At 37.7% G+C, this 72,089-nt stretch overlaps 1 protein-coding gene across 1 annotated transcript; it reads right to left on the reverse strand.

Annotated features, from left to right (window-relative positions):
- Positions 1 to 15,884: 15,884 nt before the first annotated feature.
- Positions 15,885 to 36,420, reverse strand: OTOL1 (otolin 1). The gene is made up of 5 exons (XM_033134016.1): positions 36,288 to 36,420; positions 23,360 to 23,731; positions 20,559 to 20,648; positions 17,704 to 17,775; positions 15,885 to 17,046 (listed from the first exon to the last, which is right to left on the reverse strand). Exons 2-5 carry the CDS (start codon positions 23,721 to 23,723, stop codon positions 16,148 to 16,150), a joined length of 1,425 nt encoding a protein of 474 aa, XP_032989907.1. The 5' UTR covers positions 23,724 to 23,731; positions 36,288 to 36,420; the 3' UTR covers positions 15,885 to 16,147.
- Between the last annotated feature and the right edge of the window lie 35,669 nt (positions 36,421 to 72,089).

The following is a 72,089-nucleotide window of genomic DNA, read 5'->3' on the forward strand; positions in this document are numbered from 1 at the left end:
TTGGAACAGCAAAAAGAAAAAATAATCCCAAAAAATGAGGACAGTTTAAGAGGTTTCTGGACAAAATAAAGCATAACAACATTCACATCATAGGAATACCAGAAGAAGAGAGAGAGTAAGGGCTTCAGAACTTACTTGAAAAAAATAATAACTGAAAACTTTCCTAGCCTGGTGAAAGAAATAGACATACAAGTCCAGGAGGCACAGATACTCTCAAACAAGATAAACCCATATAGGCCCACATCAAGACACATTATAATTAAAATGGCAAAGTTTAAAGACAAAGATAGAATCCTGAAAGCAGAAAGAGAAAGGTAACTAGTAACTTATAAGGGAGCTCCCATAAGATTGTCAGTTGATTTCTCAACAGAAACTTTGCAGGCCAGAAGGGATTGGCACGAAATAGTCATAGTAATGAAAAGCAAGGACCTACAACCAAGATTACTCTACCCAGCAAAGCTATCATTTAGAATTGAAAGAGCTTCCCAGACAAGAAAAAGCTAAAGGAATTCATTACCACCAAACCAGTATTACAAGGAATATTAGAGGGACTTCTTTAAGATACACACACACAAAAAAAAATAAAAAATAAAAATTATGAATAATAATATGGCAATAGCTACATATCTATCAAAATTAACTTAGATGTAGATGGATTAAATGCTCCAATCAAAAGATATAGGAGGACTGAATGCATAAAAATATCAAAACCCTTACATATGCTGCCTACAAGAAACTCACTGCAGATTTTAAGACATACATAGATGGAAAGTAAAGGGATGGAAAAATATATTTCATGAAAAAGGAAACCAAAAAAAAAAAAAAAAAACTTGGGTAGCAATACCAGACAAAGTAGACTTTAAAACAAAGGTTATAACAAGAGACAAAGAAGAACCCAATAATCCCACTTCTGGACATTTATCCAAAGAAACAGAAAATGCTACTTTGAGGGGACGTGTACATCCATATGTCCATTGCAGCATGGTTTACAATGGCCAACATGTGGAGGCAGCCTTGGTGTCTGTTGATTGATAAATGGTAAAAAGGAGGTGGTACATATATACAGTGGAATATTGCTTGATCATGGAAGGGAATGGGTTCTTACCATCTGTGGCTGCATAGATGGACCTGGAGGGTATTGTGCTGAGTGGAGTATCCGACAGAGAAAGACAGATGCAATGTGATTTCACTTATATGTGAAATCTAAAGAACAAAATAAACAAATAAAACAGAAACAAACTCATAGATACAGATGGTTTTTGATGGTTGCCAGATGGGAGGGGTATTGGGGGTGAGTAAGAAAGAGGAAGAGATTAAGAAGTACAAATTGGTTGTTACACAGTAGCCATGGGGATGTAGGGTATAGCATAAGGAATATAGTCAGTAATATTGCAATAACTATGTATAGTGTAAGATGGGTACTAGATTTGTTGGGTGATAGATGGGAGGGTGAAAAAGGTGAAGGGATTAACAAGTACCAATTCAAAGTTACAAAATAATCATGGAGATATAAAGAAAAGCATAGGGAATATAGTCAATGATATGGTAATAACTATGTATAGTGCCAGGTGGGTACTAGACTAGTCAGGGAGCTCACTTCTTAAATTTTATAAATGTCTAACCACTATGTTGTACACCTGAAATTAATATAAAATGATACTGAATGTCAACTGTAACTGAAAAATTAAAAATGGGGGGAAAGGTGAAGGGGAATAAGAGGTCCAAATTTCCAGGTAGAAAACAAATAAGTCATAGGGATGTAATATATAGCATAGGGAATATGGTCAATAATACTGTGATAGCATGGTATGGTGTCAGATGGCTGCTGGACTTATGGTGATCACTTCTTTAAGCATATAAATGTTGAATAACTATGGTGTACACCTGAAATTAATATAATATTGTATGTTAGCTATATTTTTAATAAAAATATTTTTTAAAAGAATGAAAAATCCCCTGAACCTACCCATATTTGCTAGTAGAAAAAAACTTTTCCACGAAATAAAATATTAGAGAGATCAGAGAAGACTAAAACAAAACTGCATTTTGATCATGTCTCTCAAATCATTTAATCAATCTATAGCATGATAATTTAACAGCATTTCAGAGATTGCAAACTCTTGGCATGCATGTCTGATAAGGCTAGATGAATCTGTTTAGCTGTTAAATGATTTTTTTTTAAATTTAATGTGAATACCTTGAGGCAAAACAGGCACACTCCAGTTCAGTCTCTACATGGCTTACACCCCCTCCCACTTACCCTTCAGAGTCCCTCATTTATGTTCCTGCCTAGTTGGTGAAGACATTTGAGTTTGAGGTTGGAAGGCCTCCACCTTAGAGTAACAGAGATGGAATTTATTCGGATTTAAGCAACTCTAAGTCAAAATCCTGACTTCGGTATGTATTGACTTAGTGACGATAGACAAGATATTTAATGTTTCTGAAAGGTCTTATTTATAAAGTATATTAAATGTCTATCTCACCGAGTTACTTAAAAGTTAAATAAGATACTGTGTGCACAGTGCAAGGCACCTCGCCAGAGTAACAGCTTAGTGAATATTAGCTTCCTTCCTCCCCTTTGTTTGCTATTCCAAAGTTTAATAGATGAGAAAATAGGGTTGTATAAATAACTGTTCATTGCATAACTATCTTTTTTAGCTGTTTTGAAGGCTTTAGCAAAATTACAGTAAGGGAAAATTTCATCTAATTATAAATAATAAGAAAAAATTGAGTTGGCCTCAATTAAAACAATTTCATCCAAGACTCTTCAAAACATTAAAGTTAAAATACATGGCAACAGTATAATTAAAAAGTCAAAAGTCTTGTAATTGCCTTGTTTTTGCAGTGAATAAAGGTAAACGCATGAAATTTTTAAATGCTCTTCAAAGGACTGTGTTTACCTTTCACTTGGCCTCATCAATTTTTATTTGTTTTTTACTGTCATATTAAGGTCCTTTTCAATAACTGCTTCAATAACTGTGGCTTCAGGGTGATTAAGCTTTGTCTTTGAGTGAGTAGTTTTGACTGCTGGGTTTTCCAAGGAATTACGCATTCTGACTGGCATTAACAACTCCCCAAGTGAACAGTTACAATGACTTATTGATAGATCAAATTCTAAATGAAGGCCGTATTTATGCTGACATAACTAAGAATTAAGACATAGACAAAGCAGCTCAGAAGTAAGCATAATCCAAGCAATTACCTAGTCCAACCATGCATTGTGTGTGTGAACCTCTCAGTCACACCTCTGATAAATGATTGCGCCTACACCCGATTGGAAATCTCCAGTAAAGCAACTCACCATGACTAGGAGCATCTAATTAAATTTTAAGACAGGTGTAACTTGTAGAGAGTGTTTCTTTATACTGAACTAAAATCAACTGGCTCATTAGCAGAGATTCCCTCCAGTCCCCGCCACCTAATCCCTACATATAGAGCCATTGCAATTTTATCTGCTCAGAGACCGCGGCTGAATGTCATGGAAGATGAATGTTGCCCAGCTGGTAGTATGGTGTGGTTAAGCCCATTGATAATTGCTTCTAATGGCATCGAAATTGATCTCTTATGGGTATGGGGGGGGGGGGGGGGGGGGGGGTGTGTGTGTGTGTGTGTGTGTGTGTGTGTGTGTGTGTGTGTGTGTGTGTGTGTGTGTGTGTGTGTGTGTGTGTGTGTGTGTGTGTGTGTGTGTGTGTGTGTGTGTGTGTGTGTGTGTGTGTGTGTGTGTGTGTGTGTGTGTGTGTGTGTGTGTGTGTGTGTGTGTGTGTGTGTGTGTGTGTGTGTCTTCTTTACAAATGAAATCTGGGGTAAGAAAAGTTCCTGATCAGTGTTGCTGAGGGATGATATCTAGTAAAAAGGGAGTCTTCAACTTCAGAGAAAATAAGAACCCTTTTTCTATGCCACCTGAATGTTCTTCAAAAGGAAGAAATCGCTGGAAAAGAAGTTGGTGACCCCTGTGACCAGCAGTGTCTTTGGTGGTGTCAGAGTTCCTATGTAATAGACCCTGTCCTTACTCTTATTTAAACCTCCCACAAGGTAGGTACCATCATTATTGCCTTTAACAATGAAGAAACTGAGACAGAGAGAGATAAAGCAATTGTCCAAATTCACAAAACTCATTAGTGGAGAGGCAGGATTTTTTACACCATCGGTTGGATCCTAAAGCCCAATTTCTTCACTGCTCTGCAATTAGTGAGTGGCTTTCTCAGCCTCTAGTTACCCAAACAATACAATGCAAGGTTCCTAGCCTATATTCTGTGTTTTCTTCTTCAGAGACTCCCTATGCAATCAGTAATCTACTCAAATTCTTCAGTCCTGTCATTCATAAATTATGCAAATTTTATGTCTTGGTCAAGGGCGCGTGATATCTGGGACAGTTAACTCAAGATGCTTCCCAGATGTATAGGTGATGCCTCGTCCAAGTAAATTGCAAATGTATCCTTTCCTCTCTCCACATAGAGAACACTCTTCACCTTACTCTCAAAGAGAAGACAAGAGTAGTTCGAGTACTAGTCAGAGGTTGATCGGTTGTTGAGCTCTTAAACAATTTAGGCTGTTAGATTCCTGAAGCCTGGTGAAAACAATTCCAACCGATCCTCAGCTAACAAAGCAGGCAAGCTTTTCTCAGATGACAAGATCAAGAGGAAGGAGAACCTCGCCCTCAGTACCCACATGCAAACACATTTATTCACATATGTGAATAAATAAATAAAACATGCTAAATCTGAAATTATATCTATCATTTAGTCTATACTTTCCAACCCAGGCAATCTAAGAAATAGATTGGCCTCAGGATTATATCATAAGTGTGGGCTAAACTCATCAACTTTTCTTTTTTCCGACCAGTCTGTTAGTTATGCCAATGAGAAGAGCTATGCTTGTAACAGACACTGTTGGATTGCCTCACATCCTAACAGAACCCCCAACATGACCCAACCTCTACTGATCCCAAAAGGCTCCTGTTCCAGGAGTGGGTCCTGGATAATCTTAAACAATCATTGTAATCCTATCCCTCTTGCCAGTCATTGGTTCAGCAACCTAGGTTTAAGCCAATTAACATCCATATTAGCTTCCCTTGGAGACCATTTCTGGCCCAGGGATGAGTACATGGCCTAAAGTGATTCAGAAAGCCCAAAGAATGGACTTTATTCCACTCTTCTATTGGCAAGGACATCAGTTCAGAAAACTTACAAACACATGAGGTAAAGCCAATATTTCATAATTCATTAATACAGCCAGTAAGGTATATCTCCTCTTAAAGCTCTCGGATGTCCCTGCTCCTTCTACCTTATTTATCTGCCCTTTTTATACCAGACTTCCACCTCAAGGACTAAGCCACCAACAAACTCTCATTCCATTACATATATATATGTATGGAAATTTATTGTAGGAATTGACTCACGTGATAATGACAGCCATGAAGTCCCATGATCTGACATCTGCAAGCTGGAGAACAAGGAAAGCCAAGGGTTTAATTCAGTGCTGAGTCCAAAGGCCTGAGAACTAGGGGGTTGATGACATAAGTTCCATTATGAATTCAAAAGCCAAAAAAAGGAGTGGGGGCAGGGGCACAGCTGTGTAAGTCCTGGTCCAAGGTTGAAGGCCTGAGATCCAGTAGCACCAATGTCCGAGGGCATCTGTCATGCAGGGTATTATGCGGGGTCTCTGGTCCCGCTCCCCACATAAGAACGCAGGATATGGTGAGGCCAAAACGGAATATCCACGGAGCCGTAGATAGGGGAGTCGTACCACTATATTCTTGCTGGCAGCTGGATTGGAGACACAGGAAGCAGGAGCCACACTATCCACAACCTGCTGTCCACTTCTCTCTGCCAACCAACCAACCTCACTTGCTAGCTGCAATCCGCCATACTAACTGCAATCCACCTTGCTAACTCAGCCACCATCTTCTCACTAGCCCCCAATTTTGCTGCTAGCGTAGCCACGGCAGTTATAGTAGTGGGCAATGGCTTACTGGTTACAGCTGACGGCCAACTAGCCACAGCTGATGGCCATCCAATCACAGTTGATGGCCATTTACTACCTGAGTGAGCACCTTTCCACGTGAAGGTGAGAGCCTGGAAACAGCACTCCTGTCTCTGTCCCCACAGCATCCTAGCTCAGGCAGAAAGCAAATTTGCTCTTCCTCCTCCCTTTTGTTCTATTCAGGCCCTCAACAGATTGAATGATATCCACCTGCATTGGTGAGGCTGCTCTGCTTCAATCAGTCTACTGATCCAAATGCTAATCTCTCTCAGAAACCTCCTCACAGACACACCCAGAAATAGCATTTTACCAGTTACCTGGGCATCCCTTAGCCTAGTCAAGTTGACACGTAAAATGAACCACCATGGTATATAACAAGGAAGAATAGATATTGGGTACCAACTAAAGTTTCTGACATATGGACGCAGAGTTATTTTCTTCCGGACATGATCAAGGAAGCATGTTTCCTTAGATGTTGTTGCCAACCATGTTGATATAATGAGAGAAGCCAGCCTGAGAATAAAGATGATGTAGAAAAGAGGGAAAAAAACAACAGAACTGTAGAGAAATAGAAAGAACGTCCTGGTCTCTTCATGTCTTCATGACTAGCACTTCATGACTACACTACCTCTGGACCACCTGTTACATGAGGTAATAAATGTCTTCGTTGGTTGAATTAAGCTTACCAATAACTGCAGCTGAAAAGAACCTAACTGCTATAATACAGTGGCCAAAAGACAGACAAAAGGTGGATGGAAGGAGACAAGCAACTGGACCCCAATCACCTCACAGTAATTTAATAAAGGCTTTAATGTATCTCTTTAGATGTAAGATAAACTTCTTTACTGGTTTTCACTCTATCTCCTCAACAAATTCTTAGTGGCTTCAAGAATACTGACGATTACTTTTCAGTCGGAATGTTTTACATAATCTGTATTTAAAAACAGAACTAATTTCATGCAAACACGGGGAGGGGCTGCCTTGTGCTGAATTGTGGATCCTAAGTGTGGTACAAAGCAACACTTCTCAGTTAGGTTCACTGCGATCTCTAAGTCTATTGAAATTGCTCAGTGGCTCCCTGTTAAGTAGTGTTCACCAAAACTGCAAAACTATGAATGAGAAACTAAAATCATCATCATTGCGCACTAAGAACAATAGCTAATATCAGCAGACAACAACAAATTTTAAGAAGAAATGGAAAACATGTTTTCATATTTTCATAAAACATCAAAAGGTGTTCTTATAATGCTATGTAAATAGCCTATAGTCGCTTAAATACACATTAAAAAAACACACTGCTTTAAGCTCGTCTAAGTTTTAATCCATAATCCTATAACCAAATTTAATAAATTCATCCCTCAGACAGAGCCCTATTGAAAATCCCACTGCAAGGACTGATTCATGCTTTTCCCACATGCAGAGAAAATGACTACTGCTGTCGCTCGTTAGCGCAGAAATCATGGTAGTATACCACCTGGTTTTGCAAAGGAAAATCAGTTGTAAGGCAACTCTTTAACCAAACAAGATATAAAGACTGTACCAATAATGTAGCAATTACATGGAGCTTACTCTACATTCGCTGTCTCCCCTACTCCATCCCAACCACCCCTAGAAAATGTGTTTCCCTGTTTGAAGACCCACAGGTCTCTCAAATCCTGCCTGAACGATTCATATTGTCATATTAGTTCTAAACTAATGAATAACTAGGAATCATTTCACGGTGCATTTGTATATTAAATCATCATGTTATACACCTTAAAAATCATGTTGTACAACCTAAGAATGTGCAATTTTTATTTGTAAACTAAACCTCAATGAAGCTGGAAAAAATAGTCCTAAAACCAGTGATCCAAGCTTTTTTTAAATCATTTGTTGATAAATTTCTTTTTTCCTTGGTCCGACATTTCTTAAAGCTAATTAGACCAAATTCAAACAAAACTTTAAGAAATGACAGCATTATTGTATTTCTGAGATACTAAAAAATGCCTTTCATTGGTCATTCTTGTCCCCCAATCTCCCTCAAAAAAAATTCCCTATCAATTTCTGAACTTCCACCATTAGATATTCTATTGGTTGGCATCATTTCCTTTTAAAAGATAAATACCTAGGGACTAAAGGAACAAACAAAGGATTTTCAGCCACTTATATCTAAGCATTAATTTGCTATTTTGGAAGCAATTTTAGTCCTACAAAGGTAGAGAACCATTAGGGAAGCTTATGTTTGAGAGTTTTGGCAACGGAAGAAGAGTGAAGGAAAGGGAGGAAGGGGCACAGAAAACAAATTGACCCACTTTTAGAAAAAGAGAAGTGGATTAAAACTAAAGAGTTTTGCAAGAAGACAGTCTAAAAAACTCCTATACATCAATAAGAAAAGGACAAGCAATCCACTAAAATTTGGCGATGAAAACCCCCACAGAACTAAATTAGCACTTCCCAAAAGAGCACATACAAATGGCTACTCATCCTAAGAAAAGATGTTCAACATTTTAAGTACGAATAATACACGCAATAGCATGGATAAACTTCCAGATAGATTGCTGAGAAAAAAAGCCAGACATGAAAGACTACATACTGCATAACTCCATTGGTATGACGTTCAGGAACATGCAAAATTAACCTATGGTAATAGAAATGAGAGTAGTATTATGTTTGTGAGGTGGAGTGATTTGACTGGACGTGAGCATCAGGAAGCCTGCGTGCTACTGGAAATTTTCCATATCGTGACATGGTACTGGTTTTATGGGTATAGCTCTCTGCTTAAAGTCATCGAGCTGTACATTCAACATTTGCGCCCTTTTCTGCAGGTATATCATATCCCAATAATTTTGTTTTCTGTTTTACATCAGAGCCTTGTGTTTGGCATGTGAATGCTATGATCTGTAAGTCCTTGTTTTGAGTTGCAGAATCCAGGCTTTGGACTCTCGTCTTTTAAGAAGCGCAATGAGGTGATTATCGAGATCCTTTCCAGACTCAGGTGAAAGTCTCTGCCTCCTTTGGTCTTTGACTCAGCCAGGCCAACTTCTGATTTCCCCATAGAGTTTTTTAGTCCTCACATGCTTGTCAAACCAAGGTCTTAGAAACAAGATTTAGTGTGCCACACTGTAACACCCAATTGTGAAAGTGTTGTTCTTGGATATTTTGTTTATACTTTTCTCCTGCTGAGGTTGAACCCTTTCAAATCAATTGCTCACCTAGTACTCCATGGGGTTGATGAATAAGAACATCAACAACTAACTTGCTGGATTAAGTGTTTTCTCAATTTCCCCTATAATAGCCATGGCATTTATGTCCTTGGCCACCTGAGACCAAAAAGATGAAATAACCATTGTCTTCATTTAGTTACCTCTTTCATTTAACTGTGACTTCCTTGAAGACAAGAAATTATCTCATTCATCTTCATATCATTGACACTGAGCCCAGTGCCTGGGACATAGTAGGTGCTCATTAATTTTTCTTGAATTAAAATGAATAAATAAGACCTTCACAAAACCTTTTGCCAGAGGTAATTCTCTTTTTTGCTTCTTTTTTTTTTCCATAGGTAATTTTAACTTGCATTCAACATCCAAGGAGAGTGGGTGTGCTGCTTTGGCAATAGCTCTGACATTTAATAATCTGGATGTTCCAGATTTTTTTGTTGCTCATTTATCCTCAGGAAAAAAAAGAAAACAGAGAGAGAAGCAGGCGAGAATCGTGTGTGTGGGTCCTGCAGACAGATTTCAGACTCATCACCCTGCGTGACAGATCAGATGAAGCAGCAATGAAACCAAGGCCACCTGCCTAGCTGCTGTCTTCTGACTGCTGATGTTGCCTTAATCACTGAGCTGATGGCAATTTCCTACCACTAACTCTCGCTATGGTCCACTGGGAGGTCTCATTTGTCACTGCCATTACCTTTCAGATCAGCAAAACTTCCATCTTTAGTGGGGCTCTCGTTCCGTGCCTTATTCATGAAGCTCCTGGTCAGCATGGCAATCCAAGACAGTGTCCTGGCTGCCCGAACAGGAAGGTGAGTCCCTGCACTTTGGGATATTAACTCTATTAATAGTGATTTTGAGGAAAGGGTGAACCGCAATCTCATTTCAAAGGAGTAACACTTTATTTTTAATGTGTCCTTTATAACACTATTTTTTGCATTTTTGAGAACTCATATTCTATAAAAAGGCCTGGATTAAACGCATGGCTCCAATTCAACCAACATTCTCCCCTCTGATACTACACTGAGCCTAAATCAGTCTTTATTTCACCTCCCTACTCACAAGCTTATCAGCTAAAAAGTTAGTGCATACCTGACCCTTAACAATAGTCTGACCCACCTATAAAATGCATCCTCTCTCACATTTGGCTCAAATAAAGCTGGTTTTCTTATTTAACAAACATCTGTTGAGCACTTACTATATGCCAGACACAGTCCTGAGAGTTTTGCAAATATAAACTCATTTATAACACCAAATTCCGATTTTATAGATGAGGAAACTGAAGCACAGATAGACTCAGTGTCTTGCCAAAGGTCACATGGCTAGTAAATGAAATTCCAACACACAGCACCCAGTACCTGAGTCCATGAAGCCAGAAAGCAGACGTTTCTTGGATCTAAATATCAGGCCCAAAGCTACCAATAGTGTTCTGACAACGTTAATTAATTAACTAATTAATTATTTTAGCCTTGACCCAGAGCAAAGGAGCAGGGTGTGGGGGGGGGGAGGGCAAGGGGGTAGGGGCTCCCACGTACAAGTGCACAGTGAACAAGAGGTGCCCAAATTTGTACCCTCCACCATTCTTTCTCTCACACATTTTACCTCTCGTGGTCACCAGTCGAGTCTCCAGGAGCAGACATATAAAGACAGTCTGAGGTGCAAGATGTTTATGAGGACTCAGCTTCTATAGAGGGAGGGGAAAGAAGGCAGAACGGGCAGGAAAGAACTGAACTTCAGCGAAGGTCCAGCAAAGCCTTGGCCAACCAGGGGAAGCTCAGGAGTGAGTATGGCCCATCTAGGAGACCACGAAGGACTGAAGCGGCCTGGCCTTTGTCCACCCACCTTGCTCAGTAACCAGATTTCGGCTGCGCTGGGAAGAGCATAACCTCCAAAGAGACAGGTCTGCAGCGGGGGCAGACCCTGAAGGAGCTGACGGGCAGTCTGTCTGCTGAGCACTGTCCCCTCAGTGGGGAGTCCAGTTTTTCCTCGGAAGGGAGCTGGGTGAGGCATCTCTAAATCTACCAAATTGTCTACATTTTTACAATAGCCTGGAAGTTCCACACAATCTGTGAGCTTTCTGGCCTCACTCCCCACTTTCTCTACTAGCCCACTGGCCTCCTTGCCAGGCAAGCTCCAGCGTTACCGATTTTGTTCTTAGGTTCCTCCGATTTCTCAAGAGATCCATGTGACTTGCTCTTTGGCCGTCCTCACATTTTGACTCAGACGTTACATTCTTAGCGATGCCTTTTCTGACTTCTGTTTTAAATCGCTCTCACCCCTCCCCCATTACACCCCGACACTCCCAATCCCCCTTCCTGCTTAATTTTTCTCCATAGTATTTAGAAAATACTATACACTGTCTGACACACTATGTAACTAATAGCTTATAGATTTTTTTCTCTTCATAAACTGTATGAAGAAAGAGGGTTTTTCTCCCTATTGTGCTCACTGATTTACCCTCAAGACCAAGAACAGTGCCTGGCACACAGTAACACTGAATAAATGAGTGACTACACAGCAAGTAAGAGAGTGAGGCTTCTGCCTCCTCAGCTCCTTCCACAATCTCAGGACAAAAGAGGCACCATCCCTGCATTTCCTACCTCGGAAGGAAGGACACTAAATAAGCATGCTATCTTTATTAGATGCAATGTAAGTCTTATAATTCAAACAGTAAGTGCGCTATAATTCTAGTTCCTAGAGCAATCAAGCACTCCTACGAAGTTTTCCCACTGAATTCCCATGGGTTCTACACTAGGCTGATCAGAGCGCCTAAATACAATCTCATCATCAGCATTGGTTTCATGTGCATTTTTACATGAGGCCCATTTTTATATCCACTTCTGAGCTATCAGTGGATTCTTGTCCCCCTTTCTATTCCTTTCCCACTTGGGGTAATAGCCTTCAAACACTGGGCTACTACCATTCTTTTCCAATTATACCCAGTTTCACCGAACTTTTTAGTAAATTCTGCCTTGCTTCATTGGTTAAAGAGTGCGGGTTCATGGCTCCCCACCTACACTGCTGTCTTTGGCACATGGCCTAACTGCTCTAAGCTTCAGTCTCCTCACGTGGTACATCTCACTTAAGGCACTTACACATATAAAGCTCAATGCCTGGCACATTGTTGGGACATAAGCAATTGCTGCTATTAAGACTCCATGATTCCCACTGTCTCTCTCTCCTGCTTGCCCCCACTCATGTTTGTCACTGGCAACCTCGTTGCTCAAAATTGTCCCTTCTCCCTTCTCTCTACATTTGTATTTCTGCAGGTCCAGACTGAAAATTCATGATGGATCTAGATTTTATAATATTTTTAAGAGATGATGAAAATGACAATATAAGTGATCATCGTTTATATGATGAAATTTAAATATTTTGCAATATTGTTGACAACGCTGACAATGTGCTGTATGCAGCCTCAATTACAATATTTGAACACGATATGTAAAAGTCATGGTTCATTTCCAAACCTTATTGTTGATTCAGCTGAACAGTTTCTCCAAATTGAAATTAATTTTTAAAAATTAATTTTAGTGAACACACAATGGGATTTATAAATGATGTAATACAGAATTGTACACCTGAAATCTATGTAATTTTACTAACAATTGTCACCCCAATAAATTTTTTTAAAAAATTAATTTTAAAATACAGTGATTCAACAAAAGTGGTCTAACTTGACAAAACTGTCAATAGGACATAAATTATGTGAAAATTTTGATTATGAAAACATATGTTGCTGAAATTCAGTTTTAAAAATAACATCTATAGGATAAATACATAAAGTAATGAAATAATGTATTTCTCTTATTACTCATCCAAACATCACTTGTCTATTGATAGAACTCCCAGATGTGCACAATAGTAACTAATTCAGTCATCTTTGATATTTTGTTTACTGTCAGTTATATTAAAACCATAGTTTGTTTGTTTTTTACCTGTTCAATATAAAAGTATACATTAAAGTAGGAGGACAGATCATATTTTAAGCAACTATTTGTTAGCTTCATTCATAAATTTTAAAATTTAAATATATGTTATGGCGGGCCCCCATTTGTATTTTGACCCTAGACCCCTTGCATCTTAAGGAGATCACGTGTTAGGGTTATTGAAATAAATAATCTAGGCAATAAATGAAGCCATCACCAGAGTGATGGCAGCAGAAATCTGTGAAGTCATCAAATTGTGAAGACAGTCTGGAGAAAGAACCAAAAAGATTTTCTGACCGGTTGAATTTAAGTGTGAAAGGGAAAAATCAAATGATACAGGGTTTCTAGACCGAGCAATTCTAAAAGAAGCTGACATTCTGTAAGGTAAGGAAGGATCTGGGAGGAGCAGCTTGGGGGAAATTTCAGAAGCTTGGTTTTATCATATTAAGCTTGAGATGTTAAACTATTAACTCTCAGTAGTTTGATATTCAGTGCAGGCATTGAGGGGAGAGGTCTGTATATTTGGCAGTCATTAGGGTGGGAGTAGATAAGGGATGTATTCAAATCCTGAGGATGGGAGAGATCTACTCTTTATTTTTGTGTTTTTAACAAAATGGGAGACATGATGTATTTGAAAGAAGGGGACACTGTTGTGCCACTTCTCCACCCTCATAGCAAAAAATGGCATTTTAAAGAACCTAGAAGCCACCTCCCAAAGCCACCCCAAAGGCTAAGAACTTCCTTGGTATGGATACCCCGAGAAAGTTAATAATGAATCACCAATCCTGGGTCCTAACCCTGGGTCCTAACCCTAAGCCCTTAACTTCAGACTTGCTATAAAACATTTACCACAAACACACATGTAAGACACTGCTGGATTTCATAAATCCTCCATGTGAGTTGTTGCTCCCTTACTGGTCCACTGCCCAGCAGCTGTTTACATCACATCTTCTGATATGGTTTTCTCTTCCATCTTCCTGAATTAGTTGGCTCTTGGCCACCCCAAATCCTTCCAATACAATAATGGAGAAAGCATAAGAAAGGAAAAAACTGTATTAAAATTACGCTGATGGTAACCATTTTGAGCACCTCTTGTAATTGCAGAAGTCAAACATGACTTGTATTTATCTTTTGTTATCGGTATATATTGAGTATTGTAATTTTAACACAGTTTTTTCTTTTCTTAAAATGTGTATACATTTTTTTGGCATGCTCTGTTTGTGTGTGTATATACCGTGTTTCCCCCAAAATAAGACCTAGCCAGACCATCAGCTTTAATGCATTTTTTGGAGCAAAAATTAATATAAGAGCTGGTCTTATATATTAATTTTTGCTCCAAAAGACTCATTAGAGCTGAGCTGATGGTCTGGCTACGTCTTATTTTCGAGGAAATATGGTGTGTGTGTATATATATATATATGGAGAGAGAGAGAGAGAGAGAGAGAGAGAGAGAGAGAGAGAGAGAGAGAGAGATGCTAAAAGAGAGGGGAAATGTCAAGAGTGAACTTACCCCAGCTGTTAGGTAATCCTCAGATAAGAAATAATGCAACATTTCCAAAATTAGCATCCTACACAACACTGTTCTATGGGATGTTACTTGATGAGTTCTATACTCGAAATAAATATGGAATCATTGGATAAAACAAAAGTATATTTCCTTTCTGTGGAGATGTCAGAAACTACACCAACGTGCTTTATGAATCTTCAAGAAGGAGATGCAGAATATTGCATTCCCAACATTCGTCTGACACAGAACCCACTCTTTCCCTGGTAGCTCATAATATCAACTTACAGGAATGATTTTCCTCTAAACACAGTTTGGGGAATACTATATCTATATCTGTATCTATATCCATATCTGTATCTATGAGGTAGAGGTAGAAAGATACAGAGATAGAGATAGAGATAGAAATAGAGATAGTGATAGAGATATGAGAATCTCAAAAGTGAATGATGTTTGTCAAAGTTTCATTTTCTGGCAGAGCAAGACCACAAAGTTCCCCATCATCCACTCCCCAATTTCATTCACCAAGATTTGCAAATCCGCCTAACTACATGCCTTCTTGAACCAAATTCAATTTGATTTCAATAACTTTGCTTCTCTAAAAATGAGGCTGCTGAATTATTATACATTCACAGTTATTAAATATTCACATTGCAAGCAAATTCCCAAATACCCACCTGTTCCAGCAGTGTTATCACTGAATAACAGGAATTAATTATTATAGAGATGATGATAATGAAGCTAAAGAATTTATCCAAATTAAATGTACTTCCATGAAGAAACAGCTAAATTTTTAGATCAATAATGATCTAATTTTACTTTTGAATCTTTGGGGAACATTCAGTTTCTCTAAGCACCATAATTTGATAAATGGTTGGGTCTTTGCTATGAATGAGCAATATCTTTATTAACTTTCTTTTTACCTTTTCCCCAACACACAAGTTCATATAATACAGATATTTTTGTGATCAATCTTTACACACTGATTAATTTTAAAGATATTTTAGCCAATCTTTAACATTCTTTCTGTTTTTCTCCCTGAATTAAACTAATATGGAAATAGCACCATTTTGTTGTAAGGCAAACCCCCAACAGAATTAAAAACTTTTAAGAAATACATGCCCATCATATGTCAACGGTTAGCCTCACATTCACACAGAAAATAGTTACACACATTCATATGACATAAAGATGATATTTAGTAAGAATATATTTATTAATTGCAAATCTCATTCATATTTTATACACATATATTATTAATTATTTAAACAGCATGAGAAATGCTATTGCAATGCTAAATGAAAAAGGCTATCTGCTAAATTAATAGACATATGCTCTCAAGTACATAGATAATTATTTCTTAAAAAGGTGGTATCTTAAAATAGAAATAGTAATTGACGAGGTGATAGAATTTTTTCTTAGGTTTTTCTGTATTATTTTTATAATAATGGAAAAAATAATGAAAGCTATTGTTTTCATTAGTACTGTGCTATGATGGTACCTGACTTATTCCACCGACTAAACTACAGTGTTCAAGTTTACGGCGAAATTCCAGGAGTTTCTTCTGGGTACAAAAGGAAGCCAGTAAAAATGCTGTCATCCTCTGCACTGACATACACCCCATTCCAATCTTTTGAAACTTCTAGCCAGACTTGGTCCCCTACATTTAATTTCAGGATGATGAGGAGAGAGGCCTGGTCTATTTCATGACCATAGAGCGTTTCTCTGGACTTGAACTGCTTTTTATTCCAGGCTACCAGGCTGATCTGAACAGGTCGGGCCCTCACCGTGACGTGGTAGGAAAAAACATATGCCCCAGGAATACTACAGTTAAACTTCCCCGTGACGGGGCTGTAATTCCCTTGGTCATTATAGAAAACCTTGTCAAATTTGATAGGGGCATTGGGAGGAGGGAAAGGCTTCGATAAAGCAGCGCTGAAACCCGACTGTGGGACTCTGGCCACCTCCCCCTTGGAGCCTTTGAGTCCCCGAGAGCCCTTCTTCCCAATAGATCCTCGGACCCCTTTGCTCCCAAGCTCACCCTTTGGCCCCACAGGTCCCACCAGACCAGGAGGACCTAAGTCTCCCTTTTCTCCTTTAGCTCCTGGATCACCTTGGGCCCCAGGCAGGCCATCTGGGCCACTTTTGCCTTCTGTTCCAGTATCTCCTTTGTTACCTTTCTCTCCTTTCATTCCCACCTCACCTTTTTCCCCTTTTTCCCCCCTCTCCCCGGAATCTCTGCAGTAGCCCTTATCCCCCCGCTCCCCTTTCTCCCCTTTAACCCCAGGTTCTCCATGCAAGCCTGGTGAGCCCAAAGCCCCTCGGTCTCCTTTATCTCCTTTGGTACCATTGACAAACGTGTCCCCCTTTGAGCCTTTTTGTCCTTTCACTCCCTCCAGTCCAATGTCTCCTTTATCCCCCTTAGGACCACGTCCACCTGGAATGGAAAATTAAAATAATGTTTAAGGACCACATAGGCTATGAACAATATACTATTATCACAGAGCCCACAAAATAGAAATAAAACCTACTAACAAGGCCTGGAAACCTGGTTCTTGCCTCAGTAACGGCTGTGTGAGAGACTCTTCCACTGAACCGTTCATATCATGCTACTGTCTCATAAGGGGAAGAGATAATGCCACTGAGAAGTGATAGCTTATTTTTAGATCTCATATATATAGTTTGATTTTTTTTTAAATTTTTGGATAATGAAGAGTATTAGAACTATAGTTGCCCATTGTATTCCATTACACTTTGCATTTTGACCCAAACCATGTATTCTAAATCTCCATATTATCCACCCAAACCCCAAATCTTACAAACAAAGAAACTGAAACCCATAAATACTCAGGGATTTTTTTTCCCCCAAGGACAGCTAGGAAGAGGAACAGAGGTCAGATACGTTTACCTGGTCTCCAAATTCCTATCCCAGTGCTAGCTATACTCCAGCAAATCAGTACACTGAATTATTAGAAGAAGAACAGCAACCTATATTTCCACCTTCCACTCTGATATCTTTAAATGCAAACAGGAAGAAAATCAGCGGCTATATTCCACACGTGACTGTACACAATAGATATAGTTTATGCTCTACCTGGTTCTCCAGGTTTTCCTGGGTATCCTGGAACTCCACTTGTTCCTTGGTCCCCACGTTCTCCCTTTAGTCCTAAAATGATACCAAGATTAACTTTCTTCCAACTCTATTAGTTATGACATAACTAACATCCATGTCACAACCATGTCACATTCTAATGCTTCCTTTACCAAGATGTGTAAAGATAAAATAATATGGAAAAAGAAGTTATTGAGCATCACTAGAAATATTTTATTTCAATTTTTGGTAAACCATTTAAAGGAGATTTGGGGTGAGTGTCAATCTCTTCAAACAGAGCTCAGCTTTTCCCTCAGCATTCCTTCAAATCTCTCACAAAGCTCATGACATTCTGCCTTGTGTTATATATGTACGTACAAGTATGTGTTTGTGTTTTTCTGATTATGAATTTTGAATGACAGTTAAAATGTCCTCTCCTGTATATTCCCCACAATGCCTGAGATATAGTGCCATGCACTATGTAAGCTTAAACACAGAGCACAACACCCTGGAGTTGGCTAAAACTGATGATAACAAAACCCATCCAGGAAATAAACATATGTGTATATGTAGTCCTTGACACAGAGTATCAAGGGAAAGTCAATTTTTATTTTGTTTGAAAATTTTTTTATATACTCTTTGTACAAATTATAGAGCTGTGAGAATTTGTGTCAGAAAACAATTTTATACTGGACTTGGCTAATGGCCCATCCTGTTACATTGCTGCCACACTAGATTTATTTTAATTGCAAATAGCAACAATAATAGCAATAATAATAGCTAACTCTTATTGAGCACTACTTTGCATTAGGTAATGTTCCAAGCTCTTAATATGATTTTTAAAATTTAATCCAGCCTTTTTAATGTAATATTAATTTTTATTTGATATTAAATCCTATAGCAGGGGGGCTCATTTAACAGAGTACATTTCATCAATCAGGACATTTTTCATTTACAAATGTTTATAGCATCTCCCTTCAAGGAAGATATTTTGCCACTGCTTTTATCACGGAAGAAACTGAGATATGAAAAAGTTCAGAAATGTGTAGCCAAACATGGCATCAATTTGCCAACCATATTATTTATGATATAACTAACATTTTTTGTTTCATTTTTGCCAGGAAAAAAGAAACCCTAAGTCAAGTTAAAAGTCATGAGAAGAGACTCCCCCAAACTTTACAAGATCAACTACAGAAATCCCACCATAAGCCTCCCAGCACGATTTTCTAAGCAGCTAGCTCCTCCATTACCATTCCACTTAAAATTTAACATTTGGAAATCAACCCATAGGCCGTCAGAAAAATGTCTGTATGCGTTTGGAAAAAACCCAACCCTGAATGAAAGCAAAGGACCAGTTCTATTCCCAGTTCCTGTCGATACTCATACTGACTTTTATTGAAGAATTATTCTGGTTCTCGAGTTCACTTAAGGATTTTACCTGCTTACACTGAATTTACTCAATCGGGTTGTGATTAGCCAGAATGTAGTCATTCCACTCATTTATTTTTTTAACCAAGAGTCTAAGCTAAGTCTGGAAATAAAAGGAAAGTACAGGTGCCACTTTATCGACTGGCTGAATGAATTTCTACTTTTGATCCTTCATCAAAGCATATTCTTAAGAACCTTATTTTATGATACTTCCCTGTTTTTTCTTCTACGTCCAGAAGTCTAGCTTCCAAAATGTATAAATCACTGGGGAGGTTCATCACTCATCTTTGTTTCACAGGGTTTTCTGCTAACATAATTCAGTCACAAAAGGATTAAATGTTTCCTCAAACGAAAATCGCATAACTGACAAGTGGGAAGTAGTTCTCGCTTTACCTTAGCATCTTTTTTGAATAATTACTTCACTGAATGTCCTACTAGAAATGAGTTAGGCAGTTCCTGAGCCATGTGCAGGGTGATGTATAAATGATATTAGATCTTTTGACATGTGACACTGAGGCTAAAACACTTAACTTGATGGATAGATAGTATATCTATAGGCTGGCGGTATTCAGTGAGAAATTTCTCAGTGTCCCAGTGGATGTGTAACCTGCCCTCAATACCTCGAAGCACTTACAAAACCAGGGATTTCCCAGGCAGAATGCCCTCTTTACTGATACATCAATGGAATTATAGAATTGCTGAGCTGGAAAAGACATATGAAAGCACACAAAGCTATGAGTCTTCTTTGAAAAATAAACAAGATATAAACAAATATCTAGTTCATTCCCCTCAATTTCCAGGTGAGGTCACTGTTAGGTGCTTGATTTCTTCCATTTGAATTTAGCTCTTTCCACCATTGACACGAACCCTGATTTGAGAGTGAACCAAAGGATACGTCATATTCTCCTTAGCAGGCAGGTTATCCACCTAAATGGAAGAGAATTGCCTGATCTATTTAGTTCTATCTAGTATGAAATTAATTTGCATCATGAAGAAGAGCTCACATGGGAGTAAACAGGGAAGGACCCATCCCCAGAAATGATGCCCTGTGAGTCCCAGTCACTGAATCAGCTGGGAGGTCAGTAAGAAATAGAAAAGATGTGTGAGAGCATGTGTGTGTGTGTGTGTGTGTGTGTGTGTGTGTGTGTGTGTGTGTGTGTGTGAGAGAGAGAGAGAGAGAGAGAGAGAGAGAGAGAGAGAAGAGAGAGAGAGAGAGAGAGATGTTATCAGCCAAGTTTAAAATTTCTCAATTGGCTATTTATAAAGTTAACATTTTTATGTCAAATATAACTCACAAATGCTTAACCAAGTTTTATATTTTTAAAATTGATGTACCTGCAGATATCTGGCATTGACTTAGCAAATTGCTCTCTAAAAAATGATATAGAACATCTCTTCAGTTTTGACATGAAATGAATATAATTACCTACCCTTCTCTCCTTTCTGGCCTTTGGGACCTTGGGGTCCAGCAACTCCTGGTGGCCCTGGGATCCCCATATCACCAGCCTTTCCCTTAAGACCTGGAAATGAGATTTTAAAACTATTGAGATAGAAAAATTCTCTTTTGAAATTCATCAGTTCAGAAAAAAAAAAAAAGCAGCCATTTTATTGAGACCAATGACGGTCAGTGTCTTACTGATAAAATCTGGATGAGAATAAACTACTACAGAGTTCTGAGGACAATATTTTTGTCGGATTTGCAATTTTGTACTACCTGAATAGATAAATAGAGCACATTAGTACTTGTCACTGGATTCATGGCAGTGATCTAATGATTCAGGGAAGCAGTGCTGTATCAAACAAGAACAAAATGATTACCTGACTCTTAACCTCAAGTGGACCAGACATTCAAGTTAGAAGTAAAACCACAATACCTAGCACTTTTGGTTTTCCCACTCACTCACTTACGCATTCACTCAGGAACTCTTGTGGAGGCTTCCTATGAACCAGCACTAGTTCCCACCAGGTGTTAGGAATTAGCCATCAGCATTCCAGCAGTCCCTAGATCAAACTGATGGTCACCAGAGGGGAAGGAGTGGAGGAATTGGTGGAAAAGGAGAAAGGAATTAAGAAGTACAAATTTTCAGTTATAAATAAGTCATGGGGATGTGATGTACAACATAAGGAATATAGTCAATAACATCGTAATAACTATGTATAATGATACATGGTTACTAGACTTTTTGTGGTGGTCACTTCGTAAGTGTGGGGTCACTGTGTCGAAATTAACATAATATTATATGTCAACTATAATTTTTTTGAAAAGATTCACACAAAAACTTGAAAGAAAAAAAATTCTAGCAGTCTCTACCTTCATGCAGTTGAAAGTACATGAAAGATAAACATTGAACAAATAACCACACAAATAAACAGAAATTGCCACAGTGTAACCAGTGATGTAAAGAATCAGAGGAGATATCCCAAAGAAAATGGTATTAAACTCAGACCCAATGCACAAATTAGGATTTGAGTAGGTTTATTTTTATTTTCAAGTCTGTTTAATGTTGTAGTTATACTAGATTTCTAATTTAAAAATCAAAGCTGTGTTTTTGAAAACATTGATAAAGCCAAAATGAATACCTCTTTATGAATCTCAAAAACATGAGCCTATCAGGATCAGAGTATTTGATGAAATAGGAAACACCTGCTATGATAGCTGAGAAAATAAATAGTTTATTGAGCACTTATTCTATTGCAGGCACCACACTGAGTCTTTATATGTATGAACTTACTCAGTTCTCTTGATGACTCTCTGAAGTTGATATTATTCTTATCCCATTTTATGATTGTGGAAACTGAGACTTAGAAAGGTAATGAATTTTCCCCAAGAGAGGACCATGATACACTCAATATTCTGATCTCTTCAGCACTGTGCTCTATGCAGAGCCAGTCAGACTAAGACATATGGGCGCCCTGGGCAAGCTAGTGACTTGGCACACCTTCAAAGTACTTGTCGTATGTATTTAGAGGAAAGGCTGAGCTCTGAGAACAAACCAACTAAGTCCACCAATGGGTAAAACACAAGCCTCGATGTTACAGACCCACAGCCTTAAAAGACAGTTTAGCAACCAGCTGTGTGTATTTGACCAAGCCCTTGGGGGTTTTCACCCCCAAGCAGCTTGCCAGCCACATACGATACTAAGAGAAATTCTGGTAAATACAATTTTCTCAGTCTCATCACATTTCCAATAATGTTTTAGCAACCCTGAATTCTTGGTGTGCCGAACCACTGCTCGGCTCCTTTACCCTTTCATTTCAGCTCTGCATAAATATTGAGCACATTTCCCAAAAGTTTCCTACAATTAGATGAGATGAATCAAAATCTTAATGAGGATGAGTAATTCCTGATTTTATAACTTTAATTCTTCAGGCAAGACACAACAAATATTTATATGTAATATTTTAGAGAATAGTGAATTTGCAATTGACATTCTGATCTCAATTTTACCTTGAATTCTCTGCCATATGACATGTAAAAGCCGAAATGTATTACAATAAAATGGAGATTGTATCCATAATGTATACTTGAAAGACATCTGAAATTTTGAAATATGTAACCATGACGTTCAACGGAGAACATTGCTGGACAAGATACAGTGTTGACTCAGAATTTCAATGAGAAGCAAACTGAATCCTGGCTTTATTCTCCATCTCACAGGCATTCCATATCTAATCCTAACTACAAATAGCACTCCAAAAATCCATTAGTCGGCACACATTTTTACCAGATAAGAGAATTTTCATTTTCGCTTTTTTGTATCAGCCATTAATGAAACCATTGTACTGGTAGTGGACAAGGGTAACTTGAAGAGCTACACATTGGCATTGGGGGTGTAGCCAATAGGGGGGGTCGGCCTGGTCTCTGCTCTAACCAGCACTGTCCAATAAAAGTTTCTGCACTGATGGACATGCTATATATCTGTGCTGTCCTGTAGGGTAGCCATAGGCCACAGGTGGCTATTGAGCACTTGAAATGTGGCTTGTGTGATTGAGGAACTAAATATTTAATCGTATTTAATTTAAATTTTAATATTTATTAATAGCCAAGCAGGAGGCTAGTAGCTACCACACTGGCAACACAGTACCCATTTGCATTTGTCATAATGTTATGCCTTACCTATCACCATTTGCATGATAATGTAGAAACCCTTGGGGCAATTCTACCTCCAAGCCACCTCTCAACCTTAAGGATGTACAGGGGACAAATGTGGCTTCATCTATTTTCAAATACCTGGCTTTCCAGTCTTTCCGGGTTCTCCTTTTTGCCCTGGTATGGATGAACAACAATCACAGCAATTCAAAAAGAAATCAGCCGTGTCAAGAGTGAAGTTTTCAAAGGGGAAGAGAGTAGCAGTTCCAAAGGCAGAATCTAGGACGGAGGGGTCAGGAGTTGGTTCTGCCATTTCAGTCTCTTCTGTGAAGAGGGTTTCTTCTTCTCCCAGAGGTAGGTCACTGGCTGGCTTTAGACCCTTCAGCATCTCTTTTCCCTCAGATTTCTTTGTAAATTTGGTATATGGTGTGGTCTTTGCCATTGTATCCATGTCAGCAATAGCCAAAATAATTAAAATGGCACAAAGCCAAGAAAACATCCACATAATTGAGGCTGTAAGAAAGATATAAAAGGAATATATACATATATTATATGAGACCCAAATGAAAAGACTAAGTGATATAAATACATATTTATATGAGAGAAATATATATATATATATATACACGTATGATCTAGAAGAATGAACGGTATGTATAATATTGAATGATATTTTCATGTATTCTGATTCAAGCAAATGTGTGCTTGAATGACAACAGAATATTTTATTCACTTAAAGTATTTATTATAAGAAACGTTTTGCTTCAATTCTCTTTCTGGTTGTTTTCCTTGTATTACATGTTCTAAAATATTGTTCTCAGTCATTCAAATTATCTTGCCAAATAGCAAACATGATCTATAATAAATGCAACATGACTTAATAGCTCATATACCCTGGGGAAAGCAAATATGTATCATTTCCTGACTGACCTTACTCAGATTTATAGGAATCAAATACATTTGTATTAGAAGGAGATGAGAAATATTGAGCTGAATAGTTTATTCCAGCAACCTCAATTATTTCAAGAAAATAGTGAAATAATCCTTAAATCTACTAGGGATAATAGTCTTGTTGGGAGAGCAACCTTTTAGAATCCATTGGAATAAATGCAGAGAGAAAGAGAGACAGTGCATTAACAAATCATAAATGTAAATATATGCTATGCCCTTAGAGTCTTTACATGTCATTTAACTCGCCAGTTCCTTGCTACATAATTTGAGGACTTTTTTTCCTAAAAACTCACATTTATCCTTGTATTATTTTAATGGGGCAAATAGTGGTTATTCTTATTAAAGCTTTTATCAATGCTCAAAGCGATAGGATATAAAGTTCCCAGTGAAATGGTATTTTGATGGTTCATTGTATTCCATTCCCCAGCAACTCCCAGGGTCCAGTGAGAACAGGAGAGCTAGAGTTTAAAATGCATAGTTTTTGATTGGAAAAGGAAGGAGTAGTTAGGATAAATAGTAAGAGAAAAAAGAGAATGGTAACAAGGATAATAATAACACTTACTATCTAGAGAGAGTTCTTACTATGAGTCGGTGCCTTACATTCATCAAACCAATTGGTTTCAAAATAGCTCTGGCAGGTAGATGACACACTATCATTCACCTTCACAGATGAGGAAAGAGGCACCAAGAGGTTACATACCTTCCTCAAAATCACACAACCAGATAGTTATAAATTCAGAACTTAAATCCGAGTCTGTTTAATTTTCAAGCCTCAACCAACCTTTTGCCACAAATCACATGGCATTTATAAGGATGAGATTAAAGAACAATAAATCCAAGGGTAAAATCAATGGAAGAGCTATGGAAAATACAGATATAAATCAGACCAGATGAGAAAGGACAAAGATAAAATACTGCATTTCTAAAATCATATATAAATCCAAAAATGCTAACTTCCCTTCAACTAGTATTTACTGAATATTGTCAATGTCAGAAGCACTGAGGAATTATATGTGGTGACACTGAACATAAGCCATAGTCTCTGTCCTTTGGGGAGTTTACAATCTAGTAAAGAAGATGAGAGACAATAAAAGCAAAGAGGAAAGTGTGAAGGGCAGATGGTCACACCGCATCCCTCCAAATAACAAACCTTGTACCCCCACTGCCCCGCCCCACAAGAGTGAGCTCATAAAACATGGTCGCTATGAATCAGTCAGCCAAATTCAGCCCCAACAAAAATTAGACAACTAACTTTCATTAGTTCACATAATTGCATTAAATGAAAAATTCATTTGTTCAACAAACATTTATTTGAGCATCTAACAAGTGTCAGGTCCTATGTTGGGTCGTAAAATATAAAGATAAGCAAAATCTGGCCCCATTCCTAAGGATCTTGTCTGCAGTAAACAACCAAGCATAGGAAACATGCAATGTGCAACATATTCAAAGTGAAATATTGGTAACTTTTAATTATCTCACGACTTCGCTATAAGAATTCGAGTCTGCAGAATGCTGAGTGTTAATGCTCTAAGACATTGCTTATGTTTCCTTCAACAAATGAGGTCATATGGGAAATTAACCCCTATTTCCTTACTAAAATGTACCTGTGTTATTCATTTCTGCATACAAAGTATTTTTGACCCTAAAAACATGTTGTGATAGCCTCTTTATAAACAAGTCCTGAGGTGGCAAATCAGAGATAGCCTTTGGGATGAATAGCGGAAGGAAGCTCACATTGAGAATACAGCAGGCATCATCCAGGCATTTTATAATTGTTATTGCATTACATCACACATGAACCAGGCAAGATAAGATTTGCTTTGCCCATATGGTGGATTATAAAACTGAGGCACAGAGAGGTTAGAACCATATGATTTCACTTCTTTATGGGATATAACACTGAAAGCAACAAACAAAGAAACAAAAACTCATAGACATGGACAACAGTTTAGTGGTTACCAGAGGGTAAGGGGGTGGGGGGTTGGTAGAAGAGGGTAAAAGGGGTCAAATACACGGTGATGGAAGAAGAACTGACTCTTCTGAAGTAGATTGAGGTGGTGAACACACAATGTGATATATAGATGATGTATTACAGAATTGTACACTTGCAACCTATATAGTTTTATTAACCAATCTCACCCCAATAAATTTAGTAATAATAATAATAATAATAAACCTAGGTCTATTTGACTCCAAAGTCATCCCGTGCACTTCTCACTGCGCCATGCTGCCTGGGGAGTAAGGCGTGACCAGAGATGCTGCATAATGAACTGAGTTGGAGCCTTCATGGAGCTCAACTCTAGATCCTTCCGGAGAAGAAAGCGGTTTCCCACAGAGAGGAAAAAGGAACATAATGGGAGATATGAAGAGCAGGAGAGATGAGAAATCTGGCTCTGACAGTGGAACATACTAGTGTAGGGCAAGGTTACAGAAGGGAACAAAGCACATCTGACAAGAGAACGAAGGACTACAGAAAGGAATGAGCAGAACTAATCAATGTAAGGAAGGTATTCAGTGTTTCCCTATTCGGGGGAGTGCATTGTCCTCATATACGTTTTCTTTGCATTGTGGTTTCCTGCTCCCTAATTTAAACATAGATGTTAAAGGATGATGCGGTCAGTACTTTAAGACCACGATGAGGCACCCCAAGAATTTGGAGATGAAGTCAACGTGATGCCCTTTAAGAAAGAGTGGAGCAAATGTTGACAGCAACCTGCCTGACAATGAATACATGCCATTAATTTTTTACTGAAATTATTTCATGTTTGTGTAAAAACCTAACCAAACGAAACTTGTACAATGAGTCAAGCAAGTCAGGGCTTCTAACCAAATTGTAAGTCACTAAAACAGTAAAACCAACTCAAATGCTAAGTCTGAAGTTTAATGCACATATAAGTCTTAACAGAGGGGCTAGAAGTAAAGAGCTAAAAAGTAGATTGAAGTCGCCAATCAACCTAAATACAGTAAGCCCTTTTACTCATCCTGAAGCTTGCCTAGACTGCAAGCATTTCAAAAGCAGAAAGCTAGGTCTCTTTTTGTTTTTTTGCATTCCCAATGACTAGCATAATATTTGCAAATAATATACCCCGTAAATTTTTGCTGAACTGAGATGAAGTAAATATAGTCGATTGCATTATTGTCTCCAATTCTCTACCCCTGCCTGTACTCAGATTCTTTGGTAGGTGGGTTTTGCACAGTCTCCCACAGAACAAATAGGTCTATATACTCTAGTCCCTTGAGTGAGTTTAATTATGTGACTTTGACCAAAAGAATGAAGTGGAAGTAACAGGGTGACATTTCCAAGCCTAGATCTCAGGAGCCCTTATGTGTTCCCACTTCTGTCTTAGACTTTGGCCACTGCCACGATGAGGATATGCATGGTTGGACTTGCTGGTCACAAAGGAGGAGAAGAGACACACGCTACAGAGCTGTCCCAGGTAAGCTGCCCTAGCCACACATGGTTTCGATAAAAATCCTCAACTGACCCATAGACACATGAGCGAGCCTAGGTGAGACCAGCTGAGGCCAATCCCACGGACCCACAACCTTCACCAACCCCACGGACACATTCCAGTTATCTATTACTGTGTAACAAAGTACCTCAAACTCAGTGAGTTAAAAATAACCATTTTATCATAGCTCACAATTTCATGGGACAGGAGTTTGGGCCTGGATCAGTTAGGTGACTCTTCTGCTCCATGAGGCATCAACTAAGGTTACTCAGCAGTAATTCACCTGGTGCTTGGGCTAGTCTGGAAGGGCTTAAGTACAAATCCAGTGACTTAAAAGAAATGAGAAAAAAAACTGGGCTCATCAGTCACATAGTCTCTCTAGCATGCCAGTCTCCAGATAGTCAATTTCTTCAGTCATGCCTCAGGACGTTCCAAGAGCGTGTCGCAAGAACACGGAAGCTGCCAATCTATTGCAGCAGTACCTGAGGACTGGCACAGCAGCACTGTATTGGCTTCTATTAGTCACAGCAGTCACAGAGGCCAGCCCGACTCAAAGGGAGGGGGCGTAGACTCCATTTTTCAAGGGAGGAGCGCCAAATAATCTCTGGCCATCTTCAATCTACCACAGACACTCAAACTATAATTTGTACACCATGGAATTTTGGCAAGATTAGGCAGCAAAAGCTAACTGATACCAAGAATTCCAGCCTCTTGCTTAACGCTGTCTTTGCTACCATCAAGACAAAAGTGACTAAGCATCCTTCAGGCAGCACCATCTTATGTTTACCCAGCAGCAGATAGCCTGCGAGGTCCTCCCCCTTGTCAATCAGCCCCCATAGTTCTGAAAGTTGCACCTACTGAAAGTTCTTAAGCAGAAGCTGGGCTGCCCCTGTTGAGATGCTATTAAAAGGGAGCTTGTAGATTCTTCTAACCTTCAGATTCTATGATGTGGCTTTGCAACAGTAGACACTTTATCAATATATAAAAATGAGCTCGTTACCAAAAAATCCCATTCTAAATACGGGAGATATCACATATCTTCTAATAATATACTCTCCTCTCTTATGAAAAGAGTGTCCACACTTGGGAGGAGTTTCTTTGAAGATTTGTTAGTTCTTTTCCCAAGAGAAGTGAACTATTTACACCAACTTCATAGTGTACACTTGTAAGATGACTGGCAAGTTTTACTAGGGCCATAGATTATAAAGAAATTTAATAACGACTAGCAAGTAATATAAGGACTAAAAGCCATTGGCTTTGCAGCCAGTCGGTCCTGAGTACAAGGTTCAGATCTTCTACTTACTACTTGTTTAATTTGGAGCAAGTTACTGTACCTTCTAAGTCTTGGTTCCTGGTATCTAAAATGGAGACAATAATAGTGGCTTTATCTTGCACGGTTGTGAAACTTAATGAGACAATGCATGAAAAGCTCTTAACATAGTGCCCTTAGTAACTGCTAGTTATTATTTTTAGTGAGGATTAGATCTAATGAAATTAACTAACCAGAAATCGTATTTTGAAGCAGTGACAAGTATTTCCTATTCTCGTCTTGTGCCAGTAGCATGTCACACCATTTCCATCCGCTCGTATGTACTGTGCAATATCTCAGGGACTCAAAGCCTAAGAACTACTTTTTCCAAAATCTCTTGCCTTCAGGGTTCCAGTTAATTTCCGCCAGTGAGAGACACTTGCATGGGATGTGGAAGACAGAAAGCAGACGCCATGATTCCTCTGCTGGCAGCAGTGAACAAGTGCATGGACTTCGGCAGAATGGAAGTTTTGCGGTGTCCTCTGGCACAGCAGCGTGATTTCCTGCCGTGGTTCTGCAGGTGGCTCTGAACATTGGCAGCAGTGTCCTGCAGTTCCGACTCTGGGCATCAACAGCAAAGTCCTGGTTCTCTGAAGGCTACAGACAACCCTGACGGCTAGGGGTAAACCTCCGTGCCCTCTGCTTCTTCCCGTCAATGACTGCATAAGCACCTACTTACCTGTATTAAATTCCTTTATGTGGGACTCACCTACAGTAGCCCCAGACGGAATCCTGTTATACTCTTCTTCTTCTCCACTTACTTTTACCTCTACTTCTCTTGTTATAAACTCTCAGCCTTCCTGCCTAATCCTATTTTACATTAAATTCTACATTCTCTTTTTTCTTAGCCCAACTACTCCTTATCCATCCACCACATCTTAATCTGTTAGAAACGAGCTAGATCCAATTATGTCCCAAAAAGCTTTGTCAAAATATCCTCCCACAATTTTCTGAGCCTGAAAACATATCATCCATCCTAGCGTTGCATTCCAGTTGCGTTCTTGAATGCTGATTCCAGTAAAAATATAAAGGCTTTGGAAATAATTTTAGGCACATGAATATACATGGATATGTTTTTGGGCTGCAACAGTGAGGATCTTTCCTGACCTTATGTAGATGATTCTTCCCCTCCGATTTGTATAGTTATATAAAATTATAAGATCAACTTTTATATATATATATATATATATATATATATATAGCATTCATTTCTTATGTGAATTATTACTTTTAATTTTTCACGTTTCACTATGACCAATATTCCAAGCTGTGTTCCTTTCTCACACCCATGTTTCACATTCATTTGTTTTTTCTTTCTTTCATTCACTCAACAAATGTTTATCAAACACCTACTCTGTGTCAGACATCATATTACATGCAGAAGTCATAGAACAAAATACCCACTCTCATAGAACTTACATTCCAATGGAAGTAACAAATACCAGATGGCTAAAAAAAAAAAAAATCAACATTTCAGACTGCAATAAGAGGAAATGAGTAGAGGTGTTCAATAAAGAATGACAAGGAAAGGTTGTTTCAGACAAGCGGCTAGAGAAAGCCCATCTAAGGAAGTAGCACTTAAGCTGAAAGGAAGGACTGAGGAAACAGCAGTGACCAATCAGAAGCGGCCAGTTTCCGGAAGAGCTTTTGAAACAGCAGAAACCTGATGTGTCTTTTCTCAAGAGAGAGAAAGAAGGACGATCAGGAGGTCCTGAACAGATGGAGTGACACAGAGAGAGACTGGCATGGCGCCTGGGATTTGGGGTTGCTGCAGCCCATCATAAGGATTTGGGGTTTTTCTCTACAAGCAATGAGGAGTCACTGAAAGTTAAAGCCGGGGAGAGACCTGGGCTGTTGCATGGAGCATGGTTGCAGGTGGAACAAAACAATAAGCAATAAAAGCAAGTGGAAGCTGTTGGAGTCCAAGAGATGATTGTCTACAACAGTTGGTGGACATTGTTTCACACGTTAAAAGATCAACCCAGTCTGGAAAATAATCATTACTTCATTTAATTTCCTTCTGAAATGTACATCTTCAACTTAGTTAAATCAGAATTTAGCTGTATATTTTGACTCCAGGAGGTTTCTTAGAATAGTGGTTTTCATATATATTACTTTGAGAAAATAAGGATAAGAAGAAAGCAAAGTATGAGTCTATGTGTGGGGAAATTCCTGAACAATATGATTAATAGTTACTTTTCTTTAGAAATCCAGGGTGTTTAGTCAAGGTTTTAGCTTAACATATGCAATGAATCAGAGATACTTTCTCACTATTCAGCACAACCTAGACAGAAACGTTCGCACAGAAACGGTGCTTGTCAAATGTTCTCTCCCTAAAACCAAAGTAATTAACCCCTACCTTCTCTGATTCTAGGAGTCAAGTGAGATCTTAGCCCCAATTTATGATATAACATCTTGCATGAGATGAACCAGGTTGGTCTAAGGGGTTTCCCTGTATGGAGGTATTGAAGGAAAAGAGGAAGTGTTATAAGAGGCCTGAACCCCAGCCAAGATGGGATGACTTCAGGACGTGTTCTGAGGATGTTGGCAGCCCCGGTGACTTTCCCATTTAAAGAAGTAACTAAAAGTGGAGCTAAGAGTTAGGAGCAGCAACCAAGAGGGATCATTAACATTTCAGGCATGTTTACCCTAAGCAAGAAGGGCCCTCAACAAGAGCATATTATACAAGGATGTCAGGAAAAGGAAACAGGAGGGACAGTTGCTGCCACAACTTCCTTCTCCTTCCTTGAGAACTACATCCACCAGACAACCGTCTTCCTTTTTAAGGCGCTCTGCTGCGTTCTCAATGCTATGCAACCATGAAGGTAAATTAGGGAGAATTTCTGATAAGCTGTTTTCTCCTGCCCCAATTCTTCCACAGAACTCTTCCAGAAGAGCTCAGATTCTGAGTTCATTCGCAAATATCATGTCATCAACAGAAGGAAGAGAAATTTTATAACACCAGATATCTATTTCTCACTTTATTTTTTTTCCAGAGTGATTGTAATCAGCTTCGATAAGCTTTGCTCATCCCTTTGTGTTGATAGATGCAGCAAAAGCATCATAATTTCTATTATCCAGTGGGAAGCTATTTCTCCCAGAGTGTCTAAATAAGTGAATCCATTACAATTTTATTAGGCACAACGAATATAACATTACATTCTACCAAGTTAAATGCTTCCTGTATTTAACAAGTGTGCAGTAAAATAAAAACATATTCTTTGCATTTTTTGTTAGATGAAAGGGATTGGCTTTGATTAAGAGTCTAACACCATTAAAAAAAAAAAAGTCTGGCAGTGAATGTGGATAACTTTCTTTTCCTCTATGCATGCCACCACTTTTTCAGGTTAGTTCTCTTCTGCTCCCACCCCGTCTTACATCAAGGTATTATGACAGTAAGCAGAATGTTCCAAGTAGCAGGTGAGGCCCATGGCACCGGATTGGGTGTGAAGGAACTGCACTCAGGAGAGCTGGGAGCAGTCAAGGTAGGACAGGACAAAAAACGATAACTCAGGTGACTGGTCGATGGAAAAATGAACTCACCCACATGGATGAGTAGAGAGGTAAAAATGTCCATTAAATTTAGGCATGAAAATAAGTCCTGGCTCCACGTAGCCAAAACCTAAAAGAAACGTTTAAGGATGGGATTGGGCCAAGACAAGAACAAAATTACTATTACTCTGCTTCATCTGTTTTTTGTTTCCCTCAGAGGGATTCTCAGTGTGTCTGCTGTAGTGGTTTTCCCATTGTTAAGGATAGGAGAGAGAGGAGGTGGGAAAAGCAATGGTATGGACATGTGAAGGGTGCAGCTAGACAAAGAGCCTGAGGTCAGTTTTGCAGGCTGATGTATCCCACTGATTGTAAGGAAAAGCAGTGGGGAACAGAATGTGAGGAGTGGGGGGTATATGGGAACTCTCCATACTTTGTGCTCAATTTTTCTGTAAACTTAAGACAACCTTAAAAAAATTAAAGTCCATTAATTAAAAAAAGCAAAAAAGCAATGGAGTCCAAACATGAATGATTCATTCTCTTATTTGCATATTAGTTGGTCATTGTAGTAATTAATAATCTATCAAAGTTGTTGAAAAATTGAATTTAAAATTTACGTATGCCCATAACACAGTTTTGTTACATTTTGGTATGTTAATAAAAATCTATGATGGAGTCAAACTAGATTCCACGTTAGACACTTTCTCTCAGATCTCACTGAGACTTCTCTACTTCCTTGATATAAATTATTTATACACCCATTAAAATACATATAACCAAACCTAAGCAAACCACTTCACTGTTTTGGAGACCAAGCAGAATACCTGTTGTGCGGTGTTTCTCAATAGGGAATTATTACGGAAAACGGGTAGGGGTTCTGTCAGGTCCATCTGAAAATTAGCCAGAGGTTCCCTGGAGGGCGTTCTAGGGAAGCTTCAGGATACAGAATCTAACGGATTGGAGGTTTTTAAAGAAAAGGAGTTTGTCTTAGAAGTAAAAGGCGTTTCTCAGATAACATGATAGATATGGAATTTTTATCACTAGCAGCTTACCTTTCCTTGATAGCCTTGCTTCTCAGTGTTGAAAGATCTGTGATGATCCTTTTATCAGCTGACTCATATGTTCATATGGGGGGAACTCAAACATGAAGTAAAACTACTATGGCATGAAATAAATGCTCTATTATAAAAAGTATTTCCAATTACCAAACTGCCATTTGTCTTTCAATTCTGCCATGTTTAAGATCTTGCTTCTTTTTTTTCTATTCCAGGGTTCTCTGAATGTCTTATAAACAAACATCAGGAAAGTCAGAAGCTTGAGGAGGTCAACAGACCTTGCGTATTCCCCAAAGGATATCAGTCCCTACACTGCCCCCTGGACTCTGAACTAGTTTCAGAGCTAGTTAGCATCTTAGATCAAGGTTAGAGGAGGCCCCATAGAAACATTTTAATCAGAAGTTACCCAGAGAAATCAACATAGGCCTATCAGTATAGGAATTGGTTCTTACCCTGTCTCTAGTTCTCAAAAAGTTCTTGAAAAACGCTTAATTACTCCTCACCACTCATAAGGCCATTATCACTGACCAATACCATCATCAAAAAAAGGTGGGGAACATGGGTAGATACAGGCCATATTGCATTTTTCTGGGTTGTGGTGCTGTGCTGATCGTAGAACTTTCCTGCTTACGTAGTTCTAACTCTTTAATTTGGCATTAAGGTCCAAGATTTCATCAGTGATCTGGGTTCTATTAACTCCACCAAAGGGACCCCTGAGCCTGTGTCACTAAAAGCTGCGTGAGACCAGGGGTGAGTCACTTTACCACTAGGGTTCAGGGTCCTTCTATTAAAAACAATGAGTTTGTACTAGATGAGACAGTGATAAACCTTTCTCTGATTCTAAAGTGTTAAGACGCTTTCCCCAACAAATCCTGGCTAATCATAGCCCTCAAGCATTAAATATTGTTATATCCTCATTTTGTCACCTGGCCTGGGTGCTATTCCAGGACTTCAGAGTCAGGTCGGAAAGCTCTGCCTATGGCAGTGGCTGCGGAAGACCTTTTAGAGGTCAAGGGCTCTCCTAAGGAGAGCTGAAAATCCCAGGATAACAGGTATCTCCGATAAGCATCAGGTTTGGTATCCGTCCACAGAAAGAACAGAAGGGAGTCTGTCCCTGAAAAAGCCACCAAGAGGTTCATGCTTCACATGAAAACCAGCAGTCACTTCCTCTTTCTGGACAGCCTTGCTATTTAATACCCCAAAAGACCAAGGACAAAGAATGGCATTGTCGAAGCACTGTAACTCAAGCAATTAGCCAGGTAATGGTCTGTGGGGTTCATTATAGCAGAATGTCAATTAAAACACTTGGAAGGAGATTATGCAAAGCCCTTAGATTTCAAATCTTATACCGCACTCAGTAAAACTAAATTATAGTAAATGTAATATGACTACAGCAGGTATAACATAAATGAAAATAAAGTTTCTTTTCTAATGTGGACTCTTGCTTAATATCTCATAAACCCCAGAAATTGAAAAAGAGCAGCCAAGTATCTAGTCTTCGTTCCACAATAAAGAAAATGGGATAAAGAATCTCATGTTTGAATTGAATAGCTTCTTTCCTACCTTTGGTCTAATTAAGTCATGTTTTGTATCTCTCTAGTTAATAGTTTTTTGAAGATTAAAAAAATATAGCTATTAGGTTCCTTTTAGATTTCTGCCAATGCACTTAAGGAGAGAGGAGAGAAGAAGAATGCATAAAATGTGAATTCAGAAGGAAAATTATTTCTTAGAAAGATCTTTACATAGGATTTCTTCTGTTTGAATTGTATGCCTAAAACCTATGTAACCTTAGTAACAATTGTCACTTCGATAAACTTTAATTTTTTTAAAAAAAGGTTTCTTCTGTTTAATAATTTGCCTGACTTCATTCTCACAGAAGTACAGCATTTCTGTTTTTGTTTTTTTTAGTGCAGATATGTTTTTTAAAAAATTGACTTCTTCAAAATAGAAAGTATATGACAAAGTTTTTATGAAATTTCAAATATGCAAATATCATTTAGCACACAAATAGATGGCCATAATGATTTATCCTGAACACTGGCAGAAAAGACAAAATATATAAAAATTAGTTTGTCCTAAAAACCCTCAAGTCCAGTTTAAGCCAGCAGTTAATTTTTATTCATGAATTATAAATCCTTTACAGAAGGGAATGAAAATAAAATGACCAATAGATCTAGAAATGTAATGTTCCACTAATTTTATCAGAGGAAACTAAATGCATATTAAATTTTTATTATTATTCATAATTGTTCTGTAAAATACCACAGGCACAACATATTTTTAAAAGCAAATATCTTTTCTCCTTACTAGATAATTGTTATGCTAGAAACCATATTTTTGATAGAACTACCTATATCATCACAACTGAAGATATACGCACTACTATAATCTAAACGAAACCTAATTTCTAGGACCTTCGTTGCCCATCATTTCTGAAAGGAGATTAAATATTGAATGGAACCAAATATATGTAGTTCTATCCCAGTAATGTCAATATATTATAATCTCTCTTTAGAATTTATTTATTTTACTTATCTCGCAGATATTCACAAACTTAGTGACTCTAAAATTAAGAATGATTCTATACGACATACCACAACTTTCCACATTTCAAAAATCAATACAAAAAAAAAATAGATTTAATACCAGAGAGAAAAGATTGCCTTCTATCAATTGCATGCTTTTATCATTTCTATTCATATTCTTATTTCCTGGAGGCAAATTATATCAACAGGACTTTTTAAAGCCCCAGATCTTATTGCAAAAGACCAGATGGAAGATAAAATAAATCAATGTTTGTAATCATCTCCTACCTTATGGATGTTTCCTTATCAGCAATTCCTCCTGGATGGCACATTGGAAAATTCATTTACCATTAGACAGGGGTCTGTTTTATTTCTTTCAAGATTTGCCCCTACCCAATGAGAGGTGAGTGCCCTATGACGATGCAAGTGGTAACTTTTTCTGACTCTGAAGAAACACTCTGAAATCTGATGAAATGCAAATGCCTTGGGAATATTGAAGTCTTAGCTCGACACTGGCCTGACCTTGTCTGCCATTCCCCTTGGTTTACAGGATTATCTTTGATCCTAATACTTTAAGTCATGGCACCATAATGTTAAACACTTGCCTATTTTGTAGATACAATAGTGATCTGAAGGATCCTCTCTGGAACCTGTTATTTGGGCAGCATTTGGGTATTCAAAGGCATCTGCTTCCGTTGTTGAGTAAGCTCTTACTACAAGGGAATAATCATGTGGGTGACATTTCTGAACACACACACATACACACACACACACTCCACCCTTCCTTTTACTACATGAGCCTGCCACCCACTAAGAATTGACTAAGACTTTTAGATTCTTGGCCAGATTCATTTCTAAGAAGATGTCTTTGTCATTATTTGGGGGCTATAATAAAATGTTTCCCAGAGCTTATAAATTACAAAAGCACTATTGGAAGATAGATCATTCATTCATTCATTCATACATTCATTAGCAAGAAAGAATTCATGAGAACCGGCCAAGTACCAGACCCTGTTCTAAAGGTTAGGCATAGAGCAGCAGAGATTGACAAGGTCCCTACTTTCGTGAAGTTTATATCCTCATGGGAAAGACAACAAAAAATTAAAACACAAAGATGTAAATAGTAAATATCAGATACTAAGAAGCTAATAGGCATTATACACAAACTGAAATAAAGTGAAGTGATGGAGAATGACAGAGTGGCTTCTTGAGACTGGGTGCTGACAGAAGGCCTTTCTCATAAACTAATATTTAAACTGCTGCCGTCTGAATGACAAAAGAACCACTGGGTGGAGGAAATCAAGAAGGGGGAAGAGCATCCCAAATGCAGAGACTCTGAGATGGCAACAAACACTGGATCAGAAGAGCAACACAAAATGGATCAGAACCAAATTAAATCCCAGACCAGCACAATGATATATGACTGAATACATTAACCTATCTAAGACAGGACCTGTGCAAGAGGACTGATCAGCCATAAAATGGAAAAAAGAGGTCATGAAGGCACAAACCAGAATTAGCACCCATCTAGACAGGCCCAAGGAGCCTGAGCCAATGGGTTGGAAATATTACAGTTCCATTAAAAATTTTATCTGCATTATGAGCTGGATGCAGCTGATTAGCTTAACCAGATGCCATGAAATACTCAATTAATGCAAATCCTCTCCTTCTGATTCCATACTCACCAAGTGCTTCCTGATTCTGCCCTCAGAATGTGCTGATCATAACGCTCTTAATAATTCGACATAGTGATTGTTCATGAACAAAGTGGGGTCTAATTACCATTTGGCTTTCCCTGTAGTTTGTTGACTTAGAGAGAAGGCTGTGGTCAGGCTGATACAAGTACAGCAGCCGATATTGTTATATTTCTCATTGTAAATTAATGGGCATTCTGGAAGCTATCTGTCTCCGAATTTTAGTATTTCTGGGCCCGGATTACTGTTGGACATTGACAAATGCAAGCTTAATCAAGCTACTACCTAGAATATCCCAGCCCAGCCTGAGCTGGCCTTTCCTTAGCAGCAATTGCCTCTGGTTGCTGACAATATATACAGCAGTCCTCTCTTATTTGAGGGGGATATGTTCCAAGACCTTCAGTGGATACCCAAAGCTATGAATAGTACTGAACCTTATATGTACTGTTTTTTCCTATACATATATGCCTATGATAAGGTTTAATTTATAAATTAGGCATAGTAAGAGATTAACAATAATAACTGATAATAAAATAGAACAAATAGAACAATATACTGTAATAAAAGTTATGTGAATATGTGCTTTCTCTCTCTCTCAAAATATCATATACTGTACTCACCCTTCTTCTTTTGTGATGATGTGAGACGATATAATGCCTATGTGATAAGGGAAACTGAAGTACTCAGAACAGTGTGCAGTTTAAAAGTTATAAATTGTTTATATCTGGAATTTTCCATTTAATATTTTCGGACCACAGTTGATGGTGAGTAACTGAAACCACAGAAAGCAAAACGGCAACTGAGGGAGGACCACTGTATGTCTACGGCTGCTGCATCTTCATCGAAAATGCCTGATGTGTTCCAGTGGGCATGATGAAGAAGCTACTACCCTGGGACCAGCAATCAGTACACTGAAGCCTACCATTTAGGAGATGAGGAAACTGATATTTACTTGCCACGGGTCTCGTGCTCAGAATGGAGGAGTTGGGCGAGGTTGTTTTGCATAGATTTTTAATTACACAAGTAATATATAAATATATTTGTCCTGTAAATACATAAAACAATACAGGGAACAACACCCCAAGTGCTGTCTCCCACTCCTGTTTCCCCAAAGTAAGCATTGTTGTCACATGAGAATCCTTCCAAACTTTTTAAAGCATTTATATCATATGTCTACATACATACGTCTACCTGCGAAAAATATTAGGTTGGTGCAAAAGTAATTACGATTTAAAAGGTTAAAAATAATTGCAAAAACCACAATTACTTTTGCACCAACCTAATAGACAGTATTGTTTGCTTTATGTTCAGTAAATAGGTCCACATTGTACATCTTGCTCTTAACTGGCTTTCCCTAAGTAATGTATCTTGGAGATGTTTCCACATCAGAACAATACATCTCTACCTTAGTCAGTTTAATTGCTGCACAGCATTCCATTAAATGAATACACTACATTTTTGTTCACTGGTCATCAATTGAGAGCTATTCAGACATTTTCCATTTTTAACCTCTACAAATTGTTGCACTAAATATCCATATACCTTCTTTACTGTGCACATAATACAGAGTTTCTCAAGAATCGTTCCAGGAAGGAGAAGCACCAAATGATTGCATCTGAGTCTAGGCTCACGCTACAATAGTCCCTAGACCCCCTGAATCAGAGGAGTATAAATTAAAAAGAAAGAAATGCATAAGAAAAAAAGAGGAAGGTGGCTTTCTTGGTCCTACTTCAGACCTTCTGAGCCAGAATCCATGGATGTGGGAGCCGGGATCTACGTTTTATATAAACACTTTAGGTGGTTTTCACAGTAAAGTTGGAGGACTACTAAACTAGGCGGCTCTGAGGTACTGCCTGTCTCTGAAAATGTACTAAAATGTCCGTTAAGAACCATTTGCGTGTGCAAGGCAGTGCATTAAAAGCTGTACACATGTGTCTTGTTGAATCTTAACTCTCATAGTCCAGGACCAGAACTGGGTTGCAATTAAATCTGGATTTCAATCCAGACTTACATCTACTAAATATCTGAGGGGCCATGGACACAGGGCTTCATTCCCAAGTATGCTGCCACCCCCGAAAAGAGTTGCCTTCCCCCCCACACAAACTCACACATCCCACCCCTGTGTCTGTCCTCCCATCCACCTTTGCTTCTGTCACTGCTCTCTCCAAGGGTGTGTTCTGACAAGTTCTTTTTCCCTAACAGTACTGCTCCTGCTGGAGTGTGATTGACCCGCTGCTCTGACTGTCTGGTTTTCCTCTTATTTTTCCTATTTTTACCAAATCTTCCTGAACAGCCGTTCTATTTAGAGAGCAGGAGAGAAAGAGAAGCTAAATGAGCAAAGATCCATGTTCACTGTGAACTCGAAGGTTACAAAGAAAATTGTAATAGCAACACCTTAAAATTGTATTTAATTATATTTTACTAGTAAATTTACTTGTGAGGTAGGTACTATTATCCTCATTTTATAGGTGAGAAAACCAAGCACAGAGAAGTTAAGCTATTTTCCCAAGATAGCCAGCCAGGGAGAGGTAGGCCCAACATTCAAACCCAAGTCTGTACGGTGTCAAAGCCCAGCTCATAAGCCTGCTTTGCACTGTTTTCTGTCTCTAATCCACATGTATCTATGATTTTTTTACCCTCCTTCCTTTCTGAGCATTTGTGTGGACTTTATTGCTGAAGTACAAGAAACAACCTTGAGCATGAAGCTTAAAGTGTAGCCGACAGAAATCTTCATTAATTTATTTAAAAGCGTTCAGCAGGCATCACACATTCTGCTGAGTCACATTAGGAATTCATGCCAGCCTATAATTCTTTACACTCTCTGGCATGCTGGCACTGGATGGATTTATGTACCACTAAACTTAGCTAACTTAAAACACCTCATTGCCAAAGTAATGCTGATAAAATATATGTAGCTACACTTATAAATCATTATCTTTACTTAACATTTAATAAAACTGAAAATAATGTTTTCCAAGAAGTTGTTGGACTTTTGACTCACTATGGACTGGCCGTGGATGTGTTTTATGCATGTCTCTATAGCATTATGACCATTTATGTAGTTATTATGGGCTGAATTGTGCCCTTCCCCAAAAATCCATATGTTGAAGCCCTAACCCCAATGCGATGAAATTTGGAGGTGGGGACTTTGGGAGGTAATTAGGGTTAGATTGGGTCAGGAGGGTGGGGTGTTTGTGATGGGATTAGTGCCCTTATGAGAAGAGACGCCAAAGAGTTCTCTCTTTCTCTCTGTCACATGAAGATGCAGCAAGAACACAACAGTCTGAAAGCCAGAAAAAGAGCTCTCACCAGAACCCAATGATGTTCTGGCATCCTGATCTTGAGCTTCCAGCCTCCAGAACTGTGAAAAAAATAAAATTTTTGGTTTAAGCCACCCAATCTATGGTATTTTGCTATAGCAGCCCAAGCTGACTAAGACAATAATATTAGATCACTTTGTTTGGATAATTTTCATACATTTCTTTTAAGATAAAACTAATAAAATTTTTAATCATGTATAACTTTATTCATATTTAGTTGAATGGGAGAATGTTCTTATTCTTACAGTTATAAATTATTTAGCTTTAGTGAATCATCATGATGCCCACAACTTATTTTGAATATTCCCAAAATAATTACATTATATACATATATATGTGTGTGTGCATATATATATATATATATATATATACACACACACACACATATATATATACACATATATATGAGAGAGCAAAAATTACAAAATGTTAACAGATGTTGAATTTAAATGAAAAACATGCAGGTATTCATTCTACTTTCATTTTCTATAGATTTCAAATTTGGAAAATAAAAAGTTGGAAGTATGTTAGTGATATTCTGCTAGGATACTGTTATACAGCAAACATCCCTAAAATCTCCGTGGCTGACAACAAAAAGCATTCATTTATTTACACTCGTGGGTTTATATGTTGGCTAGGAAGCTCTGCTTCAAGCCGTAGATCAGCTTTACATCTATCTGTACGTATCCCTTATTCTGGGACCGCAGCTACTCCACACATGACCATCTTGTAGGAGATGGCAGAGTCCAGAAGGGTAAGAGAAACACAATGTCTCTTCAGATTGGGATCAGTACAGTCATTTCTTCTCATATTCCACTAGCTAAAGCAAGACACATGATCAAGCCAACATCAATAGGTCTGGAAAGCATATTATGCCCACAGTGAACACAGCAAAGGTGGGAAAGAAAAGGAAAAACTGTTGAGTAGTAATACAATCTATCACATGGGAAATTTATTAAATAGTTCTTAAATATCAACATATTTCTTAAGTTTCTTAACTGCCAAAAGGGTGACTGTGGACAAACATCAAAGGAAGAGGAAGACAGTATTTATACCCAACACAACATAAAGGTTTTTTTAAAATCAGTTTTAAAATGTCAAGTGAAGCTTCACTGAAGAAATCATGTTTTGAAGCACAATCTGATGGAGGCATAAAAGTGTATAAACACTCTTTTTCACTTTGCTTGATGGTGGGGTGTATGTAGTGAGGTAAGTGGTTATAAACAGGAGGTGCTTCCTTAAATACCACTGATTTTCTGGCTATTTAAGAGCCCAGAGAACTTGGGCCCAAGGCAGCTGCCCTAATTCACGATTTCTACAGTCAGATATTCATCAAAAACTCTGGGATAAAATTCAACTCTGAACTGTGCCTCTGACTTCCGAAGTATTTCTCAAAAAACTGCATTTTTCCCTGTGACTGATCATTTTAACCTGAAAATTGGCATTTTTACACTAATACATTCTCTAAATAATAACTTTTCTTTAATGGCCATCACAGTCACTTAAAGAAGTTTTTCTATGTATTAAATTTTGAAAAAGAAAATGTGTTAAGGTGAAATTCAAATTACGAGCTGTAAAAAATCAAATATATGAGCATATTTGTGTAATATACTGGGGCTACCAAAATTTGTATTATATACACATGACTTGTATTCACCTTACGTTATCAGTATACATTGATTATTACAATTTTCTCCTTTCTTGAAATATGCATACATCTTTTTGGCACTCTCTGTATGTGTGTGTGTATATATATATGTATATTTATGTATATATACATACACATATATATATGTGTATGTATATATACATATATACACATAAATACATATCATAATTATATGTGTTGTATAATAGTATATATTTATAATATGTATTTTATATATATATATATATATATATATATATATATATATACCAAATGGCTTCATAAAATATTTTGTGTTCTTCTTCAGAGTAGCATTTGTACTCGAAATAATTTATTAGGTGGAAAACAATGATGGCCCAGAATAAAGCGCCTTTTATAGACAGCTACATCACCAAGCAGATTATATTTCTGACCCTGAACTGAAGGAGCTTGCAGGGTTTCTTTCTTTCCAAGTAAATCGGTCCTGTTGGGCTTCAGTCCAGAAAGTCTCTCTGCTTTAGCTCACTTTATCTTTCACTGACCTTTACTCCCCAGATGTGTATCTCATGTAACAGGTCTGTACACTTGACCCCGACTACTTTGATCAAACACAAAAAGGAAAGGAGTTAAAGGAGAAAGCTTCCTTTACTAAGTGTATAGCAGAAAATCTTCACATTTCAGTGTTTTGTTTTTACTAAAATAACTTTCCTTTAACCTATTTAAAAATTAAAGTTTCATGGTTATCAAGGAACTTCTAAAGTTCCAAACAGTTTGAAATTAGTTTTTAAAAGATTTTGATTGTTTTGAAGTTTTGTTTCATCCACTCTACTATGGAAAAAAATTATTACAGAAATATTCATTTGTTTTCAGCTCTGGCAAAATTATAAACATTTTAGTAGAAAATGCTGGAGGGTCCTTGGGAATATCTCAGCAAAGGAACCCTGGGATAAAGATGGCAACTTTTGCGAATTGTAGGATGGAGTTTGGAATTAACTCCCAGTTACAACTATCTGAGCCTCCGCAGAGAGCGCAACAGCTGCTGCAATTTCTGTCAATGGCAGTCAGAGCTATCCAGACGAATGCCCTATTTGTTATTGCTATTGCAGTTTCCCTCTCGGTGCTGGGCCAGAGAAGTTCAAGCGTGAGCCACACTCTGTGCCCAGAATCAGCCTCTCACACGATTGTTCCAAGCCTGGCCAGACTGTGACCCCTTGACTTCCCAGAAACACGACTTAAAAGCAAGCTCTATGCTCCTGACAGACCTTCTCAAATTCTTCGTTATTCAATCCTTAACAAATCCAAATAGAGGACATTAATAGTCCAGATTGAATACCTATTAGGAAAACTATTTTTGTCCCCTATTTTAGAAGTAAAATATGTACATCTAATTGACATTGCTAAAGAGAACACAAGACGTACGTTCTCAAATTCAAGGTAACCTCATACCTTTATCCCAGAGCTATGGTGGTTATTTCCTTATCTTACAGACCTGGAATGAAAGAGCCTATTTATTCTGAATGATTTTCCTAACAAAAGTAGTCAGTTCCAAAAGTAAAGACATTTTTACCTCCGTAAAACCAAACTGCCAGCAACCTGAAAATAACAGTTTTCTTACTAAATCTTTTAAAGGTAAAGTCCCAGCTGCATAAATAGTTTTTTTAATTTAAAAACAAATAATGCTTTGTTACCTAAAAATCATTAAAAAGCTTTTAAAATTAAACTTTATACATGTATTATTTGAATAAGTGCTACTTGCAGATGACACAAAATTCAAACTATGCAAAGTAGAACTCTCTTCCACCCCAAATCAATAGCAGCATAAGAATTTTTTGGAAGCTTCCTGAGTCAACTTCTTAATTTTCAACTTTCCACATGTTAAGATTCTACTGTGTTCCAATTTCTGTACTTTGTTCTGGCCCCTATAATTGCTTTGGTCTGATACCTAATCATCAGGTAGGCTCGTTCATTTACGTTATTTTTTCCCCAATGCAAGATGGTGGCTATTTTGCCCCTTAATGGTTGCTTTGTTCTGCAGAATGCAGAGGTTGTACTTTAGGTTAGATTTTGCTTATTTATTTGTTTTCCTTATCCAATATAGTTGGCAACTTATTTCAATTTTTTAAGCTTTCCTGAGATTATGCACTTTAGTGCAAAAAGCACGTATAGGTTGTCAAGAACTGTGAAGGGTCGGCATTTTAACCTACTTACAAACTAACACTCAGTCTAATGGATGCTGGTAGAACACATGAGACTCTTGGGTCAGAGACAAAGGATAGTTTATTTCTCCCAGCAATAGCCAGAGTACCATCACTTGTGCCAGATCCCCAAGCCTCAAGTCCCACAGTGTGACATCAAGAAGACAAAATGATACCTGCGTATGAAGTAAGGTGCACTAAGGGACAGGAAACCTCAGCATAAATATTTTATAATGAGAAATAAATTTGTCTAACTTTTGCTCCAAAAGTTTTGCTCCATCTATATTATACTGGATAGTAAGCAAACCTGTGCATTGCCCTGGAGAGGTTTGGTTACTACACAAACATCCTTGAAAAAATAGTTCATAACAAAGGTAGTCAGTTCCTCTGCTCACAAGATGAGCAGATGTGAGAGATTATGGAGAATTATCTCCAAATATCCAATATCCAGTGCCTACAATCCGCTAGACACTGGTAGGTATTTTAATCCCTTCATTCGGCAAGCTTTCATTGAGTGCTTACTTTGTGCCAGGGGTCATGACTAGTGTCCATGAAAGGAAATAATATATGAAGAAATTTTTAAACTGTGGAGAGAAAAGTGTTAGCTATTTTTCCTATTACTGTAGCTGATTTTTCTTTTTAGTATTTTCCAATAATAGGCATTATGTCCATTTATGTTGCTGGTTATCTTTCCATGTCTGTATTAGTCTTTTACCTCCACAGCTGGGGTTTAGCTGAAGAGTTAGAGAACCAAAGCCATGGTTGCCTCTGCACAAAACAAACTGGATTCTCTCTGCTCGTAGCCAGCTTTCCTGAGGCTTTCAATCTCCTCCTTTTATAAAGGGATAAAGGAAGAAACTGATTAGGCTGGAACTCAAAAATGTAAAAATTCTCATTTGTGAATTCTAACAAAACTTAAGCACATTTAAACATGTTAAGCCAAAGATTGTTCCTTTGGATTGCTTTCTAATTTGAGTTAATCCATTTTGCTTACCCAGAATTTGGCATATATTTAATTATGGCATGTTATATAATGTATAATGCATAAGAAAGTACTGGTAACTCTGAATATTTTTAACATATATTCATGTAAAAAAAGTTTGAAGATGAAGAAATCAACTATTTTGTAAATTCATGTATAATATATAAACGGTTTATGTAATGCCAAACCAAACAATACTTTAGGTAAGACAATGCAAATTTCTGGGGTTTTGTTGCTTTTATGTTTGTTTATTATTTTCTCTTTTTTCTTTTACTATTTATGGAAATATAATTGATATGCATCAAACTGAATGTATTTGAAGTATACAATTTGAGTTTTATCATACGGATATACCCATAAAATTATCACCACACTCAAGGTAATAAACATTTACTACCAAAGGTTTCCACATGGCCTTTTGTATGTCCTCCTTCCAAGAGTGAAGAGGCAGCATACGGAATGGGAGAAAATAGTCACAAACCATATATCTGATAAGGGGTTAATATCTAAGAAGTTAATATCTGATAAGGGGTTCACTCCTAAAACTAAACAGCAAAAGATAAATAAATAACTCAATTAAAAAATGGCCAAAGGATCTGAATAGACATTTCTCCAAAGAAGACATACAAGTGAAACAATAAGTATATGAAAAGATGCTCAACTTCACAAATCATTAGAGAAATGCAAATCAAAATCACAATGGGATGTGACCTCATATCTGTTAGAATAGCCAAAAAACAAAAAAGACAAAGAAAACAACAAATGATACAGAGGATGTGGAGAAATTGGAACCCTGTACACTGTTGGTGGGAATGTAAAATGGAGTAACTACTATGGAAAAGAGCATGTGGGTTCCTCAAAAAATTATAAAATAGAACTACCATACGATCCAGCAATCCCACTTCTGGATATTTACCCAAAAGAACTGAAATCAGAATTTTGAAGACATATTTAGACCCCAATGGTCATGACAGCATTATTCATAATAGCCAAGAAGTGGAAGCAACTTAAATGTGCTTGAAATGTTCATGAATAAGAAAATGTGGTATATACACATAATGGAATATTATTCAACCATAAAAAAGAAAGAAATCCAGTTACATGCTACAACAAGGATGAACCTTGAGGACATAATTTCATTATGCTAAACGAAATAAGCCAGTCATTAAAGGACATATTCTGTATGATTTCACTTATATGAGGTATCTGAAGTAGTTAAACTCATAAAAACAGAAAATAGAATGGTGGTTGTCAGGAGCTGAGGGAGGAAGAAATGGGGAGTTGTTCAATGGGTATAGAGTTCAGTCACACAAGGTGAAAAAGTTGTAGAGACATACCATACAACATTGTGCTTATCATTAACAATACAGCATTATAGTTAACAATGCTGTATTGCACACTTAAAAATAGTAAATTAGAAAGATCTCATGTTATGTGATATTTTTACCACAATAAAAACAATTTAGTTGGGCGAGACAGACAATCATCAAATAAATATATAAAATGTCAGGATGAATGCTATGAGAAGAATAAAAATCAGGGTAAAAAGATACAAAGAAAAAATCCCATTGTACATGTATGGGTGGATCTATTTCTGGACTCTCCATTCTGTTCCATCGATAGCTATCATTATGCCAATATGACACTGTCCTTTTTAGAAATTATTTTATGGATTAACATAGAGAAATCGGTACATATTTCACTTTAGATATCTTACAATTTTATTTCTCAATTGTGCCTCAATAAAGCTAGGAAAAAACAATAATTGGAGAATTTAGTGGAAAATAAAAATAATGGTGTTGGGAAAAGAATCCTGTACAAATTTAATGTATACGACCTGAATTTGGCAATAAGTATATATCCATGAAACCATCACCACAGTCTACGCTACAAGCATATCTATCTATAAATTATGTTTTTTTAAATATATTCATCACCTACAAAACAGTCCTCCGGCCCTCCTTATTATGTATGTGTGTGATAAGAACAATAAACATAAGATCTATCCTCTTAGTAAGTTTTTAAGTATACAATTTTGTTAACTATGTGAGGAATTTAAAACAGTTAAACTCACAGAAGTAGAGACTAGATTGGTGGTTGCCAGCGCATGGGAGGAAGGGAAAACAAGAGGATTAATCCAAGTATACAAAGGTGCAGTCATACAAGATGAATAAATCCTAGAGATCCAGCTACTGCATAGTACAGTGTCTATTATAACAAGACTGTATTGGACACTGCCTGATTATGGTAGCCATATAGAAAGTCTTAAAATCCAGTAGTGTAAAAAATCTTTATTCTTTTTCAATTGTTTTGGCTATCTACATCCATTGCATTTCCACATATATTTTAGAATCTGCTTATCAATTTCTAAAAATTTCTTCAGGGGTTTTGATTCGGATTGAGTTAAATATAAACTCAATTTGATATTGAGTTAAATATAGATTAATTAAATGTAAATTGATGTTATATAAATTGAGTTAGATATAAGTAAATTTAAATATTAACTAAATTAATTATAATTAATTTATAAATAATTATATACATAAGAATTAATATCTTAACAATACTGACTCTTCCGATTTTCTCAACAATTTTGTAGTATTTAGTCTACAGGTCTTGAATATTTCGTCAAATACATGACCAAATATTTTATGTTGATGTTAATGAAATGAGTATTGTTTATTTAATTTAAATTTTTGCATTCTGTATATTGAATTAGTATCCTGCAACTTCATTAAACTCATTATTTCTAGTTGATTTTTATACTAATACATGGGATTTTCTACATAAATTATCATGTTTTCTTTGAATAAAGACAGTTTTACTTTTCCTTTCCAGTCTGTATGGCTTTTATTTATTTTTGTTGTCTTACTGTGCTGGCTAAGACCTTTATTATAATGCTAAATAGAAGTGGTAAAAGTAAACACTCTTGCCTTTTTGCCAGTGTTAAAGGAAAATCATTCAGTCATTCATCATTGAACATGCTGTTAGCTGTAAGTTTTTCATAGATGCTCCTTATCAAGTTGGGGAAATTCCCTTGTATATTTAGTTTTCTGAGAGTTTTTATCAGGAAGCAATGTTCAATTTTGTCATACAACTTTTCTGTATCTTATAGGACAACATATGTTTTTCTTTTTTTAGTTTGTTAATATTGTAAATTACATGATTGATTTTTAAAATGTTAAACCAATTTTATATTCCTCAGGTAATCACTAGTTTGGTCACGACGTACTATCCTCTTACTCTATTGCTAGATTCAAATTGGTATTTTTTAAAATGAATTTTGCATTCATGTTCATGAGAGATATTGGTCTTTAATTTTCTCACCATGTCTTTGTCTACCTTTGGTTTCAAGATTATGCTGGTGTCATAAAATGAGTTGAGAATTTTTCTTTCCTCGTCTATTTCCTTGGGGAAAACATAAAGTTACAATTTCTTTCTCAAATATGTGGTAGAATTCACCATGAAATGTTCTGGACCTGAAGTTTTCTTTGTGGGAAGACTTTTACCTATAAATTCCATTTATTTAATAGATATAGGGCTACTCAGGTCATCCATTTCTTCTTATTTGAGCTTCATTAGTTTGTATCTTTCAAGGAATTGGTCTATTCATCAAAGTTTTTAAGTTAAATAGCATGAAATTGTTCAAAATATACTTACCTTACATATCCTTTTAATATTTGTAGGATTTGCTAATCCCTGGTCTAGGATTACAGTATACATATGTTATTACAGGCTGTGTTCAACTAATATTATACCATTTCACATATAGTAATCTACTTCCATTTCCCTCATCTTGGACTATACATGACAATACTATTTATCTCCACATACGTTGTAAACTCCAATACATTGTTACTATTTTTGCATGAAACAGTTGATTATCCTTTAAAGAGATTCTTTTTTAATAAGGAAGAACCTTTTTATATTTACACAATTTTTTTTTATTCTTTTTTACTTCTAGTTGTCTTCATTTATTTGAGTAGATACAAATTTCCATGTGAAATCATTTTCCTTTTTCTTGAAGGACTTTCTATGACAGTTTTAATAGTACTGCTCTGCTGGTAATAAAGGCAGCTTTGGTGTGCTAAATAAACTTTATTTCACCTTCCTTTTATAAATATATTTTACTTTGGTATAGATTTCTAGAATAATGGGGTATTACATCTTGTGGTACTTCAAATTTGTTGTTCTACTACCTTCTGATTTGCATTTCTTCTTTGTCATACTTATATTTCTTCCTCTATATGTAATATGTCATTTTCCTTTGACTGACTTATTTTCTCTTTATTCCTGCTTTGAAGCAATTTTATTATCTGCCTTGTGAACTTTTCTTCATGTGTCTGTCTTCTGATTGGGGTTTGTTGAGCTTCTTGTATCTGTGAGGTTTACAGCTTTTATCAAGTTGGTAATATTTCAGCCTGTATTTCCTCAGACATTTTTCTGCCTTCCTCCTATCTCTCTTCTCTCTTTCTGAGATGCTTATGGTGTGTAGGTGAGGATACTTGAAGTTTTTCCAGTTTATGGTTGCTATGTTTATTTTTCTTTTTTCTCTCAGTGTTTCATTTATTATAGTTTCCATGACTATATCTTCAAATCACTAATCTTTCACTCTATAGTGTCTAATCATCCATTATTTCATTTCAGGTTTTTATGTTTGTTTTGTTTTTTTGTTTGTTCGTTCGTTTGATTGTTTTTATCTAAACCATCATATGTTTCCCCTCTAGAGGTTTAGTTTAGGTTTTATTTATATCTTCCATTTCTCTCTTCATCATGGTCATGCTTTTCTCTCTACTGTTTTCAACATATGGGTATATTTATAATAACTGACTGTTCTTTTCTACTAATTATCATCGATTTCATTTAGGTTTATAGTAATTGACATTTGTCTTCATTATGGGTCATATTCCACTGCCTCTTTGAATATCTACTTATTTTTTAGTAGATCCCAGACATTGTGATTTTTACATTGTTGGATACTGGATGCTTTGTATTTCTTTAAATACTTTTGAACATTGTTCAGGTATGCAGAAAGTTTCTTGGAAATGGATACTAGTTTTTTCTCTTTAAATATTTTAAAGCTCTGGGACATTGTTAATTTACTTGGAAACAGATACTTTTGAGATTTGATTTTAAGCTCTATTAGGCAGGTTTAGAATAGCCTTTCACCTAGGATAGCGTTCAGGAAATTTTTTTTTGTAAAGGATCACATAGTTAATATTTAGGCTTTGTGGGCCACATATAACCTGTTGCATAACCTTCTTATTTTCTTTCGACATCCTTTAAAATTGTAAAAATAGAAACAGACTCATAGATACAGACAATAAACTGATGGTTGCCAGAGGGGAGGAGAGTGGGAAGATGGATGAAAAAAATGAAGCAGAATAAGAGATACAAAATTCCAGTTATAAAATAAATAAGTCATGGGGATGTAATGTACAGCATAAGGAACAGATTCTATAATATTATAACTTTGTATGGTGACAGGTGGTTACTAGACTTATCATGGTGATCACATTGCAAGATACATAAATGTTGAATCATTATGTTATACACCTAAAACTAATATAATATTATATGTCAACTATACTTTAATAAAAATAATTTTTAAAAATGTAAAAATCATTCCTAGCTTGTGGGTTCTACAAAAAAAGGCCAAACTTGACTTCCATGTGATAGTTTGCTACCCTTTGTCCTGGACGATTTGACTCTCTGTCGATGCCCTCGGAATAAGAAGACCTGTCCACTCCAGCTGGTAGAAAGTATTTCTGACACCGCATGAGCTCCATGGACTACTCTGCCTGATCCTTTCTGGATAAACATTTGAGAGCCAGGTCTCCAGAACTCTCTTGTTGTGCAGCTCTCTCTTCTCCAGCACTCTGCCCTTTCCATTTTAAGTTCCTTAGCCTCCATGAGTTTTGCACTCTGTTTCCTCCATTAAGGGAGACTGCCAGGTCCAGTGTGGACTCCCCTCCCTTCAGTGAAGCCCAGAAACCCTCTTCAAACTATAGCTTGAGGAGTCTTATGGCTCACTTTACTTGTTCCCTTCTCTCACAGATCACTGTCCCATACTGCTTGTTGTCCAATACCTGAAAACCATTGTTTCACATATTTTTGTCTCATTACTTAGTTGTTTAAGATAAATCTTGTCCCTGTTAATCCATCATCAACAGAAATGGCAGTCAAGAATGTAATTTTAAAATATTTATTTATATAAAATTAAATATTGATTTAAGTTCAAACAAAAGCATCACGGTTTATTTTTCCCATAACTTATACTAATCAAATTGTGCTTATATATTACATGAGCCACAAGAGGAAAATATTTTCTTAGGACAACATTTTTGGAAAAGAAATATCATATGTAAGTATAAATAAGGAAATATCTATTATTACTGAGATGACAAATATTTAATTGTAACATTTCCTGAGAATAAGAAAGTTGTTAAAAAGTATCATTAGCTAAAAAAAAAAGAAGAAGCTATAGGATACGCCTCCCCTAGACATTATTATTATTAGGACATATTTATATTTGTTTAAAATTTTTGAAATGCGGCTCTGACATTTTATTTGGTAAGTAAGTTTTAGATTCCGAACAATAATAAATACTTTTAGGGTTCTAAACAATTTGGTTTGTAGGGGGAAAAAAATGAGAATTTCACTTATTTAAAAACTAAGACATTAATTTTAGTGTCATATATTTAAAGCTTTTAAATATATAAAGTAAGTAAATTCAACTTATATGGGTCTTTTAAGAACCATTAGCTAATTGCTGTAACTACCTCTAATGGCTTCATTCAGCTTTGTTTAGATGCCAATTATTCCAAATGACATGTTCACTATAATTTTAAGTCTTCTTCTATTTTAAAACGATTTCAACTTGTGGTGATATTGCTTTCCAGCAATTAAGCTAAAAATGTACCTTAAATATTCAACATTAGAACCTAAATTACATGAGCAATAACATCTCATCCATGAATTTCCAAGAAAAAGTTTCTTTTAGAATTTAACAATACTTCTTCCACTAACTGAAAAAATAATAATATTCCTGATAAGAGTTTTCCATTAAAATGCTACTTCTAACTTGGGGTAAATTCACAAAAGACAAGTCTACCTTCATTAGAAGACTTTAAGATCATTCTAGTGCTATAATCGAATAATACAATTCCATATTGTTATTTATCAATAAAGTATATCATTTTTACAGAAATTAACTTAGCTCATGCTAGACACTATGGAAACCAAAGAATCCTAATATGCACATTTTCTGCCTTGATGGGACTGACAATCTGGTTATAAGACAAAGTCTAAAAACATAGAAAATTAAATAATGCTGGAGATATAAGCAATTTGTGATATAGTGAAAAAGTCATTAACATGACATTTATTAAAAGTCTACAATGCAGCAATTTTACACATAGTAGGTCTAATCTTAAAAATTCTTTTAGATGGGCACGTTAAACAGGACTCTGGTTTCAAATAATATCTCTTCCCCCCCTTTCTTCCCATTCTCTCTCTTTCTCTCTCTCTCTCTCTCTCTCTCTCTCTCTCTCTCTCTCTCACACACACACACACACACACACACACACACACACACACACACATTTTTCCTTCTCCTTTCAGGTTGGCTTCATTCTCTAAAGGTCAATGGCTACCCCAAACCTGAAAGTTCTGATCAGTGTCATCTCGGGGCTTACATCCTTATACTCTTATAAACCAGAAAGAAAAGATAGCTTTTCTATCCCAGCTTCACTTTAAAAAAAAAAAAAAATCTAAGAGAAAATTTCTGATTGGTCTGCCTTAGATCAAATGTTCATGTCTTGGAAAGCTTATTGTCACCACAAGGATGAAGAACTATAATTGCTCCAAACAGAGGGGTCTTTTACCACTAGGAGGAGGGAAACATGATAAAGTCACTGGAAGCCAGTGTGCTCTTTCCAACACACCCAGGCATCTTTCTTATTACTTGCTCAAGAAATATGCAGCCTGAGAAAAGAGAGTATTTATGGGAAAAGTAGAATGTGAGCTTTTTCCATGCCATTAATTTTTTTGAAAAAGAAAAACAAGACATTTGTCTCATTTTCTGGTTTGGGCTGATTTAATATGTTTCTCTATCCACTAGGTTTCCTGTAAAATCTCAAAAAAGAACTGGCACTATGTGGCTTGTGAGATAAATGTGACCTGATGTCTGCTCTGTAAATAGTGTTACAGGGACAAAGCCACGCCATTTGTTTATACATTGTTTATTTCTCCTTTAATGCTACAAGAGCAAAGTTGAGAAGTTGTGACACAGATTATATGGTCCATAAAGCCTGAAATATTTACTGTCTGGCCCTTTACAGAAATATGTTTACCAGCTCCTGATCTAGATGTTTGATTATATTCAGATTTAGTTGTTTAAACCAGAATATTTTATAGGTATGCTATGCAATATTTTTGCATCACATTATGAGGCACATAATACTTGATTGTCCTGCTTCTAGTGATAAGATGGAATCACCTCAAAAAGTTAAAGTTCCTGAATGACCCTGAATTTCATTCCTAGGTATAACCAAGAGAACTGAAAACATGTCCACACAAAGAATTGTACACGAATACTCTTAGCAACATTAATCACAATAGCCCAAAATAGAAACAATCTAGTGATCAACCAATGAATGGATAAACAAAATGTGGTTTATCCATACAATGGAACACTATTTAGCCATTAAAAGGAACAAAGTACTGATATATGCCACAATATACATGACCATAAAAACATATGGTAAGTGAAAGAAACTATATGATTCTGTTAAATGAAGTGTTCAGAATAAGCAAATATATATAGAGAAAAGGTGTTTTCGTGATTGCCAAACACTGGTGGGAAGGAAAAACAGGGAATTACTGCTAATAAGCATGAGGTTTCTTTTTGAAGTGATAAAAAAATGTTCTAGAATTAGATAGTGGTGATCGCTGCACCACTCTGAATTTTACACTCTAAATGGTGAATTTTATTGTATGTGAATTATTTGTCAATAAAGCTATTATTGTTTAAAAAAAAAGGATAAAATCAGAGGATTCAGGTTGTATCAGCCTGATCCCTCCATTATAAAATTCCCCCATCAACATTTACCTCATGCTCTTATCATTTATACATGAGTGTTGCCTAGAAGCATTCTTTCATTAGAAGTTGTAAAACTAATTTTCTAATTCTACCATTCTTTCTGCATCTATTAGCTGTACTTCTACAAAGAAGAATTTCCTTCATCAACTAGTCAGTTACATAAATATATAATTCCTACAGGCAAGGCAGGATGAGCTTGGTTCTTTTCCTTTTTCAGTTTTTCAGAGAAATAACTGGTGCTCTGGCAACCTCCAGTGGTGAATAGTAAAATATTTTGTTTGTTTTGTTTTATGTTGCTGTCATTACAAACTGACTAGTTTCTATATATGCGTTATGCTGCAATTCAGTGCAGTCAGCCTTTTTGATACTCAAATTGTCCCATGCACTGGACGTTCCTTTCCAGGGGGCGCTTATGCTGTGTTGGCATGATTTCGCTAGACTTATTTTTTAACAGTTTTATTAAAATATAATTCACATACTATACAATTCACCAATTTAAGGCATACACTTCAATTGTTTTTATTACGTTCACAGAACTGTGCAACCATCACCACAATGAATTGAGAACATTTTCATTCCCCTAAAAGGAAACCCCATATCCATCAGCAGTAACTCCCCCTTTCTCCCACTTCCCATTCCACCCCATTCCTAGGCAACTACTAGTCTACTTTCTGTCTCTATAGATTTTCCTGTAAAAGACATTTCATATAAATGGAATCATACAATATACATACAGTCTTTTCTGTCTTCCTTCTTTCACTTAGCATGGTTTCAAGGTTCATCTCTATGGTAGCATGTATCAGTACTTTGTTCCTTTTAATGGCTGAATAATATTCCACTCTATGGATAGACCACACTGTCAAGTTTTTGTGTGGACGTACATTCTCAGTTCTGTTAGATATAGCTGTTACCTCTTTCCCCTTTTTGTGCTACAATTGTTATACATATTATATCTACATATGTTACAAACCCAACAATACATTTTTCTACTTAACTTTGTCTTTTAAAGAAGTTAAGAAAATAAAGGAAAATAAGTATATACCTAGAGTTTCTTAAATTACTCTCCTTATTTACCATTTCTGCTTCATTGTTTTTTGTTCCTGTAGATTCAAGTTACCATCTCAGGTCATTTCCTTTCTTCAGTATAGCTTTGCTCCTACCCATCTCTTTCGTGCTGTTTTTGTCAAATATATTGCATTTCTATGTGTTAAAAGACCAATAATTCCATTGTATACATAGTTTCATACAATTGCTTTTAAGTTCTATTTAAAAGAATATGTATTTATACTGTCTTTCATAATTACATGATTACCTTTACCACTACTCTTTTGGTTTTCTGGTATGCAGCTGAATTAAGGGCTGGGGTCACTTGCTCTAGGCCGGAAGAACTTCTTTAGTGTTTCAGATAAGGTGTATCTCCCAGCAGCAAATTGTCCCAGTTGTTGTGTATCTGTTGTTTATCTTTCTTTCACCTTTCTTGTAGATTTCTTAGTTGACAATATTTTTCTTTCAGTTCTTTGAATGCTACCTCACTACCTTCAAGCCTACATTGTTTCTGAAGAGTTCTATTAATTTTACTGGAGTTCCCTTGCACATGAAGAGTCACTCTTCACTCTCTCCTTTCAAGATTTTTTCTTTGTCTTTGTCTTTCACCATTTTTACTCCAACGTGCCTGGGTGTGGACCTCTTTGTGTTTAATCTTACTTGGAGTAGATTAGTGGTTGTCTAGGGCACGTTTACAAATCTGTCCTTGAATACAACCCACTGTAACAGCTGAAATACTGTGCTGTAGAGTTCCTTTAAATGATTCATTTATGTTATACAATTATGCTACCAAATTAATAGGCAGCTAGAATTGTTTCCACTAGTTTTTAATGTTTTAGGGTTCCTTTTCATCATTTCATTTTGTTTTTAAATATGTAAACCAAAGTACCAAAGTTAAAAAATATAACAAGGTATATTTCACAAAAGTCTCCCATCAGGCCTGTCACCTCCTCCTTGGTCCTTGAATTCCCCTCTAAGTGACCATTTTTGTTTATTTTGGTTAATCAGTCCACCATTTCTTTCTGAAAACATAAGCATTGGTGTGTTTGTACCCATATTCCATTTACTTATACAAAAGGTGCCACATGAAAACACCATTCCTCCCCAGATCTTCTTTATTACTTTTTACAACTACATAACAATACCCCATTGTGTGGGTGTACCATAGTCTATTCACAATCTGTCCCCTACGGATGGACACGTTGGTAGTATTTTATTTGTCAGTGTATTCGTTTTCTACTGCTGCATAACAAATTACCAAAAACTTAGTAATTTAAAACTACAAAAATGCATTATCTTACGGTTTCCATTGGTCAGGAGCCTGAACACAAGTGACCTGGGTTCTCTGCTCAGCATCCCACCAGGCTGAAATCAGTGCTGGCCGAGACTGTGATCGCATGTCCTCTGCCAAGTTCACTGGTTGTTGAAAGAATTCAGTTACTGTGGTTATAAAGTGAAGTCCGCATCTTCTTGCTGTCAGCTGGGGCCAGCCTCAGAACCTAGAAGCCTCCCTCAGGTCCTTACCACAGAATCACATATGTATATTAGCTTCCTTCTCCAAAGCCACCAAGAGAATCTCTTTTTTAAAGACACACAAGATTAGGTCAGACCCACTCAGCAAATCTTCCTTTTGATTAACTCAAAGTCAAGTGATTAGGGACCTTAAGTACATCTGAAAAATTCCTTTACCTTTGCCATATAATGTAGTCTAACCCAGAGAGTGATATCCTATCATATTCACAGATTCTGTTTGCACGCAAAAGGAGGGGGTTATACAAGGCATGCATGGGGAAAAAGGGGTTGAGAATATTGGGTCTACCTTTGAATTCTGCCTCCTGCATTTAGCATTATAAATAATGGCCCAATGAAAACCTCTGTGCGTATCTTGTATTTTTGCCAGTGTACCTTTGACATGGATGTCTAAAAGGATTATGCACGTGTAATTTTGCTACACATTGCCAAAGTTTCCTCCATAGGGGTCAGGCAATTTTGCAATGAAAGAAAGAGCTGGTTTTTCAAAATCTTTACTAATAGACTGTATTGTCAAACTTTTAGGTTTTGCCAATCTGACTGGTAATAAATGTTATCTTACTGTAATTTAAATTTGTATTTTTCTTATGAGAGAAGTTAAGCCTTTTTTCATATATTTAAGGGATATTTTGAGTGTGATACATTCAAACTCTTTAGATGATAGAGGCTAGAAAGACAATCTGGCATTGGGAAAAGTATGAGACGACATTGGCTTTTGGAAAAGTTCATGAAACCTACGGATCTGTTCCCAAAAAGTTATCTAAAAATACCCACGTCCATTTTTATATATAATTTCTGTTATTGCTTTGAATATTTATTGCTTTGAATATTTATTGCTTTCTCATAGGCAATATAGAAAAAGAAACACTTTTTATAAAAAAAAATAATAATTTCTCTCAATAGTGCATATGATGATAACTTCTATTTTTCTTTTGACATCCTGGCATCATACCTCCATGTTACCCCCAATCACTGCTCAAGCTTACTTTCCACCATGGGAGCCACAAAACCTAGATGCTTGTTCCCCAGCTCCCTTGACAGTTAGGGCATGGGCTGCGGACACAGATTTCATCAGCTAAATGCAGCAGCCTGGCATTGTCAGTTTGGACAAAGAAGCAGGAACAGTAGAGAATCCATTATGGTGGTGGGGGCAACAGCAATTGGGCGCAATGTTCAGTGCCTTTGGCGGCAGTGGTGAAAAATGAGACATCCAGGGCTCCGTGAAGACAGCAGGGTGCCTGCCTGAGTTTGTTTCTGTGGTGCCATCTTAGCCATGGCTCTGACTGCACAGTCTGCCACTGCTCCTGCTGACTTACCGGGGTTGTTTGCCAGCCGTCCTGGAAACTCTTTGAGCAATCTCATATTCTTTCAATAAAATCCTTTTCTGCTTTATCAGCCCTGACTGGTACACTCCTTTTTTTTTTTTTTCCTTGCAGAAATTTATGGCAACTTCCTGAAAATGTAAAATAAATCAAAACCGTTCAAGCGAAATGAAAATTAGCTTAATGACTACTCAGAAATAGGAATTCTCAAGTTATTTGGCAAGAATCAGAAGTTAAAATTATAATGGCCTTTGACATAACACACTTGTCCGTTTTAATATCCAACTTATTTCCATTTCTGGTTTTCAGTAAGCACTTAATCACAAAGATGTGAATTATTATAACCTCAAGACAGCTGGAGGTCTCACTGCTCCTTTGATCTTTGGGTAAAATTTCTTTGTACTCAATAATTTCATAGCTCATGAAATCCAAAGCTCGGCCTTACGGTTTCTGCTTACCCTGCAGCAATTAGCACTTGCCTATCCTCACTTCTAAGTTCTGCTGTCCTTACATCCTGCCTTATCCCATCCATCATTGAGTCCATCTTAACCCCTTCTCACATACAAGTTTTGAGACATGGATAGATTTGATTGAATCTTTTTGGGGGTGGGGGTGACAGAAGGGTCACAATCGAGCAACACTGTGCAATGCTATACCATTTTGCTGGCTCTGCATTTTTCTCTTTCTAACACACAAAGCAGCTTTGGCCATTCTTTGAAGCTTTGGGACCCACTGATGTCCAGGCACCAAGGGCCTCCCCTTTTACCTGGTGATAATCTTTGTATGTTGGTTTTTGTCGTTCTTGTACCACTTTCTTATACTGATCGTCTCCAGTCTCTGCAAGAGGCAGACACTTTACCTTGAAAATAATTAGAATTAAAAAGGCAGGCATAAAAAGCAGAAAACATAGTGCAGGGTTTTTGTTTTTTGTTAAATTTCTGGTTTTTGTTCACCTTTTGATTTCTGTTTCACATCTACAATGGGCTGTTAAGTGGAAACAGGAAAGCCTTGAGGGAAACAGGCCACGGAATTTAATCATAATAATTTATTAGAAAGAAAATTGAAGGCGAAGCAGATAATTCCACCCTCAAATCTCCATGGGAACTAAATGAGAGTTACGTAGATAAGGAGGTGACACGGAAGAGAGCATGTACTGTGGAGAGGAAGTAAGAGGAAGGTCTGAATCACAAAGTGGGGAGCAAGCAAATGAGCAGAGTCACCACCGAAGGCAGCCAGATTTCTAAAGTTCCTTCTGCGGGGATCCTGATGAAAGCTGAGCCAATGCCCACTCACCACCCACGGCCATTCCAGGGAGAGTCACAGACAACTCAGAAACTACACTGAAAGATTATGCCAGCTTTCATCCCATTGCTAATTGGGGGTGGGGGGGGGGCATTACCACTCATGGATCATCCACCAGCAGGACGTTTATCTGGACACTCCCACATCCAAAATGTGTCATATAGACATTTCATTTTTCAAAAGCCCAGGACACGCAAAAGTACCCAGAGAGGGAGTTGAAGGTACAGAGGGGCAAGTTACCAGGTCCAGCATTTGGGCAAAACTGGGCAGTGACAGAATCCACCCAGTTACGCATTTATCAGAGTATGATTCCCAGCAAAGACAGTTCTCTCTCAGGGGGATCTGGGGGCCAGCTCTTAATGTTACAGCATTTTCTCTGCAGCAAATGGAATCAAAACCACCATCACTTGAGTTGCCAGATTAAAAGAATCTTGTGTCAAGCAACACCAGCATTCTCCAGGACTCCGAATGGACCATAAATTAAGTCAAGTCATCTCTTCTGTCCTCACATCGATGCTGGTCCCTGTATTAGGATTCGCCAGAGAAACAGAACCAAAATGATATAGATACAGATAAAGAGATGGAGAAAGAGATATAAACATATAGAGATATAGATAAGAAATCGGCTCACATGGTTACAGAGGCTGGCAAGTCCCAGGATAGCCAATGGTGCAGTTCCATTCCATAGGCCTGCAGGTTTGAGACCTAAGAAGTAACGATGTTTGAATTTGACTTCAAAGGCAGGAAAAAGGCAATACGCCAGTTAGAAGGCGTATTGATAGGGCCAGCCTTTTTGTTCTATTTAGGCTTTCAACTGATTGGATGAGGCCCATCCACATAGGGAGGGCAATCTATTATAATATTTTACTCAATCTATCAATTTAAATGTTAGTCTCAACCAAAAACATCCTCACAGAAACTCTCAGAATGATATTTGACCAAATATCTGGGCACACCATGATCCAATCAAGTTGACACATACAATTATCCATCATAGTATCCTTAACAAAGTCTGAATCATTGGTGCTGTCTTTGTCAGCAAGAAGCAATTTCAAATCCAAACTCCTATTTTAAGGTTATCTGAGCAAAAGAAAATTTAAACAAACCTTACCGTACTGCCAGGAATCCCTACAATGCTACCTCCTCAGGACCTCCATTTCCAGGCTACAAAAGTACATCTTCAACCAGCATCAGGAAATTCACCTCTTTGACATATTTGACCACTTCCAGCAGCATCGTGGTCAAAGGGTTTGCGATTTTTCCAATGGCGCCCATAATTGTCACTTGAATCAAAAGATTGATTCAAATATGTGACAAAAAATATTTGCCAGGTAAGTCAGGCCGTAACTGAGCTGCTCCCATGCCAAAACTATTCTAAGAGTAGATTTACTTTCTTTTTCTCTCAAAAAAAGGGAAACTTACATCTGATATCCAACCACTGGTTTCAAGATTTGCTGTTGGGAAACCAGTAAATCACATAATGGAGAACAACTTTGTATCTGGCTCTCATTTCTTGAAAAACATCTCTTGAAAATATGCTAGTTATGAATTTGACACTTTTCATAGCAGTAAGCATGACTTCTTTGGGGATTTTTGACAGGATTTTGATGCCAACACATGCCCGTGTCAAGAACAGTGAGTCATTCTGACATGTCACCAGACAGTGAAGCCATGTGCAGTGCCAAGCATCCAGGGACCCCATCTGGACAAGGCATCACGCTTTTTCTTTCAGACAAAGTTTTGCTTGGCTAAGAAACACTGCACCATTTTGAAGCTGTTGACAACCTTTCCCATTTCCAAAAGAGGAATGGGACTTTTTTTTTTTTAATGGCATCAGCATGCACACAACAAACAAAAAACGGGAGCTGGCTACACTAGAAAACATCATTAATTTTGTTGCAGAAACTAATGTGGTAGCTCCATGATCAGCTGTGAAATATCAGGAGAAATGTCAACAGTTACATAGTGAGTCGCATAATTTAGAAGAGACACGGCTTAATGATCTTCCCTTGCTCCAAGTTACTCCCAGCTTGACCATCCTCAGGGCATGTGGTTTCATCAAGACCTCTCTGGATGTATCTGACTTCTTGCCTTTCCTGGTGTCGCTAGTATTCTAGTAAGACTCAAGGTTTTTGTTCGGGGTCAAATCCTAGTTTTTATAAAAATCCTAATTTTTTCAAATCAATACTTTTCCCTGAGACCCCCACCCCCCACCCCATCCCAGTGAGTTTCAAAATGGTCAGACACGAAGTATCCCCTAGTTCTGTTTGGGTTTGGGATCTCATTGGCAAGGACTCAGCCTCATGGAAAGCATACCAGCTTTTGTGTTGGTGATAAAAGGGAAAGCAAATGAAATCTACATCTCATGATTTTACCCATGTGAGTGTCTCAATTACAAAACAGGTGCCCCTTCTTCTTATTCTTGTTTGGCTGACAGAGTGAGTCAAATTTTCTGTTGTAGGCCAAAGGGCTGCTTCTCCTGCCTCCTCAGCTTTCCACACCGCTCAGAGAATGGCACACATGTCCAGTCCCCCATGCACTTTGGGAGCTTACATCCATCCCCTTCAGTATAAAGCGGAGAGGACAACTTAGGATTGATCACTGGCCCACAGTTTATCAGCAGATGAGGCTGTTCTTCTCTTAAAAGGCTCACAGTCATGTTCCGGAGCTTCTCATCCATTTTGTTTCTTTTACCTAATTAGTACATTTATGTGACCCTGGTTCTTTGGAGCAAGTCCATGACATTTTCCGTGTTCCAGCAGCTCCTCCTGAGACTGGGAAGGTAAGTCTGGTCAAAATCTTCTCCTTACACCTACCCATCTTAGTTTTTAAAAAGTTTGTCGAAGCCTTCTGGCTTTGGTAGCTCTCCTGTCATCCAACTGAGCTTGCCAGAAGAGCCTTAAATGGTGGTATCAGTCAAGGGTTCGGTCAGAAAAATCGAAAGCCCTCTACATACTTAAAACAGAAAAGAAACGAATGCAGGGAATTAGGCCACTCCATCACTGGAAGGCCGAGAGGAGACCAGAAAGGAAGGAGGTGGTACTGGAGATCACGATGGACAGGAGGCCGCTGCCCTAGGCAGTGCACTCACAGCCGCATGTCACCACTGCTGCTGGAGTCAAAGAGCTTCTCCTTACCTCCACCTTCTCATTGCATAGGAGTCTCTCCCATTAGAAAAACCTCACTGGAAACCAGCCGTCAAGGGACGCTAAGAAACGTAGCTCCCAGGCTTTTGCCTCCCAGGCTGTGTGCTCTCATATAGGAAGATAGAAGTCTCGTGGGTCAACGATAAAGGACTTTATTACTTACGACACTGCAGTCAGCATGACATTCATGTTCACATAGCTCTCCTCACCGCCCCGCCTACAGTCTTACGCAACTAAATGTGTAAACATACCAGATTTACATTTGTTCATCAATTAACAATTTTTCTTTTCAGACCTTCCAAATCCTCAGCACTGTGCTAAGCACTAAACACAAAATTGAACAAGACAGACAAGATCCTTGCCTGGAATAGACAGAAGGGAAGCAAGAAAAGACATATCTAGATACAATAATTACAGATTTTGAGAAATGTTGGAAAGGAGATAAATAGAGAACTACAACAGAGGCAAAGGTTTAAGTGATAGGCCATCAGGAAATACGCTCTGAAGATATGCCGTTTAAAAATCATCATAATGGATGAAAAGGAGCCAGTTCTGCCAAAAATTCTGCAAAAAGAGGAACAGTGTTCCCAACAGCACAAACAGCCCAAGCAAAGGCCTGGAGGCAAGAAAGTTCTGGGAACTGACAGAAAGCCTATGTGATTGCAGTCTAGTTTGTGAGACGAGATTAACATCGAGTTTAAATTAAAAAACACTTATTACCATTTCCTTTATTTTAAGAACCCTTTCTTTCCATTCATAAAATACTAACAGAGGTTGATCATTAGTAGCAGAATAAATTTTTATCTTTCTAAAGATTTTAGGAAGACTATGGTTGTACACATTCATATTATCTCTTTTCCATTGCCTCCCCACTTCTTCCTAAAGCCAGACAGAAGTTGGCACTGCCCCTTTGCTCCACTAGATGTCACCAGGGCAAAGAGAAAGTTTGTTGTTACTGACATCTCCCATGGTCCTCTCCAGCATCATGGAAGGGTCTACTACTGCCTGTTGTGGCTTTGGGATGGGCTTTCCTTGGCTCTTTTAATTCCCCCACCCACCCCCACAAAACTCTGACACAATGCCCTTGAAAGGCTGCAGCCCTCTCTCCCTTGGAGGCTGGGAGGGGCTGGATGGACAGGCCTTCCTCTTCCCTTACCCAGGACTAGCTCACCAGGCAGTGTAGGCACATTCAGATACTTTTCAGAAAGGGATCACAACATGAGCTCTAGCTGGCGTAGATGCTTCTTCAAGCCTCTCCATTCCAAATATCTTCCTTCCCACAGGAAGAATTTTCATCTCCTGGATTCTTCTCCTGTCTCCCCTTCCAATATCCCAAGGCAGGGTTTCACGGTATCAAGTATCTTCTACCTCATCCAAGGAGAAGGTTACTCATCTCACTTCCCAAAATCTTAGAAGAAGATGAATTTCAGTCCTACAGATAAATGCGCACCCATCTTCTAATTCAAAGTCCCTTTTTAAGTCTCACCAGTGAGAGTTGTGGTGCTGCTGGTTCCTTTCACAGTTGACCTATAAAGTACCCCTTCTGGCAAGACTGGTGTGTCAGGTGCCCTGAGATACTGCTCAGTCCATTTATCTAAATAACCCCTTATTGTAGCCTCACCTTCAGCATCCCAGGACACTCATGAGCTCCCACTGAATAGTGTGGACTTTGGACTCCCAGGGACAACTTGGAACCCTGGTAAAATAATGTGGTTACACTGCTTTATCGAAGAGCCCATAAATGGGGTGAGTGGGGGCAGCGGGTGGGGGGGGCGGGATGGAAGACATGCTTAGCAAAATCCCTCTCAAAGTCCTTTGGATGAGTACATAATTCATTTCTATTCAAAAGAACAGACAGCATGCCTAGAAGGAAAATCATGGGGCTTGGTTATCTATCTTCTTGGGGAAAAAAATCACTAAAAATTCTAAACAATTAATTCCTAAATATATCCCATTCAGTACCTTTGTGGAATAAACCTGGGAATAAATGTGATTAATGAAGTGATAATGCCTATCAATACAAAACAAAATTGAGATAATCAATTCTTCTTTGCTAACTCCATGGTGACTTCTCTCCTGCAGAAACTGACGTCTTTCATTGAAATGATACTAGACATATATACTTTGACCCAGAAGGGTTCTCTGAGTTAGTTTACCGAAAACCCATGTTCATGTTCAAATCTTCTGGGCACAGCTTTTACCATTAGTAGTAAGAAAGTAAGAAATATTGCATAGAGTTAATTTAATTATTTTTATCGCAGTTTTTATTTTTATTGAAGTATATAATTTAATAATTATTACCTGCTTTAGTAAAATAAAAAACTGGAAATAGGTAATGAATAATGACCATTTATAGAAAAAAGCATCTTTAAAGAGAGAGAGAGAGAGAGAGAGAGAGAGAGAGAGAGAGAGAGAGAGAGAGAGAGAGAGAGAGAGAAAGGCATCTAGAAACTGGTTTTTTCCTGGTTTCTTCATGTTTTTGGGCACAGTATGGCTTAGTGGTGTTTCTAAAACACAGATTCATAGCCCAATGCAATGCTTTTGTTGGAACCATCCAGTTAAATCATTACAAAACAGATTTCTCCTGTTCTAGTTCATGTTTCTCTAACATGGCTCCCAGTTTATGGTGGTAAATTGTTTTAAAATGATTGGCTCTCAGAGACCAATAATGCATGAATCTTTCTCTTGAAGATTAAATATTATTTTCCACTCCATCTACTATCTCACTATGGAAAATGGCGGCAACAGTAGAAGTTCCAGCAAAGTGGGAATGCTGGTGAAACCCAGCCATCTGCACCAGGATCGATTTCAGCTCTTATTTAAAGCGAGTCTGGATGAACAGAAGAGGTTTGTTTAAAATGCTTTGTTGTACTGCAAGACCAATAACTAGTTAGGCAGTGCCGAAAATAGGAACAGGGTTATAGGCCTCTAGACAGCTCATCAGAGAACTTGTATTAGTAAACCGGAAATCACACATCTGAAAAAAACAAGGCAGTAAATGCTATTGTAAAAGTGATTTAAAGAAACTCTCTACTCCCCAAAGAGAAGGCTTTAATGGCTTCTCATATTTAATGGCTTCCCATATGCTGTTATGTAATAGAAATAAAGAAAAAATTAACGCTTAGAAGTCATTTAGGGGCAAAAATACAAATCTCTCAAAATATGTGACAAAAGATTGTGGGTAAATATACCACTGTTATGGGGGTGTTAAGATACCACAAATTTGCTAGACTTTAATTTAGGTAGAAGTGACAAAATTTTAAATGAAGTATCTATGTGTCTTTCTTTTTACTTTACCAACTACCTACAAATAAAGGAAAGGTGCCAATAGATTACAAAATTAAATTAGAAAGTGTAACAGAAGATAAAAGCAAATGAGATTTCATTTTGTATTTAAAATAACAATGATTTGCATTTAAATGAAATTCTACCTTAAAATATAGCATATGTTAAAAGAAGAAAAGCAGATTTCATCTTGTGGTGGGGGGGTCAGATGTGCTCAGATGGAGAACTATTTATTGTATTCCTCAAAACATTCAGTATGTTTTAAATTTATATAGCATTTTCTCACAGTCAAGAGTCATGTATGGATTCAATTAAATTATAAATTTTAACATTATATAAGAATTGTGTGGAAACTCTAGGATTTCAATTTGATTGCTATCATAAATTTTTTTATATATATTTCAAGTAACCCAAAGATTCTATACAAATGAACAGAAAAGAAAATAATACTATTTCTTACCCAGGAATGTACAGTTGATCTGATAGATTGATTTCAGGTTATAAAATCACCAGATGTCAGTAAGGCTATCCTGGAGTAGAACCTTCCCTCCACCCCTAAAATGATGAAAAATGGAATAAAGAATTTCAGCCATATTAGTCACATAGAAAACGCCCGTTTTATTAGGGGCATTTCTCCCTGTTACTACAAGCTCAGACTACCACCATCTACTACTACTACACACACAAACACACACACACACACACACACACACACACACACACACACAGAGAGAAAGAGAAAGAGAGAGAGAGAGAGAGATACTCACACACAATCAACAAACGCTTATTGAGGTTCTACATACTGGATGATCATTCAATGTGTCTCCACTGCCATTTTTGCCGCTCCACATTTATCTGAAACAATGAGTAAATCCTGCGAACTTAAAAAGGGGTTGGAATAAGCATCTTGAAATTACAGTTGACCTTAAAGTCTAGCAGTTCTGAATCTGACAATGTCTGTCAAACAACCTGTGTCCAAATCTTGAACTCATGACTTACAGCCTGTGCCGCCTTAGGATTAGCATTTGCTCTTCTAAGACTCAGTTTCCTTGTCTGTAAAAAGGAGAGAATTATACCAACTTTGTGCACTGTTGGGAGAATTATAGATACTCTAAGTGAAGCACCCAGCACCAGGGCTGTCACGTGTGGTCGCACCTGTTAAACTCATGATGCTTTGGGAACCGTATTTTCGCATTTTTGCTATTTGCACATAGTCTTCTTTAACCATTAAAAAAGTTACAAATTTTTAGAAAGAGGGAATGATTTGACCACTCTAGAGTGGTCTGCCTTCTCTTTTCCAGGTTTATTTTGCTGCTTGATTCCATTTGGATTGGAAGATATAACCATTCGCTGGGGCTGTTGTAACAAAGTACCACAAACAAGTGGCTTGAACAACTGAAACTATTGTCTCACAGTTCTGGAGGCCAGTTGTCCAAGAGCAGGGTGTGGGAAGGATTGAGGACTGTGAGGAAGAATCTGTGTCATGACTCTCCCCTAGCTTCTGTGCTTTGCTAGCATTGGTGTCCCGTGGTTTGCAGAACCATCACCCCAATCTCTGCACTTATCTTCACATATTCTTCCTGTGTACATGTCTGTGTCCAAGTTCCCCTTGTTATAAGGACACTGGTGGTACTGGATTAAAGCCCACCCTACTCCAGTAAGACCTCATCTTAACTAATAACATCTGCAAGGACACTTTTTCCAAATAAGGTCACATTCTGAGGTGGGGCGGGGGGAGATTAGGACTTTAACACATGAGGCGTGAAGAAGTGGGTGGCACAATTCATCGGATATAACAGAAGGTTATAAGACTCATCATTTCTAGGAGCTTTCTGGACTATAAAGGGAACAAGAAGGACCTAATTACAGCGCTGGTCATCAGCGTTTTTACATCGTAAGCCATTTGGGCTGGAGCATGTGTAACATTATGCACATACTAAGAGAAAGGATCTGACCTTCCTACACAACAGCGGATCTTCCTAGGGTTTTATCTGATTTTTTAAAAGTAGAAACACTACAATTAATGTTTTAAATATATTGTTTATTTTCACCTACTGCATTTAAGAGTTCAGCTAAAAATCATTTCATTGACAAGGTGGGATTTCAGAAACCCTGCAAAGGGAAATTTAAAAAAACATGGCACTGTATGACCAAAAGCCTCACAATGAGCTTCAGCTAAATATGTGAACGTTCTGATGTTGCTCAAAACAAGGGAGCCAAACTCTGAGGCCTGGAAGTATTTTTGTTATGACGAGAAAAAGAAAAAGAAATGTATTATGATTTCTGTTTCTGTTATTTGAAAAAGTGATCCATATGCAGAATCTCTTTTATAAATGGGGAGCGCAGGATGCACAAAAGATTTGCAGTAAAAATAAAGGAGGCCTCCCTCTGGGCCTCACAGCCACCCAGTTCCCTGGTGGCAACCACTGCCTCCCGGGTCTTTACTGTCCACAACTGAAAACACAGACACACTGTAAACTCACACCACAGATAGCACTGGCGTTTCTTTCTCTTTTCCTTGTATCTTGAAGAACCTGCCCTATCAGTAGCTGTTTCAATTGTTGTAACAGCTGCACTTACGGTGTTCCAGATTCGGGATTCCACTTTGGTAGGAATTTTATCTATATCAGCAGCACTGCAATGTGTTTCTCCCCATCCCCACCTCTGCCAGGACCGAGGAGGCAGGGTCATGCCTAAAACACAGTATCAAATGAAAAGATGGACAGACTTAATCAAGGCTTTCAATGGCACCATTGTACTGGATAAGTTCTGTTCGGTGACTTGCAGTTTTGAAAAAAATATTAAAATCAGGTCTCAGGAATTGCTACTTCTCTCCGAGCCTCCCTTACTAATTCTCTTGCTAATAAAATTTACAAGTGAAAGAAAAATTACTTTTACCGCACGATTGCTAAGCTCCATAGTGACTCCATTCTAGAGCTGGAATGTGATTTATTTGAAACTCCTGTATTGTTGAAAATTTAGGTGGTTTGAATGTCCTTAAGCATTCAAAACAATTCTGAAATGCACATACCATGATTGTTTTGCACAAATTGTCAAATTGCCCCCCCAGAAATAATTCAGACATTTGTTCTTAATATTTGGGAATACAAGCCCCTTTGAGGATCTGATGGCACTTTCACCTCTCCTCAGAAAAAAAGGTAAATACACACAAAAATTTTCATATAATTTTAGGGACCCTTCCCCCAAAAAAGTACCCCAGGTTAAGAACCCAGTACCAACTTCTGCTCCTAACAACGATGTAAATGCGTGTTTTGCTTACACTTTCACTTTCTTTTCAAATTGTTTACTGATTTCATAGATTAAAAAAAAAACACTCAATTCATATTTTTTGATTGCTTATGAAATGTGAACACTTTTTAAAAGTTGCTTGGTCATGTGTGTTTTGTACATTGCTGATTTAAGTCTTTTATATAATTCAAATTTTTAAATATTTTTAACTCAACACTATAAAAGCAGATGATAAATTAGAGGCCTCGATCCCTACGCATGGAGGCTTTTATGAGTATCAGATTCCAATATTGCATGTCTCATGCTTCCCACTAGAGGGCAATATTAGCTCGCGTATTTGGCTTCTGGCAGCAAGCTGCTCAATTTACCTTCAAAGCAGTTTTCTGAAAAAATACTTGAAAATAGTAAAGAGTTATAAATACTTCATTATGTATATAACACAATATTATATAAAAACGACTATCTAAAATTTTCTATTTAATTTGCTTCAACACAAAACAATGTACAAATGGAATTTCAATAATTATTATCATAAACAGTGCTTCAGATGAAAACTATGCCTTTATTAGCATTCATTATTACATAGATTTACTGAAATTATCATTACTTATAGAATGGTGCTTCCAGTACGATTTATAATTGAAACTTCATAAACCATTAGTAAAGTGAGGAAAGATCATTGATTCCTGAAAAGCATCTTGAAAGACAACCAGATCAATTTTTGATTCCAAATATTTTATCCCATTATTTGATCATGTACTACAAGATAAAGCATGATTTTTCTCATTCAATAAATATTTACTGATCACCTGTATTTGCAGGGCCTTGGTCCAGGGCCTGTAAATACAGTAATGGAGAAGACAGAAATCCCTCACCTTCTGGAGTTCACACACACTAGAGGGGTAGAGAAGGGAGGACGTACAAACATATATGTCGTGCATACACACTAGAAGGTTACAGCTGCTGAGAGGAAAATAAAGCTGGAGAGGGAGAAAGAAGCCACTGGGGAAACGGAAATGGCCTGGGGAGGCTTCACACACGCTTGACATCTGAGCAGAGAGCTTAGGAAGTCCCAAAAAAAGATCATTTTCCTCAGAGAGGGAGCATCCAGTGCAAAGGTCTGGAAGCAGGAGTGGATCTGGCCTCTGTGCCCGTGTGCCTGAGAGAAGTAAACAAGGGGAGAGAGAGGAGGCCAGAGGGTGCAGAGCCTTGGCTGCCAGCATCGGGACGTAGGCTTTTACTCTGAGATGGAGAAAAGTGGGGGTTTTAAGGATAGGCAGGATATGATTTCCATGAATAAAAGAGAATCATTCTGTCTACTATTTTGAGAACAGACTGCGGAGGGACAAGGGTAGAAACAAGAGGACTAATTAGGAAGCCACTGCAGTTACTTAGGTGAGAACCGATGGGGATGTGGACCAGGGTGGTAGCAGCAGCGGAAAGATGACGTCTGAGGTGCCAGTGAGCTGTTGGGTAGGTAGTTCCATGCAGGAGGCAGGCGTTCAAGGCAGACGTCCTGGCTGAAATGCACATTTGAGATACAACAGTATAAAGAGGGAGGGAATAGTATAGATCATAAAGAGAACAAGTGCTGAAAAAGAAGAAAAAAGATCTGAAAACCAAACCCTGAGACATCTGTTTAGAAGTCGGGGCAATAAAGAGACACCAGCAAAGGAGACTGAGAAAGAGTGTCAAGAGAGGTCGGAGAAAAACCAAGAATGAGATGTCCAGAAGCAACTGCTCCCAGGAGCAGAAAGGGATCTGTTGCCACAAGCTCAGGGCTGATGGACAGATCGTCACAGCAGCGTCACAAGAACAGCGCTCCAGGGGTGGTGGGCCCGAAGCTGATCAGAGAGGACTGCAGATACAGTGTGATAGAGGAGCCAGCAAGCATAATGGTTATTCCAAGGAATTTTGATAGAAAGGGGACCCAGAAGTGAAGTAATAGCTGGAGAATGATAGGAGGTCAAGAAATCGTTGGCAAAAGAAGAGAAATGATAGCCTGAGTTTACGCTATGAGCAGTAGGAAGGAAAAACTGGAGGTTGCAAGAAAGAGATGAGACTTTCCAAAGCAATGTCATTCAGTGGGCAAAGATGGGATCTCCATAGCCAAGGAAGTATAGGCGTCCAGATGCCAGGAGGTAGGAGCATTTTTGATTAAGAAAATAAGGTCACTATTTCCCCATGGCCCTTTATTCTGTATTTTAGTGGGAAATGTGGCTTATAGGAGCTGTTTATATGTTAAAGCTAGTAGCGTATCCAACGGATTAAGTTAAACTGTAGCAGCCTGA

This window comes from Rhinolophus ferrumequinum, chromosome 2 (assembly GCF_004115265.2).
Source record: "Rhinolophus ferrumequinum isolate MPI-CBG mRhiFer1 chromosome 2, mRhiFer1_v1.p, whole genome shotgun sequence".
NCBI lineage: Eukaryota > Metazoa > Chordata > Mammalia > Chiroptera > Rhinolophidae > Rhinolophus > Rhinolophus ferrumequinum.

Coding starts and splice junctions, on each gene's coding strand:
- OTOL1 (XM_033134016.1), bottom strand. CDS start 23,723: ATGTGGATGTTTTCTTGGCTTTGTGCCATTTTAATTATTTTGGCTATT. Junction 17,776..20,558: donor AGGCCAGAAAGGAGAGAAGG/GTAGGTAATTAT, acceptor GTATCATTTTAG/GACTAAAGGGAGAACGTGGG. Junction 17,047..17,703: donor AGGAAAACCTGGAGAACCAG/GTAGAGCATAAA, acceptor TTTCCATTCCAG/GTGGACGTGGTCCTAAGGGG.